The sequence below is a fragment of the Micrasema longulum genome, unplaced genomic scaffold (assembly GCF_059751315.1).
Source record: "Micrasema longulum isolate JH-2025_06_02 unplaced genomic scaffold, ASM5975131v1 h1tg001848l, whole genome shotgun sequence".
NCBI lineage: Eukaryota > Metazoa > Arthropoda > Insecta > Trichoptera > Brachycentridae > Micrasema > Micrasema longulum.
In genome coordinates, this window is record NW_028279022.1 from 12120 (window position 1) to 73299 (window position 61180).

Below are 61180 nucleotides of genomic sequence, written 5' to 3' on the forward strand. Positions count from 1 at the left end.
AATAAAAACATAGTTTATTTAATAGACTCTTTAAACATTTGACAAAATAAATTATATAAGTAACTAACATAAAACAGCATCTCAATTTTGCAGGCATAAATGTACACAAATAATACAATATAATAAATAACAGACGTTTATGAATTCATACACATTTGTACATTATATTCTTATGTGTATTTTGTCAGCCTTATAGTGTACAAATGTACAATAATACCCCTAGGGCGCGGCGCGTCTATGTGTGTTAATAAGTGGATGTTCATATTAAACAAAGATCTTAAATATGTTTGTTATTGTTAATGACGAAAATAATTTATATGCTTTTAATGCAGAGAATTGCCTAGAATTCTTAGGTCTGCCAATAAATATCCCAGTCTTAATTTCTTCAATAACAAGTTGTCTTCTTTCATGTGATCATGAATCAAATTCAACTATAACATCTCTCTCTCAATTCTGTTCTCTCTCTTCCCTTCTTTACATATAAAAGATTTTGTCTATATTATTGAGGTTTTATTCTATGATATTAAGTTTTTTTTTTCTATCATAATATAGTGGGGTAATTACTTGCACAAAAATTCAAAATCAGAATTATTGAGTTGACCGCTAAAAACACTCCTTCGTGTCCTCCTCCATGGATGCTACAAATAGACAAGTTATGCATTTGAATCATAATATCGTGATTTGTTTCATGAATATATTAATGTTTCTTTGGGATAACTTTATGTTATATTTTGTTATGATTTTTTAGACTAAAAGTTTTATCTACCGATTATTTATATGTATTTAACTATAAGTATCTCTTTTCCGTTAAATAGGCCAGGTTTTTGGTGGGTTTTTTCTGATAGTGCTTATTTCAATTTACATTTAAATGTTTAATTTGTTGTTAATTTTAGTTGTGCTAATTATTATAAATGTCATTAATTTAATGGTATTCTTGTATATCCTCATTATTTTTATGTTTGTATACATTTTGCAGTATAAAAAGTAAATATGTAACTCAATAATTTTTTGCTCTACAAAGATGATTGTGTTTAGTCATAACAAAAACATTTTTATATAATATTTATAAATACCAACACCATAAATGTGCAATAATATAATATTAGTTAAAAATGTTAATATACACAAACATAAATAATTTATTTAAATAATAGCCTAAATGTACTAAAATTATTATTCTAGACAGATTTTAAGATGGAGATTGTCATCCCCCTGCTCTGGACATGATTACAGTGAAACTTAGCTTAATGAGCGCGTCTCATAACGAGTAATGCACATTACGAGCAAAACAAATTGTTAAAAAATAACCATGACGAGGAGAATACCGAGAAGCCCCGGTATATGGAACCTTGGCCAGCAGTGTTGTTGAAGGCAACGAAGGGTTTGAGACTGTGCCTGTTGAGCGTGTTGTCAATATTGTGTTTTTGGGTAAAGAGCATAGCTAAGAGTTGACCACAGAAAAGCTCATGAAGTTGGGATGTATTTCACAGCAAGAATCTGTGGAGGAGAGTTTGTCAGGGGTGGAAAAGTTAACACCTTTTGGCGCAATAAGAGAAATCCTGAAAGGATGGAAACTGTTGATAAGGTAGTTGGTATGCAAGCTGTTTATTTATTTATTTTTGCACCACAACAGGTCAGGAGGCCCAATTACAGTGGTGAATTACATTACAGAACACCCAAGCTTGAGAAAAATCACATTTTATTGTGTTCTCACCGGGAATCGAACCCGGAACCTTCCGTGCGTAAGTCAAGCGCCTTGACCACTACAACACGGAGGCCGCCAATAGGCACAGCATTATCATCAATTTATTTGATGATAATGCTGTGCCGCATTTTAAAAGTTTTGAATCTTCGGCAGACTGTCTTTAGACAATTTTCTAGTGAAAAACAATTAGGTATCACGAATAATAATAATGTATAATTTGATCAACAATGTTTCAAGGAATAGAATCATTGTTGATTAAACCAACTGGTAAAATAAGAAGTATAACAATTGAAAAATATTTTCAGCTGTTGCCCCTCCTAGTATGTAGACAATATCATTCAGTCAGATGGATCACACCAATAAAGGTTTTAGCTCTTTAACATCATGAAAATCTACAGATGGCAGAATCGAAGAAATGTGGATGTTGTAGAATGGCGAATGAGGCTAGTATCGCAGATTCACGGATCAAAGATCCGAGGTTCGCACCCCGCTGTATTCCGGTTATAGTGAGTCAAATAGTGAGTTATTTACAACTCGTTGAAAATGGCCCCATATTTTTATTATGTTATTAAATATTTGGGTAAATCACAAAAATGTTTCTTTAAAAAAAAATATTTAAAAAAACAGACAGGTCTTGTAAATGCCTTCATTAAATGTTCTCCGTCTCTGTTGTAATATGTTTATACATGTATAATTTTAACATATTACAATAGAGACGAAGAACATTTAAGAGAAGGTAATATAGAAGTCTAAGCATCTACAGGGTTTATGACCTGTCAATGGCTGGTTTAAGTGGCCACTTTACACACTGTGTAACATTCACCATTCTGGACGAACTCAAAATATTGTTGATAAATCCACCTGGTCCACGAAGAAGTATAGAAATTGAAAAAATAACATTTTCAGGGGTTGCCTAGTATGTAGGTGAAATAATTTAATTAGATGAATATCACCCGCATAAATAAAGGTTTTAGCTCTTTAACTTCACAAACATCAACAGATGAAAGAATTGAAGGAATATAGATGTTCAAATATGGGCAGAATGGTGAATGTTACACAGTGTGTAAAGTGGTCACTTAAACCAGCCATTGACAGGTCATAAGCCCTGTAGATGCCTAGACTTCTATATTACCTTCTCTTAAATGTTCTTCATCTCTGTTGTAATATGTTAATATAAACAGCTCCCCAGGGAGTTGAATCCAGTCCTTGTCTACAAAAATTTGGACAAACTCAAAATATTGTTGATGTATAATTTTGTTCAAACAAATGTCAGAATTGTTATTAGAGTTTTTTTTTTGCATGGAGAGCATTATCGTATTTCTAATAGTATATTTATTAATACGGGGAGAATTGTTCTGTTTTAGAAAGGTTCCACTGCATCTAAAATAATGGCTTTTAAACTATTTTATTTGGTTGCCTGCAAATATGATATTTATAACATACAATAGTTTACGTAGTTGCCATCGAAATAATAAAATTATAAGCTAGGCTGAGCCACAAATAAGCCTGCCTAACTGCTAACTGCCTGCTCTTCTAGTAATAATAATAAAAATACATTGGATCCTATTTTGAAATACGGTTCAATATTTCAGTTATCAGATACCGAAGATGCGTTGAGGTTCTTCCTTCTGGTGTTGGTTATTTTTCTTAATTTAATTTGACTGATATCCAAACCGTCTTCCATCGCTCTATCCGGATGGTGCAAGATGATGTGTTTGTTCAGATCATAAGTCCTAACAAAACACGCCCCGCAATCGAGACACGATATTACTTCTTTCTTCGAGTGGACCACATTGACATGACTTCGAAGCTCACTGCAAAGAAATAAAAAAAAGTGAGTCAAAAAAAGTAAATCAAAATATAGCTAAAACTGTTTTGAAAAGCTTTTTCATAAATTCTAAATTCAGTGTATAAAAAAAAGTTATTACTATTATATTTATTTAAAAAAAAAATATTCTTCTAAAAACAGTGTTATTTGTTTATTATTTTTACATTCTGTCCGTAAAAAGAACTTCATTTTATTTTATTTCTTCCTTTTACTATGTATCAACATATTATCAAATATGTATTTAATATTAAATATCGTCATTGCACTGGCAATATCTGTTAAGTAACATTTTTTAGGAGATTAATAAATCAATGCTCCTTTTGAGGATTTTTTTTCATATTTTTTTATTGATAATAAAAAGGAATTACGTAATTTTAAAATAAAAAAAAATTAAAAATACTTTTAAAAAAGAAAGTCCACTTAACATATAATGCCGGCGCAAAGATGATATTCATGTTACTACTTATAGTTTATAGTCAATCTTAATTGAAAGAAATCCCTGCAAAAAAACTGCGTTTGCTGTTTGACATAAAATTGTGAATGTGAAATTTTTTAAAGAAAGGATGTGAGAAATATTTTTTAAAAATTGAAAACTTAAAGCGTTAATAAGCATTCATTACTTTTTCAAGCATACGTAACCTAATTTTCATGGGTGCAAATCATGGCACCTCGAATATGGGTTGTTCCGGATGTTAGACCCAATACGCTTTATAATGTGTGTACAAAAAATAAACAGTCAATTTGCTGCAGACACTTGAGTTGTGTGTTTCATTTCGACGCCCTTCGCCCGCTTCGCTCCCCGCCCCGGACTTCGCCCTTCGCTGCTGGTTGCCGCTTTGACTGCTTTGGAAAGCGCTTTTCAGGGCTACTGAGGTCGACTTAGCGGTTAGTGCTTTCTCAGTTTGCCAGGCTCCCAGCTTCCCGTTTACGCCGGGTAGGCCGTGAAAAATCGCAAGGAACCAGCGACACGAAGCTGCCACACTCCCCCCTGTAAAGGGGTCGGTTACATGGGGGTTGAAGAATATAGAGATTTCACTGCATAAATAAATATTTGTTTAAACGCTTGGACTTTCTCTTTTTGCATTTTTTTATCCATTTGTATTGTGATATGTTTCAGTTACAGAAGTAGTTTTGGATGGGACAAATGCATAATATTTGCTGATCACTGAAATTTTCCACAAATAACTAGTTTAGAGTTTTGACAGTGCTTACCTTGAGCTATAGAAGCCGAGAGAACAGATTTGGCAGTGATAATTAGTGATTCCTAAGTGCTTCTGTTTGTGGACGGAGAGGTCATACGCTGTGACATATCCTTTATCACAAACGTCACACTTGTGGGGGCGAGCATCAGAATGCACGGTTCTAAGAAGAGAATCAAAATTACAAAATTTAATCATATTGATATTAATAATGTCTTTAACAGCGCTTAAAAATTAAATTTATAAAACAAACTCAGGTTATGAAGTTGTGCCTCGAATCCGGAGCCTATATATGCTATGCTCGCGTGTCGAATGTATCAGGGATGTGACATCACTTCCTAACCAATTTCAAATAATTTCCCAATAGTTACCAAAGACGTGTGAGGCCTGGCATTGTCATGGCGGAAAACAATTCCTACGCGATTTGCCAATTCTGACCATTTTCTTTGATTGCTTCATCCAGTTTCATTAGTTGTTGACAATAAACATCCGTATCCCCCATTATAACCTTGACCTAGCGCCATCTGATTACCATTTATTTCAAAGTTTGCAAAACTCTTTGAATGGTTAAACTTTCACGAAATCGCACTTGGTTCATTTTTTTGCTGCTACGAGCGCAGAATTATGAAGTTACAAGAAAGATGGCAAAGATCAGCGAACTAAATGAAAAATATGTAATTAATTTAAGTTTATTATTTGTACAAAAAACAAATTATTTCACACCACAAAACAGAAAATACTTTCTTGTCCCTGTATCCCAAAAAAAAATGTTTTTTTTTAAATAATAATTTATATACTTACAGAGTATGAATTCTAAGGTTTCTATCAAAACGAAAGGTTTTTTGACAAAACTTGCAAACTATGTTTTTCTCTCTTGTGTGAACCACCCTGTAAAAAAAATAGTTTAAGGCACAAAAAATACATGGTTTTTAAAGGGGATAAAATTATTGTATAGTTTTTAAAAGGGACAAAATTGTCACAACAGATTTGGAAATTGACAATGTTATCACATAATATTCACAAATAGTTGTTTATAAAAGAGGCGTAAATTGTCAGCTGCTTTTAAAAGGTTTTTTTTTCAAAAGATTTGGAAAAGGACAACATTATCACACGACGGTTTTAAAAGGGACAACATTGTCACATCGTAGGGTAATTACTACAACTGGTAACTTCAAAATCAGGTTTTTTTTTAGTTAACCATTAAAATACATCATTGCACACTTCCATGAATGCTACAAATGGACAAGTCGTATGCATTAAAATAATATTTTGATGATTCGAATACAGGACTTGTCTATTTGTAGCACTCATGGGGGAAGATATAAAAATGTAAAAAATGCTAATTTTGAAGTTACCTAGTTGTAGTTACCCTACAACATTATAGTTTATTAAAGGGACAAAATTGTTGTGTAGTGATATTTTTAAAGGAACTTATTCGTCACATAATAATTATTGAAAGACTTGTGACTGCAAGCAGCTAAATTATATTTATAAATATAAGACAAATGTAATGTAAAAAAAAATACTGAACCCTCGGGTGACAGTATTACTTTTTTATTTAACATATTTAAGGCTGTAGTCTGGTAAAAAGAACGCAAAATTAAGAAATCATACGATTTTTCCATTTTAAAATAAATGTTTTTTTTCAATCGTGCAATAAAAAAAAATTAAATCAAATAAATTAGATAAAAACAATAACTTTTAAAGGTATTTTTACTATATATAATATAATTAAATGTTTTATGTAACTAAAATATAAATACTTTTAGACCGGCAGATTACGCCATTCAAATTTAGACTAAACTTAGGTATCTGGGATCTCAATAAAGACTAAGTATTGAACTAAAATATGTTGTAATAATTTGAAAATAATAAATTGAACATGAAAGTGGCCGCGACCAAATTTTAATTTTTCGTTTTTGAAAAGAAATGCAAGCATTTTAAATCACATACATTTTTGTGACATTTTCCTTTATTTCTACTTAAAATTATGCCTTCGGTAATACTTTAAAAAAAACTTAATGAAATACTTTAGTTAAAACCTTTTTTTAAAAAGTTGTATTCTCTTTGTTTGAAAAAAAGAAGATAATTCTGGTTGTAATATTCAATTTAAAACAATATCTTACTGACTTTTTATGATCTTCAGACAAGAATTACCGAAAACGATTAGTTTTTTAATTTTTTTATTATTGCGCGATTAAATAAAAACATTTGTTTTAAAATGGCAAAATCATATGATTTCCTAATTTTGTGTTTGTTTTACCAGACTACAGCCTTAATAAGTTTCAAAAAAATTACAAAAGAAAGTACACATGAAACGAATACGACATATAATTGGTTTACTTACACATGACGTTTAAGTTTGCTAAGCTGGTCATATTTAAGGGGGCAGAAAGAACATGGGTGCCATTTTACTTCTCCCGTGTGTATCTTTATATGGGATCGAAGAGACGATTCAGAATTGTAAGATTTTTCGCACATTTCGCATTTATAGGATCCTTTTACATCGCGTTGTCTGTGGTATTTCAAATGGGAACGCTCCTCTGGATAATCTGAAAGGAAAATGATCATTTTTATTCATATGCATTGTAGAAACTGAAATAAGGGCAGAAAACAAAAAAAAACTAGCAATTTTGACTGATTTTTATGCTGGCTATACCAAATTGTTATAAGTGGATTGTTTTGTAATTTCTTGGTTATGCTATTTTTACTACAGGCAAATGCGCCAACCATTACATGAGGCCGACATACCTCCACTCGATTTTCTTTATCAGGATTTTAACCTGAGAGCAGCCATCAAGTAGAAAACACTCATCCAGGGTTCAGATTCTATTTCACACACAGAACAGTATTTTTCAACAGCTCGGAGATGGACAATTTTAAATCTCACCAAAGATTTTCACTAGGTATATTAAGAGTATCTGACCATTTGCTAACATGTGTTCAGTGTTTCTTGAAAGATAACAGAATTTTCACAAATGTTTATAAATCATTAAATAAATATAAAACAACTCTGTTTTTACCCATTTATTTTTTCTAAAGACTAGTTTCAAAGTTACATAAGCTTCTTTATCAAGGTATAATCAACTAATTATTTATATCCTATTTTATTTTAACAGTGATAAGTAAAAATTACATCGAACATATGGAGCTAATAAGTCAAGTCTTTTTGTCATGTTGTTCTTATAAAGATAAAGAGTGTGAAGTGAGATGGTCGATATGTTCGATGTAATATTTAGTAATCACTGTTAAAATAATATAGTATAGAATTAATTAGTTAACCATACCTCGATAAAGAAGCTTGTGTAGCTTTAACACCAGTCAGCAGATAAAATAAAAAATAAGTGGTAAAAAACAAAGTTTTATATTTGTTTTATTATAATGAATAACCCCAAAGTTAGCAATTCAAATATAAATTTTATACATTTATATATCGTTTATTATGAACCGGGTTGTGGTCTTGTGGCTAGTGTTGCGAACTCACGGATCAGAGGTCCGAGGTTCGAAACCCGCTCTACCACAACTTGATTCCCATTTTCCAATAGTGAGTTATTTACAACTTGTTGAAAATAACCCAAAAATATTTTAATATTTAGGTAAATCATAAGAAAGTAAATATTTCTTTTTAGTTTAATGAAAAATTGGTCGGAAAATTAATTATAATTGTGATTTTACACAAAAAAAAAACCCTGGTACTTATTGGGGTACAGAAGTTCAAATTAAACATACTTTTGTTGCAGATTTCACAGTGGTACGGTCGTATGCCAAGATGACTATTGACATGAACAGTGAAATATGTGGACACGGCATATACACGCGGACAATGCTCACAGCGATGTTTGTAAATCCGATAGAGAGCCTCTAAATACTCCGGATCCAGATCTGCAAAAACAAATTATATATATGAACCGGATTGTGGTTCCGCGGTAGTGTCGTGGACTCACAGATCAGAAGTCCAAGGTTCAAACCCTGCTCCACGGCAAATTGACTACCATTTTCACAGTTGTTTATATACGAGGTGTGTTCAGAAAATAACAGGAATTTTTAAACTTCGCGGGTTTGGAGAGTTCGACTGTCAATTTTTTTTTTCATTATGTTGGTATACATTTCCCTGAAGTATGCTAAATTTTTCAGCTGTATTCATTGTTTACTTTGTCTGTGGCAGTTGCTAAGGTTAGACGTGTTTTTATGAGCTCAGCGATTTTCGTTTGTTAAAAAAAATAAATCAAATAATTTGTATCAAATTTTGTGTGAAAAATTAAATAAAGTGTGTGAAATGTTAACAAAGGCCTATGGTGAGTCTGCTATGAGTAAAACAAGAGTTTACGAGTGGTATAAGTGTTTTCAAGATGGCCGTGAAGACGTTGAAGATGACGAACGGCCCGGATGCCCCAACACATCAATAATTATAATAATAAGCACAGCACATAACCAATGAAAACGTGGAAAAAATTAACAAAATGGTTATGAACGATCGCCGAATCACAATCAGAGAAGTCGCTGATGATGTTGGCATATCTATTGGCTCATGCCATGAAAATTATTAGAATGTTTTGGGTATGAAACGCGTGGCAGCGAAATATGTTCCAAAATTTTTGAATTTTGAACAAAAACAGCGGCAAATGGAAGTTGCTCAGGTGTCACTAAATTAAGTCAACGACAATACAGAATTACTGAAATGTGTTATAATAGGTGACGAAACATGAAATTGACAATTGGACTCCCCAAATCTGCAAAATTTAAAAATTCCCATTATTTTCTGAACACACCTCATGTATAAATGTTTGATAAACAACATAGATGGACAATCATTTATAAGGCTTATGACCTTGATTTATGATCTGTCATTTAATTGAACCAACCAATGACAGGTCAAACATCCTATGAATGCCTGGACTTCCATATTACCTTCTCAAAAAGCTTATTTATCTCTGTTGAAGTATCCATAAATAATTATGTGTAAATCCTGTCCAAAAATATTTCATAATCTATGGACTACGTATCATCTTACCTTCATGTAACAAAGGTGCGGTTGGTTTACTAATTCTACTACTACCACCACGCCATTTCTCCATAGGGGAAGGCAGAGAGAATGGACCGCCACACACGTCTATCCTGGCATATATTCCTAGCTTCTTCCAAATTCATACATCTTATCATACATGCCCTTCGGTTCTGCCTGCTTTTGACAAGACCAGACTTAAGATTTCGGTTCATCTGATCATGCCACGTCTTCCTTAGTCGTCCTCGTCTCACGTTACTGTTCATTTTCGCCATATATACTTGTTTTACCATTCTTTCGGCGTCCATTTGTTCTACACGACCAAACCATCTCAGAGACCCTTTCTTAATCTTATCAATTATACTTGACTCAGATTTACACTCTCGCCTGATTTTATCATTCGTAATCCTGTCATACATTGATTCACCAACCAATTCAGCGTGTGCACATAAGTAATTATAAATTTCACAGGGACAATTATTTTGTTCCTCTTAGAAATTACTTTATATTAAATAGTATTATGTCACCATTGCATCCTTTTTAGAAATAATTATGTTACATTGTCGGCCAATTCAAAAATTACTATGTGACAATTTTGTCTCTTTTAAAAATTGTAATAATTTTGCATCAACTTACCTACATCATCCCTTCCCCTAGTAATAAAGTACCCATATTTCTTCTGATTTATGCATATTTTATTAGGGCGGCGATTCGTTTTCTTTTTTCGTTTAGCTGTTTTAGTTTTCAACTTCTTGCTGTTGGTAACCCTGCCGCCTTCATTTATTTCGGTAAAGGGTTCCATACACGAATCCTCTTCCTGTTTAGTCTCTTGTTTTATGTCTTTGACATCGCAGAACTCTCCGGTGAAGGGGCCCATTTGCTGGTTGCATTCGGCATCTTCGATTAATTTCATTTCAAATAATTCGGCCAGGCCTTCATTGACTTGTTTGGCGTCGAAGGAACTCGGGTCTAATTCTATGGACGTTTCATCTTCGCAATTTATAAATGTTTTTAAATATTCGTAAGAAGATTCACATTTCCTTCTGAATTTGTAAGCGATTTTTAAACTTATCAGACACTCTGAACATATGTGATGGGGTAATTTATCATCTTCAGATATCTAAAATGTTTTTTTAAAAATGAATACCAATGCATATTTTTCAGTATGTTGAATCACACCTCGTTTACAGAGCTATAAGTAAGGTGTGACTAGGGTTGCCAACTCTCTCAGAATTCCGGGATCCTCCCGGGAATAAGCTTATCCCTCGACTCCCAGCATGCAGATAAAATCACTCGGAATCTATTCCAGTAGCTCAATCACAAATAACTATCGACATGCTTAAAAAAATGCTAAGCAGCGATCACAATGAACAAAAATGAACATGCTTAAGTTATCGCAGTCATAAGTCAACCCATGTGTAATCTCTAAGTCAACGATCGTGTCGGTTTGTTTTTTGTTTTCCTCGTAAATAAATACAGTTCACTGGCGAAAAATCGGCATTTACTATAAAAAAATAATACAATATATTGCAATTGCAAAATAGTAAGGAGTAATTATGTTTGATTTTTTTAATACTCTGTTTTATTATTATGTTTATTGTAAAAAAAAAAAAAAATCAAATACAAAAAAGTGAAAATTAAATTACAATTACTATGGTGATTACTTTTCTTAACATTTGGCTTGCCAACCGCCGGCTAAATGCAATAAATAGCACGATAAATAATAAATAAAAATAGCAGTTTAGGAATATTTTCCATATTTACACTGGTGAAATTCAAATATGTGATTGCGCAGCAGGATTATACATCGTGAAACTTAAATATTTTGACATTTAATATTAGGTGTTCACGGATGTTCCATTGTGATCGGGAATACGATAAACAATTGTGGTGAGAAATTGTTATCACATCGATAGTTATATGTGATTGAGCTACTGTATGATTACCATGAATGTCATCATCATCATTCCCCTTTCCGCGCACCCCGTGGTGCATATGGAGACTGCATTTGTAAACTGAGCGTAAAAATTCAGCGTATTTCAATCATCTAACTGAGGTAAGGTGATCAGTCTTACGCTTCAGGTGCCAGTCCTGGGACAGTGAACCATTGCAGTTTAAACAGTCCACCGTGCCAGAAATCGAACCCATGACCTCGAGAATGATAGGTGAATGCACCAACGACTACAGAACGAGGCGGACTTATCTCCACCCGATTTCCTTATTCGGGAGAATAATAATAATGAATCTTTATTAACAATGATATACAATGTGATAAATACAATAATAAAACAAAGGTATACTTTCTGGTTTTATTTCACACACAGAACCGTATTTTCCATCCGCCTTTTTTGGTAAAAATGAATGTGGGAAAGAATTGAAAAGATGTTGCATTTATCCATTAATCCCAATCTACTAATATTTCATTTTAGTTGTTTTTAATTTTACCTCCCGGATTTTCAGTGGATTGAGTTGGCAACCCCACACCTAGGGTCACAACCCTACACACCGACTTCATTACTTGATAGAGCATGATAAAATAGGTAGATTGTGACCCAGTTTTGTCAAAAATTACACTCAATGACTTCCGGCAGTAAGGCGACAATATGTATATTTTAATATAATTGAGCCGTAGAGTTACAAAACCTGCTCTGGAAGAAATTAGATTTGTAAAATAATTTTCTTTAAAGTAGAATACGCCTTCATAGCGAGTTTTAAAACTCTATGACTCATATGTAAATCAAAGCATCTACAGAACACACAGACGTTAATGTTACACAGTGTTACAAGGAAAACATTCGCTCACATCACCCAAGATTTGTCCCTATTTTAAAAAATACATAGAGTTGTTGGAGAAAGCCTGGAGAAGAGCAACTAAAATGGTAGTTTCTCTAAATAATAAATCATATGCGGACCGCTTAAGGGAGCTCGGGTTAAGTTCACTGGAAGAGCGGAGGCAGCGTGGTGACTCAATTGAAACCTTCAAAATCTTAACTGAGCAATATAATGTACCCAAGTTGAAATCAATGTTCACTATGAATGAAAACCACCATCTCAGAAGTCATTAATTGAAACTAAACACTACCTCCTTCTCATCCAACCCCAGGAAGAACTTCCTGACAAACCGAGTTGTGGAGAAATGGAATGGCCTTCCTGAGAAAGTGATTGGTGCTAGTTCAGTTAATGTTAACTAGATGCACACCACTGGCGGCTTCTGACCGAAAATATGGGCAGTGCATTTCTTTACATTTTGTAAACATATTAATTTCAATAATATTATAACAATATGACAGGTCTGACGTGATAAACGGGCAATAGTATGACAGATGACAGCCCGCGCATCGGAACCAGGAACGCCGAATTCGCCTAACATTATACGCACATTATAGGATACTAAATCAACTAAATTCGTACTAATATCATGTCATTACGCATGTTCAAAGTGACATTGCAAACGAACTTCAAACTTCAAATCTGCGCATGCGTTGGCAATGCCCGGAGTATGTATATGACCTTCTCCCTCTAACGCACGATTCACCGGTATAAAGCATTGTCTATCTTGCTCAAATGATGATCTTAGGAGAAATGACATATTTCATACAAATTCAGGGTAAAGAATTGTGCAAAACAGAACATGCACAGGGACGATTGCGCATGCGTAGACAAGATGTGAAAATCGTCCGCTAGAGTCGATCTCGCTAGATCTTTTGGCGCTTGTATTGAATATTATGATGTTTACGTGTATAATATTGCACCGAATCCCTGTTTCTTTCTACCTACTTATGACATAGTTTTACTATCAATAAAATTAATCATTTATTTCCACATATTTTTACTTGGCAGTGCACTGCACTTATGCACATACTAAGGAACCGCCTCTGATGCACACAGTAATGTATAATGTTTAATAACCATGTGCACTTGATATACACGCGTCAGCTTAATAGCTGCTAGTGTATTATTAATAATAATTAAAGTGTGTAAAGTACAGCCAATTTAAGAAGTCCAAAATAGGTCATCAGCCCTATAAATGCCTACACAAACACATTCTCTTCTTAAAGTGGTTATTCATATCTGTCGATAGATCTATCGATCTCTCTGAACTTTAGAGTAGGATGAATTAAGACATACTTCAAATATTATGTGTGTATCTAGCTGGATTCTAGTTAGAAACCGATAAAACGACAACTCGGTATGTTGGATTAATTTTGAAGACAGAATGTTTTTATGAAAACAAAACCATTTAAATAATTCAATTCTCTTCACCGTGAGTTGAGTTTCTTTTAGTGTTGTTATTTGCTGTAAAAAATTATTTACATAAAAAAAACATACCAACCCTTTATCGGCGTTTTTTGAATGTACAATTTAAAATACTTACCGTCACCGTAGCACAATTTTTCATCATTTCGGCGCATGAAACGACTCCATCGAAGGTTCCTTTCGTTATAAATATCGGCTTTAAACTACCTTTTCCTAAACAAACGCGGCATATATTTTCTATATCTAGATCCATTATGCAGCATACAATATTTGTATTACATATTACTTCCTCAAAGCGTGGAATATGATGATCGACAATACAATAAACACAATTTACTGTAAAATATTTACAAAACTTAAGACTATTTGACAGTAGACATTTTACAGGTGACACTTGGCGACATTTCAGATATTTTCTATGACTTCTTAATAAATATTGGTGCTGCTATTTTATCTTCATTTCATTAGCAAGCGAAATGTATTCATTTAGAACGTAAAATGCTATTTCTATAGTAAAATGCTAAAATGAAAGATACAATATTATTACGATTTTTGAACATTATATTTCTCCTCGGACCGAGATGTGGAGCTTCGGAATTATTTTAATCGAGTTGTGGTCTGGTGGCTCGTGTCTTGGACTTACGGATCAAAAATCCACGGTTCGAATCCCACTTGATTCCCATTTTCTAATAATAAGCTATTTACAACTTGTTGAAAATGGCTTCCAAAATCAAAAAAAAAAAATTAAGAATCTTTAAATTTTTTTCGCTTTTTGAGGAAATGTATTTCGGGTGTATCAATTATTTTGGATTGAATAGGAGCGTATTTAAAAAGGTTTTTATGGAATTATCCATATCGTAATTATTGTTTAATTAATACTACTTCTACTACTACCATTACGCCATTTCAAAGTAGACATAGAGGGCGAACCACCACACACGTTTATACTGACATCGTCCACACACGTCTAGCTTTAATTTTATTTAGTTGTATTTTATTTTATTAGTGCCTGTATTTATTATAAGAAATTGTATTTACTATCGTTGGAATGAAATGCATAAGTCCGTCAAAAAAAAAATACATTCCCATATTCTTACGCGTTTATATATTTTGTCATATATGCCCTTCGGTTGCATTTACTTTCTACATGATAAGACTTAAGATTTTGATGTATCTGATCATGCCAAGTATTTGATGAAAGCATATAAATTACTATTTGCTTTATGCAATTTTATTTTGAAAATGTTTTGTTACATGCAGTTGAAAATTGAAATCAATAATCGTTAATTTAAAGATAACAAATTTATTTGAAACAACATATTCTTATTATTATAATTGAGTTTTTTCGATAACTTATGATCAAACAATTAAGTTTTAGTCATTTATTAAATAAATTGTACACATTAAATTTTTTGTTGTAATTAACCCCCCCGCTTTTGGACACGTTTTCCATAGAAAATGTGATTATTTGACAATTGACAATCGACAATTGAAATGAGAAATGTGACAGCCAGTGTCAGAGCTATAAGCGGCAGCATGTATTTTGAATGTCTGAAGTAACCTATAATAAATGTCAAAAAAAGTAATCACTAAAAATCTGCAAAAATGGGGAAAAAAGGATACAACTGGAAAGCTAGACAGTCTTTTGAAACGAAAATCGATGATTCAGAGACACAAAAGGTATTTACGTCTTTCATTTACCAAATTGTTGTGCCTTGGTTTATTAATTGAATGTCTACATCAATAATATCTTGATAATGTTTTAATCAGTGTTGTTCCTCGGGGCTCTCACTTAGGACCGATTCCGTTGTTTTTATCAATTAATTAAATTATCACAGTGTTTATAGATGTAAACGTTTTATTATTTGCTGAAGACCTTAAAAAAAGCGTAAATTCTGTGAAGCCTGTAAACTCATTATTTTTTAAATTCCCATTTTTCCCTCGACTTTTTCTTTCGGGTTTCTTGGGGAGTTTATCTGGAGCTATCACCATACTTCTTAAAAACCTATTATTATAATACATATAGCTTAATATAGGTAGAATAGATTTGATTAATAATTTTAACCCTTTTTAAAGTATTTTTTATTTTCTTTCGTACTTGTATTTATATTTCTGTACCTATTGTTTTTGTAGTTCTGTTATAATAAATTAATTTAAAAGCCCTATGTGCATTTATATATGATTTTCAAAAGAGAAACAATACGCCCGAACCTTGTTTTTCACGGTTTCAAAATAACAGTCCAAAAATTATTTTTTTTTGTTGTAAGATTGATTTAACAATGCGTAATTGGATTATTATGAAGAAAATGGGACTGACTGAATTTTCTCGATATAAGCATTACTCGTTATACAAGAGAAAGTTTTTTTAAATCAAACCATCATTGCATATTTTTACCTAGCAAGCAAATAAATATACGGATAATTTAATACTTACAAACATACCACTTTCTAAATTTCAAATGCAGATAAATAAACATTTGTAATTTTGCACAATGTGAACAAGGTGAATATTTTTTACACACTTCAACCTTTCTTACGCCACATTCTATTTCACAAATAATTGCCACTTTTGCACGAATTGAGAGACGCTTCCTCTTATTAGTAGACATGTTTATAGTTCAAGGGTTAGTTTTCAACTGATCTGACATCACCCACTCGTAATATTTACTATCCATTGACCATAAAACGGACAAACCAAAAAACATTGTGAAAACCCCCGAAACAAGGATGTCATTCATAAACTACAAAATAAGTTGTAAACTGTAATGTGGTGCTGAGCAAGTACTTGCTGATTTCACAAAGCTTAGATTTCTTGCAAGCAATTTTAAATGTATGATACTTTTCCAATGTTGTTGGCGAACACACCAATTAGGTAATAAATACAATCCAATCTCGACGCCCAGCGATATCAGTCCTAAGTTATCCCATTTGGATTTTATTTCTTTGGTTCTTATTTTGAATATTATGTTTTTAAATGATTGAAGAGTTTTTGCTCAACTGTGTAGGAACAGTTTCCAGTGTAATTTGTTTATTTTCTCGGTGTGATGTATATTATTTATATGTTAAATTTTAGATAAGTGTTGATCTTGCACCTAAAGAGTATGGCGCTGAAGATGGCAGTAATGCTATAGTATTACCTTCGTCCAAACGACACACAAAAGTGAAGGAAGATTCCTCAAAAAATGTCCGTATTCTTTCAAAACAGCAGAGAAAGAAACTGGAAAAAATTGTTGAAAAAAAACAAAAGAAGGAGAATGTACGTATTCTATTTTCAAACGTTTTTAAGAATTAGGATTAGGTACTTGTTTTTTTTTTAAATGAATGTTCTGTAATGTGTACTAATTTTATTTAAATATATTAGAGAGCATCTTTATTGGAAGCGTTGGCAAAAGTTCAAATAAATGCAGAAGAATTGAACCAAATGACATCAATATCTGCTGTACAATCAAAGGGGCTTAAGAAAAACTTACGGCAAGCCAATGTAGAAGATCTTAATTACAATGATGTTCAATTGACAGCTCCATCAATAAATGTTAAAGATAACGTGAAGATAAAATCAATAGCAGGTAAGTTATTTATATTTTTTTAAAGCAGTAGCTCCTTAAACTAGTATATTATTTATATTTAATTTTTTAAATGTCAAATTTTCTAATATACATACATATGCATTTTACAAATAGTGACTTTCCTCCCTCTCTCCCTGTACCTTTCATATGTAACCAAAAAATCATATTAACTGAAACAGTCATGAAAATGTTTATAAATCTCGATAATACATATTTTGTATTTAAGTTCACCTGCTTGTTATTATAACACTTCGTTGATGTTTAACCATAGTTTTGAATAATTTTTTTAGCAGTAGGTACTTGCCTATTTAAACGAAAATCAAAGAAAATTTAAATTAAAAAACATGTTTTTGTTTTTCCTCAAACAAATGACAAATGATGCGAACCTTTAATTTATGCATAAAATACTTCATGACCAAATTGACTGCCCAGACCCACTCTCTTCGATTCATTTCAATATCCCACCCAGAGATAATGTAGAACTATTACTAGATCCCACCTAGGCGGATTAGACACACAAAACTTTTTCACATATCGAAATACAATATAAATTCACCAATTAATCGTGCCCTGACCTTGTACAATCATAAAGATACTTTCAATATCGACATCTTAATAGACTCTGCAACATCGTTTAAAAATAATATTCTGAAAAAAAAAAATTTAAACTGCAATTATCCTCACATTTTTTTATAATACTCTCACTCGCACACACATGTACACGCTCCCACCCACCCTCTCTCTCTCTCTCTCTCTCTTTAACACACACACACACACCCTGTTTTGACATACCTAGTAACAAATTTAGGCTACAATTGGAATACAACTAATATGACATTTTATACCTACGCATAATTCTCTCTAGCTGTTATTTTGATAAATGTGTTGTGTTGTATTCTGTTGCCTTTACAAAATATATAAAATAAAATGTGTTATTTTTCTTTTCAAGGATCAAGAAAACGAAAGCAACTTTTGTCTTTAGAAGCTGGCGGAAAAAGGAAGAAAGAAAAGAAAGATTACAGTGTTGTCGATCTTGAAATATCATCGTCTGATTCGGAAGAAGAAGAATTAACAGAAAATAAGACCATTGTTCAAAATAATATTAAAGAGAATAATGATATTGTTGATGCCGCAAATTCTCAAAATGATGAATCTCATACTGAAATTTTGGATGAAGAAGAATTAAAAAGGAACGTAGAAAAATTAGCAAAGAAAAATAAAAAGAAGAGATTGGATAGGAAAAGTAATGAGCCTGTAGATAATGTGGAGGTTAACAATAAGTCGATTGTTTTGGGGAAAAGGGAGACTGTGTTTGTGGCAGTTGATCGCGATCCTAAAATACAAGCAGCACGTCTTAAACTGCCTATTTTACCCGAAGAGCAAGCCGTAGTGGAATGTATCAACGAAAACGCGTTTGTTCTTATCGCAGGAGAAACAGGTTTGTGTGACAAAGTTTTCACTTATTCTTATTCTGAGAAAGGCGGGACAGTACTATATAAGCTCCTGACATCGCTGCGATCTGTGAAGATCTATTGTGACGGGTCCCCTTAATTTAGTTCTTTCCCTGGCTACTGAGTGAAGGGCGAGTGTTCCCACGTTTAAAAAAATGATTTTTTAGATGAATGTTGCATCTATTATTAACCTCGCTTATTATGTATGTACAAGGCATATAATTAAGAATAGTCCAGAAAGAGCGTAGAATCATATTCGAATACATCGGAATGTGTCCAAAAATTCCCTCACTTTCGCCGCGCGTATTCGCGAAGTCGCCGCGTAATGTTGCCAGATTAGAAAAAATATAATCAAATCACAAATGTAAGGTAAAAAAAAGTAATTTGTTAATTTCTCTAAAAATTTATTGTACAAGCGGAAACATTGATTGACACAACATAGTAGATAAGTAAAGGGTCATTTAATTAGAGTAATTGAATTAATGAACTTTGAACTTAAAATATAAAACAAATTTTATTTTACATAAAACGGATATTTTTATATCATGTTAAATAATATTCGACGTTTTAAAGATAATGTTGGTCAAATGTCCACCACGGTGTTGTTTAATCCGAGGTCCAATTTTCATTAGTTCTCTCTTTAGATGAGCAAAGTAGGGTAAAAAAATTTACTACCCTGGCAACACTAACGAAATGTCCATCTTGTTTTATTTGACAATCTTACGGATGGAAAAATAATTCTATTGTTAAGTAATGCATTTGCTACTTACACATTAATTTGCTAATTACACATCGCATCCTGTTTCTTTAAGATCCTAGCAGTATTTCTACACTTTAAAAAGACACAACACGGCATAGTTGAATTAAAATTGGGAGTTGCGTACTGAGCGACGTCTACAAAGAAACTAATGGGTCAAAACGTAAAACTACTCTTTTAAGAGTAGTTTAGGCGCTTTCTGTTTGATGCGCGTATGCAGTTTCTGGACTATTCTTAATTCTATGGTACAAGGATTATATTTCTCAAAATGGATTTTTTCTGCTTTTAAGAATAACAAATTACAACAGGGATGGAGAACATTTTAGAGAAAGAAATTTGGAAGTCTAGGCATTTACAGGGCTAACGACCTGTCATTGGCTGGTTTAAGTGGCCACTTTACACACTGTAACATTCACAATTTTGCCTATGTTTGAACATCTATAATTCTTTAATTCTTCCAGCTGGTGATTTTAGTAAAGTTTAAGAGCTGAAACCTTTATTGTTGTGAAGGGATTTATCCAATCGAATTTCGATCGTTAATTTAATCAATTTGAGCGGCGACTCAACAATAAAGTACGGCTTACCTACACTTAACTGTCAATATTTACAGAACTTCATGTCAAAAATCTCTACTTAAGTTATAGAGGTAGATCTACATGGTCAAGTTAGTTCAGGGCATTGGTAAAATAAACCAAAGCAGGAAACAAAATGCCAAACACTTTTCATGTGGAACAGAAGGCCTGTTGATGACTGTCGGCAATCCGGCTTCTTCTTCTGAGTTTTAAGTGGTTTCCTCTTCACAAGAGCAAACGCTAAGAAGTGTTCTCATGTTGCTGAATCTCCCCCTCTAAGCCCTGATCCTTGAGGTATCAGGCTATCAGGTAGGGGCAAGCTCTCTAACATTCTCAGGTTTGACTAGTGGTCCCCCGAGGATGCGGCTTCTTCTGTGATATAAAGCGTCTCATTCACATTATTTTTAGCCTATTTTCATCCTTGTTTTTCCATACTTCATTGTCTCCTGGGACAAATATTTATTTGCCGAAGTTGATTTCATCATCATCATCATTCCCTTTCCGCACCAAATGGTGCATAGGGTACTGCCAATGTACACCAATCGTAGCATATCTTGGTCATTTTTGTTACATTAAGGTAAGATGATCAGTCTTACGCTTCATTTACCAGTCCAGGGGCTATGAGATATTCTAGTGTGAAAACACCCTTTTGAATACCGAATAGCGTAATCCATGAGACAAAACGTATAGGCGAAGGTGTATATTTTAAATTTTGTAATGTCCTTCTGGTAAAACAACTTTGTGACTACAAATTGATTGTAGATCCGGATTATAAAAAAAAGAGTTTACCACAATCACAACACTAGATTTAAAACTAAGGGTTCCCTGGCCGTTCCCCGAATTACAAATTACTTCGGAGAACGAACATTAAATTGCGTTATTCCAAGGTTGTTCAATGATCTCCCACAAACCATCATTAATATGAAAGATCTTCAATTGAATAAAAAAGAACTGAAGAAATATCTTTTAAATACTTAATAGTGTCTGTTAAACTGTAATAAATAAATATGTATAATATATAAAATGTGTCCCATTGAAAAGTCTTTAGACTTAGTGGGTAAAAAATTTTAATATGCATTTTAAAAATATCAAATAAACGCTGTTCTGCAGCACTGAAACAGAAATAAGTTTTTCATATTAACCATGTCGGGAATCGAACCCGAGACCTCTTGCATGGTAGGCAAATGCGTTGACCATTAAATCACGAGGCCGACAAGTTTCCGTGCACTCTGTTCCCGACTTATTCAAATACTGGACTTGACTTTATGGTTTGGTTTTTTTTACAGGAAGTGGCAAAACCACTCAGGTTCCCCAATTCTTATACGAAGCTGGATACACTCGAGGTAAAATGATCGGTGTCACAGAACCCCGGCGAGTAGCAGCCGTGGCTATGGCGGAGAGGGTAGCAACTGAGATGGGGCTTTCATCCAGGGAGGTATCCTACCTCATGAGATTTGAGGGAAACGTTACCGAGGACACAAAAATAAAATTTATGACGGATGGTGAGTTAATTATTAAAAAAATATTTTTTCATGTCCAAATTGTTTCAGAGAAGCACTGAAGTAAGAAAGTTCAGTGCTATGGAAAATTATAGATATAAAATGTAAAAATTAATTTAAAATATAAAAATAAATACGGTTTTAATGAAAATGAACTGCTTTGTAATGTCACAGATTTATGTGACTACAATTTGCGATAAGCAATAAATTAATGCGTTGTTATGTTGTAGCAACCATGGGAGATCATGATTGCAACCGGCAACAGATATCCCGTTTCCAGGGTAGCCATGTTTTCCGACTTTTAGTGTTTGGGGTACAAATTACAATGAGGAACTTCAGCCCTACGGAATATAGGATACAATAAATGTTTAAGTTTGTAAGTGAAAATTCTTGATGGAAGTTCATTGTAATTTATTATATAAATAAAAGAAGAGTGATACTTTAATCCACAAATTTGGAATATCCAGTAACCGGTTTTATCGCTTTCGCGACATCTTCGAGACTGGTATCTTTATTAAGGAGTTCAATGTATTTATACAAAACAGAGGTAAGGATAGAGAATTCAAAATTATATGAAAGTAAATTTAATAAAGTTATTTTTATCTTAAGGATCATTATCAAAAAAAATTCGGGTTAACTAATGAGTTGATATAATGATATTTTAATGAGTTTAAGTATTTTATTTTTAGTGTCTCATCTTTTATGAGTGTGATTTTTGTCAATTATGATTTCTGAAAAACAAAGGGTAAAAAGTCATTAGTAAAAATATATTACAATGGGTATAAGTAATGGAGAATGCATATCATAACTACATAATTGCATATAAGCAAATCATAATTGACAAAAATCATACTCACAAAGGACCCATCCTTAGTGTCCCAACACTAAAAATAAAATACTTAAACTCATTAAAATAGCATTATATCAACTCATTAGTTAACCCGAAAAATTTTTGATAATGATCCTTCAGATAAAAATAATTTTATTTAATTTACTTTCATATAATATGAATTCTCTATCATTACCTCTGTTTTGTATAAATACATTAAACTCCTTAATAAAGATACCAGTCTCGAAGATATCGCAAAAGTGATGAAACGGGTCACTGGATATTCCAAATTTGTTGATTAAAGTATCACTCGTCTTTTATTTATATAATAATACAATAAATGTTTTCTTGTTCGCGGTAAAAATTGGAGCATCTAATTGTACGGCAAAGTTGAATGTTACCAAAAATGGACCGATGGGCAGAACTGATCGAGAATAAGCGGAAGAGAACCTCTGACGTCACATGCGAACTTATTTCAGAAGTACAAAACTTTGAAAAATCAAAGCGCTAATAATACGATATATAAAAATTAAAAAAAATTTTTTTTAGCCTAGTTTAATAGTCTATTAACAAATAAATAAAAAAACACTGAACTTCCTCATTGTACGGGGTTCAACTTTTTAACCTTAGACACAATATAATTCCACTGTGTGGTCTCCTCAGTATAAATTTCACATTAGGAACATAGAGAGAATTCAAAGAAAGTATTTGAGATTCGTAAATTTTAAATGAAATATTCCCTACGATAACCGAGCTATAAAACACTTTAAATGTAATTTTATTAGAAGATCGTAGAAAAATAAATGACCTTTTTTTTATTTTAAATTCGGAGCTCGATTGTTGTGAACTCCTGAATCTTTTTAACTTCAAAATACAGAATCGAGTCACTAGAAGTACGGGGTTGTTTGCAACTACATACGTTGGTACTAACTACGCACGAAACTATCTTAATGCGTGTGTTTCATTCTACGCCTCCGCGCTCTCCGCTTCCCGCTAGACTTCGTGCTTCGCTGCTGGCTTCCACCTTTACTGCCCTGACTGCGCTCGCCTCTTTGCACCAACAGGACCCATTGGAAAGCCCTTTTCAGGGCTACTGAGGTTGACTTAGCGGTCAGTGCTTTCTCGGTGCGCCGGGCTCTCAGGCCTCCCGTTTACGCCGGATAGACTGATTGAGTGGAACCAGGGAGACAAAGCCGCCAACCCCCCCCTGTAACGGGTCGGCTACAATTGTAAAATTAAAGAAATAAATAAAATAAATAAACAAAAACATAAACAAATTGTCTCATTCCTGCAAACTAATCTGATCATGTCAAGTAGAATGCCTCAAAACGACAACAAAGGAAGAAGAACGCAGACATTAAGCGACACACCAGCGAAGGCTGCCTGTCCATAACATATAATAATACATAGTTATAATAATAACAAAAAATTTACATTGTTTACTATCTCAAGAAGTGTTACGAAATAATTACTGATTGATCATTGAAATTGTTACAAATTTCTTTATCGTAATGACGTTCTCTGTTTACAGGTGTATTATTGAAAGAAATTGAGTCGGACTTCATTCTATCAAAGTATTCTGTGATAATAATAGACGAGGCCCACGAGAGAAGTGTGTTCACAGATATTCTGATCGGCCTTCTCTCCCGCATCGTGCCTCTACGCTGTAAGAGAGGTGACCCCCTGAGACTGGTTATCATGTCAGCCACTCTTAGGATTGAGGATTTTACGGAGAATACTCGCCTGTTTAAATTCCCGCCTCCCGTGATTAAGGTATTAATTTATTTTTGTGTATTCGATGATTTCAAACTGCCTCTGACAAATTTGCTATCTATCTACCAAAAGGCATGTTTCATATGTGGTTGAACATATTCAATGAGATGCCAGATTCTTTGAAAGAAGGTTTGGTCCCCGTTATCATTGGAAAAGTAAGGGGTTTACCAATGTTATTTTGTATTTGTTTGGTATATCTTAAAATTCCAATATTTATACTAAAAATTTAGTTGCCTTTTTTGTATTGAATTTTTTGCATGGAAAATTCAAGAAATCTTAACTGATCATCGGCACATGCAGCCTAGTGCAGAGTCATGTGCCTGAACATCGCATGAAATGCAATACCGGCAAACAGAGGGTGCTGCCAAAATTCTATAAAACAAAGAACCAAAGATAGGTCACTCTCTTTTTCACACCAACAGCCATTTAATCTCTAAAGCTCTTAATTATAAATTATTCTTACTATTGTAATGTTTATGTGAGTAATCTTCATCGGCTATATGTAATAATCATGACCTACGTAATTCTAAATAACTGTAATTAACTAAAACATATCAAATTGGGTTAATCTTCCATGAAACTCATCCCAACAAAAGTTAACTACATTTAAGTTTGTAAGTGAACATTCTCGATGGAAGTTCATTGTAATTTATTATAGAAAATAAAAGACAAAAATAATTTAATTTAATTAACTCTCATATAATTTTGAATTCTCTATCCTTATCTCTGTTTTGTATAAATACATTGAATTTCTTAATAAAGATACCAGTCTCGAAGATGTCGCGAAAGCGATGAAACCGGTCACTGGATACTTCAAATTTGTGGATTAAAGTATCACTCGTTTTTTATTTTCTATAATAAAAAGTTGACCACATTGACAAACATTTGTAAATATTTCCATTTTTATTGGGGGCCAGTCTTAACAGTCTTTCATTGGTTATTCTGTAGTATTTATGTTAAAAATTAAATTTTGTTTCAATGTGGGTTTATTTTGATTGCAAATTACAAAATTGTTTATTTATTTTATTTTTTAGATTGAAGCTAGGCAGTACCCAGTAACCATTCATTTTAACAAGAAAACTGAAGATGATTATTTAAAATCTGCATTTTCCAAAGCAATTAAGATTCACACCAAGTTACCAGAAGGAGGCATTTTAATTTTTGTTACCGGACAGCAAGAGGTAATGCAAAAAAATGAGTTTCTTTTAACAATGAATTTTAAAATTCATACGTTGATAAAATAATATTTTAAAAAAATAAAATTAATTACCAAGTCAACTTATAGTCTAGTCTACTCTTAGTCTATATTCTTCTCTTTCTGTACATTCTCTTTTACAAAAAAATTTTTTTTTAAAGGAATAACCCGCTAAGCCTCTATTTTGAATAATTTTCTAACCGAAATTAATGGCTCAAAGACCAAAGACCAGTGCGAACTGCATGGCAGGCAGGCAGGCATCTTTTTCCTTCAACTTTTCCCTCTATTATAATTTGTAGAACCTTGTATTTTGAGCCCGTATATTGTAGATAGAATATGTGTTGTATTCCTTTAAATTTTACATTTTCATCTTGTATATTTTTTTTATATGTATGTATGTTAAGGCCGAATAAATTATTGTCATAAAATTCTTATCTGTTTTTAGGTGAATACTTTAGTAAAAAAATTGAGAAGTGCTTTTGCATTAAAAAAATACAAAAAAAAATTGGACTCATCGAAAAATACAGAAGACGATCCAGAAAAGTCTAAACCAAAAAGTAAAAGAAAAACAAAAACAAAAGAAAGTGAGCGAACTTCTAAAACAGTTGATAAAAACTCGCCCATTATAGACATAACAGACAATAATGAAGAAGCGACAACCTTCAATTCTGAGATTAAGGATAAAATGCTATCAGATGAAGATTCTGAAGATGATGAAGAGGAAATGAGACAGGCTCTCAAAAGGGCCAAGAAATTGGCTCGAGATAAAAAGAAGTCAGAAGCATTGGTGTTGCCCAAGATTGATCTGGATGACTTCGAAGTGCAGGATGAAGAAGTTCGAGATGATCTTTTGGATCAGGCTGAAGAAGAGGACATTATGGAGAACAGTGAAGATGAAAATGGTAATGAAGATAATTTTAGTAATAATAAATATTGTTGGGCCAATTCACATAGAAAAAGACCAAGATAAAGAAGTGGCTACTTTACATTCCGTGTACCATTCGTTATGCTGTCTATGTTAAAACATTCACATTTATGCGCTTCTTTTAACTGTTGATTTTTGTGAAGTTAAAGAGCTAAAACCTTTATTGATGCTGGTGAAATTCATCCGACTGAATTTTTCTACCTACGTACTAGGAAAGTTTCTCGAGGCTCTGTTTTGAGGCTGTGCATTTTTCATGGAGCAGAAAAACCACATTTGAGAGTGTAAATTGAGGATCAGATATTAGATGAATTAATAACCATTATTCCAATAGAAGAAATATTACTGATAATTGAACTTGTACTGTAAATATTTAAGGTATACAATGATTAGAATCTCAAATTGATATATTTTAAATCCCATGAGAAATAAATGCTACGGTTCGAATTGTAAAACTTAAAATTATTTAAGATGGGATATGGGACTGTGTAAAATACCTAGTGTCGGCGGCCTGCTAGTTTGTGCCTTCAGCCTTAAGCCTCCCATCTACTAAAAAAAGAACTTTGGAGAGTTGAAAAATGAAGGCCAAGTTATTTTTTTCCAGAGTGGGATGCATTAGCCTTGGCCGGAGCTTCGTCCTCATCCAGCCCCATGTGGGTCCTCCCCCTGTACTCCATGCTGCCCCCGGCAGAGCAGGCTCGGGTGTTCCAGCCCCCTCCGGACGGTTGCCGCCTGTGTGTGGTCAGCACCAACGTGGCAGAGACCTCCCTGACCATCCCTGACATCAAATACGTGGTGGACTCCGGGAAGCAGAAAATCAGGTCGGTAAATATTTTTATTTAAACCAAAAAAATAATTATGTAATAACTTATATTTACATATAAGTTACTAATTGAAAATACTTGTATTATAGTATTTTTAATTAGTATCTTATATGTAAACATAAGTATTACTTCATTACAATGGAATTCCATCAAGAATTGTCAATAAATAATTTAAATTAAAAAAATAATATTTAGAATGCCGTAATATGAAGAAAAGCCGTAACTACATTGAAGTAATTCCTGAGGAAATTAGCGTTTTGCCGAAAGTGAAAATTTTTCCTAGTCGTATAGATAAAGTTACTTATTTTCTAACACACATGCTTTATAAAAAAACTATAGCTTCTACCTGCGGCTTCACTCACCTGGTATTAGGGAGAAATTATATTTGCCGTTAACAGCTAAAATTTTCCCATTGGAATGAAATAAAAAAGTAGCCTGCATCGATTGCCGGTCCTCCCACTATTTCTATACAAAAAATCCGACTATCTGTTAGTAAAAAAAATTCCGGAGAGAGTGAGATGTTCTTTTGGAATAAAAATTAGGATGTGACACTTGTCAGTTCTCCGGCTATCCCTATGCAAAAATCACGTCGATCGGTCACTCCGTTGCGACACGAAAAAAACATCAACATGTTTTTTGACAAACACACATTCACACATTTATAATGTTAGTATGGATTTTGTAAATTTGAGTTTATTTAGTGTTCTCTAATTTTAAGTTTTTAAATTTGTATACCTTACTATAGATCTACAGATATCTGTGCGTTAGATGTAAAAGGGCCAAAATATTACAAGAGTAATTTTTCAGCAATTTTGTGACGTTACACATTACGTTGACATTTTTTAAACAAATATTCTTCTTCTTCTTCTTCTTATGGTTCCTCTCCCCGATGGAGGTTGGAAATCATCATTGCGATTCTTACTTTATTGGCAGCTGCTCTGAACAAGGACTGAGTGCTGCAATGGAACCAGTCGTGCAAGTTCTTAAGCCAAGAGATGCGCCTTCTACCTGCACTGCGTCTTCCTTCAATCCTTCCCTGTAGAATGACTTGTAAAATTTTATATTTTTCGCCTCTCATCACATGCCCAAAGTTCTCAAGTTTTCTTTTCTTTATGGTCTTCAGTACCTCTTTATCGTTTTCCATCCGTCGAAGAACATCATCGTTTCGGACTCTATCCACCCAGGAGATTTTTAATATCCTCCTGTAGCACCGCATTTCAAAGGCTTTGATCTTTTTTGAAGTGTTTTGGGTGAGTGTCCACGTTTCGACGCCGTAAAAAAGTACTGAGAAGACGTAACATCGAGTAATGCGCATTCGGAGGTCTAAATTAAAGTCTCTACTGCAAAGAAGGTCACGCATCCTGAAAAAGCAGTCTCGCGCCACCTCTATTCTGACTTTGATCTCTTGCGAGTGATCCCATTTATCATTCAGCCAGCATCCTAAATATTTATATTGATGAACTTGCTCAATTAACTGCGCTCCAAGTTTTAAAGTCATTGGGAAAGTTTGTGTTTTTTTCCGAATAACCATACATTTAGTCTTGGAAATATTAATTAAAAAAAACATTACTGCAAATATGCTCTACAAAATGTTGGCAAGAAAAAAAATCTGACATTGGCCTTTTTAGATCCAAGGCACAGATACACATATATAAATGGTAATTGTGTTTTGAACTCTGGAAAAAAAAATAGGAATTTGTACCAAATTTTTCCAAATGCCTATACTCCAGGGTTTACGATAAGATGACGGGCGCGAGTGCGATGCGCGTGGTGTGGGCGTCGCACGCGGCGGCGCGGCAGCGAGCGGGGCGTGCGGGGCGCGTGGGCGCCGGGCACTGCTACCGCCTGTACTCCAGCGCCGTGCTCCAGCACGACATGCCGCCTGACCGCGACCCGGAAATCAGGGCCCGCCCGGTGGACGACCTCCTGCTGCAGATGAAGTGCATGGGGATAGACAAGGTATTGTTAATACTTTTGTGGTCAAGCATTTTATTCAATGTTAATAAATAATATGGAAATATTTCAAATTAGAAAGTCTTTGAAAAGTAATATCCCTTTAATCAATAATCAAATCAAACCTTCAACCAAAGTCCTGCGTAAAATTTTATATTGTAATAGTCACCCCATACCTAGTAAGTTCACGTTCCTTCCTTCCTCTCCTCACTCTTTTTAAACTATTTCTCCAATGAGATTGATGGAGAAACATTTTTTATAAATATATAATTAGTGCATGTTAGTGTTAGCTACTGAAAGCTTGTGTCCTATCAGCATGTTGGTTTTGTATTTTTGTGCAACTATTACTATGGTGAAGATATATAGTGGGATATTAGTGTAATTAGTGTCCTGACGAAGAGACGGCTAGAAATAGAAAAGTTGGTTATATACAATATTTACTAACATTTCATAGACTTGAGGCCTCGCGGGTTATTCCTTTAAATTACATTTTAAAAACTATCTAATATCTTATAAGTAATAAGCATTGGAATTTTTCAAGGATGTAAAGTGGAAAATTAGAACTTAATATAGTTCAGATAATCTACGTTCATTACCCCCTCCCAAATTTGTTGTTGTACGATTTTTTTAAATCTTCAATAAAACTCCCTTATTTAAGGAAAAAAAAACAACAAGGACATTAATTTACACAGAAGAAGAAAATTCTCTTGGAATGAAAGCCAGCAAAGATAATCTAAATCTTCTTCGACTGGAAAAATGTATTTAAAAAAATTTGGGAAAATACATAAATCTGGAAAATAATATTAAAGATATTAGTAGTACAAAACAAAGGCCCAATTATTGCCTATTTAAAGCCCACGATGAGTCAATGTCCAAGGAAGATTTAAAAGAAATAAATTGCAATAATAATACTAGCATTTGCCTAGAAATGGGCTTGAAATCAGTTCCCGCTCAAAAACAATTGACCGTAAACGAACTTAAAATGCCCTTTCTTTCCACATTCAATGTCTTTGAGATAGTAAATAAAGTGCATTTTCACTGTCAAAATTTTTTTGTTCACATATGGGTGACCCCCATTGAGTACGATTTCGTCAGGACCGTATCCTCCGTACCTGTAGAGAATACCGTACCGTATACCATTTAGAAGTTTAGTCTCGCTGTTTTATTTTAAGCCATTTAGATGTTTATTCTCTCGCTGTTTTATTTTTTTTAAGCCATTTCACATTTCTAACAAAGCGTATTTATTTTCAGGTTGTGAATTTCCCGTTCCCCACTGCTCCAGAGATTTTGCAGCTGAAAACAGCAGAGATGAGGCTAGAAATATTAGGAGCATTGGAAAGAACAAAAATCATAACACCTAAACATAACCGAAAATTAAGTAATGGAACATCTAACGAAGACGTAAGTTATGCATTATTGATATTACTCAATACAAGATCTATAAATATATATTTAAATATACATAAATTGATTGCACGGACTCTCAAACTATAATTTTTTTTGTATTCATTTTTATTTAAGAGGGTAAACATGAACAGAAAATATAAAAGGAAAAATAATGAAACCCAAACCGCGAAATTGGCTTGTCAGCAGGTTTCTTATTTTTCCTTTACAAAGAAAAACGTTAGAGAAATTATATAAATTTAAAAAGTAATATAAACATTATTAAGAACTAAAAGCATACGTATTTTTTACAAAAATTTAAATAGATGACTGTTAACATAAAATATAAATCTATATAAAGCCTTGTTACATAATATTAGCCATTCAATTATTGTTTTCTTTAAAGTTTTGTCAATATTTTCTTTTAATATCTGCTTAGAAATCTTATTGAAAATTTTAGTAATTGTATAATGAAGTGTTCTTTGGCCATACTTATTTACAAACCTCGGTACTGACAAGCCTTCACGTTGTGCTAGCCTTGTATTATGTGTATGTATATACCTTTTCTGGTAGTTACTATCAAATCAATATCTAGTTACAAATTTGAGCCATAGAATAGCATTTACGAACACGCACCCTTGCTTTGTAAAAAGTTCGGGTACCTCTTCCTTATCAATTCTAGCTGTTAATTAATTTAACAGCTGAGTTTTGTAAAGATTTAATTTTTTTAATGTTGGTTTTACAAGAAAGACACAAAAATAATGTTTTTCTCCATTTGTCTCATTGCATTCCCGAAAAAAACTTTTGGTCTGACTTACTGGTTATTTCAACAATATATACGAGTAATATATTATGTTTTAAAATAGTTTTTAGTTTTATAATATTTTTTTTATAGATTTTAAAAGTAACACCGCTGGGAAAGGCTATCGCTGCCTATCCAGTGCTGCCGCGCTACGGGAAGATTTTAGCCCTGAGCCATCAGCATAATCTGTTTGAATACACTATCTGTATTGTCGCTGCCCTGAGTGTACAAGAGGTGAGTCTGCTGATGAGATAAAAACACGTTATTTAAATTAAGGGCGCGAAATAGGCAAACGAGGCATACAGTTAATTATGAAAATATTTTTAAAATATGTGCGCTAAAAAAAAAGAAGCAAAGTGATACGTGAACACAGATAACATTATACCTAATATGTGTGTGAAAATGCTATTAATATATGTGAAAACGCTAAAAAAATACCTTGGCTGTAGACAAAATTAAAATTAATAGTCTTTTTAAAAAAAAAAATATTGATTAATATAATTACATAATTGATACATATTTTTTTTTACTATACAATCTCCTTTTTTATATATTTTTTTATGTTAAAGTTGTTACTTTCCAAAATAGAGACTAGCTCTTGTGCTTGGAGAATAACTTACACTATTTTAATTATTTAGTAATTTGGAGTTATATAATTTCGAATATACTAGCATATTTACTTTAAAAAAATTCCTTAGTACAAAGCTCAATAATATGAAGAACACTATAAAGCCAGTAAAAAGAAATGTGTATTTGTTCTGTCTTTAACTTAAATATTCTTTAATTTAATTGCTCTTGCCGTGTGCGATTTTCATATAAATGTGTATGGAGTGAACTGAATGAAAAAAAATATTTTCTGTCAAATGCAAACTAGTCATTAAAAAAATATTCTGAGATAAACATTGGAGCTGAACAGATGTCGCGTCGCCTTAGGTATTATTGCTACATCAACCTACAAATAAAGAGGTTTTTGTGAATCATATAAAATACCTAACTCACACGTGCTCGCTAGCCTAAGTGCCTATTCTTAATGGCTAAATACCCAACTTATGATTAGTCTTTTTTTTTACATTTCAATATAATATGTAATAGTGAGTGTTTTCATAGGTTTTAACTGGGAAGAAGAAAAAGTGGACCGCTGTTGGTGAGGAGTTGTTACTTGGAGATCCGGGAGCTTTACTAAGCATAGTCGGTGCTGCAGGTAAAATTCCCTATTATAATCATCATAAAATATGTCAATCAAATTTGAACACAGTTAGAGGCCTTTATTATCCAGATGGGTAAAAACATGCTGAGGTACAAACAATTGTTCACTGTTTATTTATTCTGTCACATTTTCATTTGAACGACTTACTGTAGTAAAAAAGTACACCCAGCTTACGTACAGGATGAAAATCCAGAGAGCAAAATATTGATTTACAGATTTAAAAATTTTTTTTGTCCATCATTGGATTTATCACCATCAATGACAGTGCAAAGAAAACTGTGAGTCCCATTTTTATCACATTATGTTATTTTTGTGATTGACATTTTTATTGGATTAAATAGAATCGCTATTAATTTATTGTTTGTAATAATGATAGATATTTTGTAATCGTGATAAATTGTTCATATGATACCTATGTACATAAACACTTAACCTGAAACTGGCAAAAGCATCCAGCTTAATCGGATGATTACCATTCAAACAAAAAAATAATCCAAATCACTTTATGCTAGAGTTAGATAATCAATCATTCTATTTGAAATGGTAAATGTGGCTCTGTTCTAGAGAACCACAAAATATACCATTTTGTTTGTGCATTCACTTGTTGTCCCTTGGTCTCGGATGATGGTTTGTTCGTACCTAAACGAGACCACTAACCTGGCTCCTGGAGAACTGAGTCTCCTTCTCAGTTCTCACTGGAGTAATTCTCATTCAGCGCGCCCACGTCGCGGGGGTGGGCACCTTTCACTTCAGTAGACTGGAGTGTTTATGTGGCAAAGTTTGAATTGCGGGGTATAATGCGATCCCTTGCCCGGGGCTACGGGTGAAGACCTCAACGGCCGTGATGAAGTGCATATACTTCGGATAGAAGCTGTTGGGAGACAGTGACGTCGGGCAGGACGTTGTGTTGCAGATGGCAGCGGAGGAACACTAGTCAACGATGGCATCCTAAGCTCCAGTTAGCAAGATGGGTTATTGTCTCGGCGTCAGGTGGCAACCGGTCGTAAAACAGAAACCAAACAACAAATTTCCTAGTCTGACGTGTAGACTGAGGACGGCTGACCTCAAGTAAATGGGACATACAGCCAGGAGAAAGAAAAAGCTTGTTGTTCCTGCGGGATGTCATTATGTCGAGAGAAAAAGTTATTGTACCTCTACGCAAACAGCCCACTAAATTTCGGCAAACGGGTATTTGCGGTCACAGGCCCTACACCATGGAATGCTCTCCCAGCAGAGGTGCGACACTATGAGAGTGAAGTTTCAGAAAAAACATATATGTACTTAAAAAACGCCTGATAAAAACTGTTCTTACAGCCCTTGTGACAAGTGGTACGTGATGTTATTTTATCGACTTTTAATTAAAACCATTGTATCACAATATATTATATGGGAGTATTTCGTAAAAATAAAATATGTAATACCTAAATAAATGAGTTTAATAAAATCAAAAAGTGACTTGTGAAACCTGACTTATGTTGCAGGTTTATTTAGATAAGTTTATTTAGAAAAGTGTGAAACTGTGAGAGTGAAGTGATGTTTCGGAAAAATCATAAAACACACTTGTTCCATAAATTATTTGAATAAATCCGTAGCATGTGATAACAAAGTAAATTGTTTTTCTTAAATCACAAATTAAAAAAGTTAAAGTTAAATTTATTTCTTTATACAATCACTTTGTAAAGTGCCCTTGAGATTGAGCACCCTTTATTATGAAAATGGCGCTATATAAGTCATCCACAATAATAATAATTTAAATAGTAGACAATATGGACAAGGCATTCTACATTTTTTTATATATAATATTGTTTATTCTTTTTGTCCAAAATATACATTTTCATAGTTATTTATAAATCGTTTATTTGTATACTATCCACCTCATGGCAGTCTTGATATATTTAATAGTCTTGATATATTTAACACTCCATACAATATGTACAGAAGAGAATTAATAGGCTTGATTCATGCTCTTCATTCATAATTTGTTTAATCAATAAATCAAATGCAATTTTCCACTCTCACTTTCCTTCAATCATCCTTTACCACTCCTTATCAATTTCCTTCTTTTCCTTTCCACTATCTCCTTGTTTTGTCCATATTTATCTTATTTTAATATATAGTATATTTATTATTTATATAGTTTAAACTTCAAGCCGTCGTCGCTTTATTACAGTATTATTTAGTGAATACATATAATTGGATGGCAGGCCCTACTATGTTTACATTTTATATATATATTTTTTTTAATATTCATTTAACCTGTACATCTGTTTGTATTCGAAATAAATAAAATAAAATAAAATAAAAATAAAATACTAGTGAACATGCTTGCAGAAGCAAAAATCAACGAATTTGTGAGAAACTCTTAAATAGTTCCATCAATATTTCTATTTTAACGAGTGTTATTATTCAAACATGGTAAGTCTTGCATATTCTGTTGATCGATTGACTGCGAGTCCGAATTATGAAGGCTACTGCACATGGGCTTATTGATACTTTTGTAAATATTGTTAGAATTTGCGGCCATGTCTGGGCAGGACATGGATGCGTGGTGTGCCGTGCAGGGAGTGCGGCAGCGAGCCCTGCGGGAGGTGCGGCTGCTGCGCGCGCAGCTGGCGGGCGGCGGGGGGAGGGGGAGCACGCCTCCTGCGCCCTCGGCGCCCCCGGGCCCCCTGGCGCGGCCCCTGCGCCAGCTCCTGCTGGCCGGCCTGGGAGACTGCGTAGCCAGGAAGGTGCAGCTCGCGGATGTAAAGAAAAGTTAGTCTAAACTTGATAAATTCAATTAGCCGTCGAAAGCCGTTTTGTCATTCCGTGTCCGGGCAGATAAGAATACAGTTTTGTGTGTGAATCAGAACTCTGGATGAGTGTTTTTCACTCGATGCCGAGTACTTATGTAAAATCCTGAAGTCCACCCCGCAGTGTAGTGGTTGGCTTGTTCGCCTACCGTGCTCGGGTTACTGGGTATGATTCTTGGCAGGTTGGACATGGAATGTTTGTTCTAAAGGTGATCTAACACCACAATATTACATTGTTTCTGGACTGGCACTTGAAGCGTAGCACTGATAGCCTTACCTTCCAATTAAAATATTCAAATTGATTTATTTTACCAACACAACATCACAAAGAACAAAATATTTTAGGCGTTATATTGAGACACTATATCAAACCAGGAACCCTCGAGCAATGGTTCGCCATTATTAAGATATCATCATTCCCTTACTGCACCTAATGGTGCATTGGGCACTGCATTGGTACGCCAATCGCAGTGTATCTTGATCATTTTTGTTACATAAAGGTAAGATGATCAGTCTTACGCTTCAGGTACCAGTCCAGGGACTATGAAATATTCTGTTGTGAAGACAACCCTTTGAAATAAATATTTCCTTTTGCTTGGTAGGTAAATGCGCTGACCATTACACCACAAGGCCGACAAGGTATAATACTCTCCAATAGCAAAAGCATTTGCCTTTTAAACATAGTTTCACTGATGTGAAAGATGTCAATCTCCAAAGTAATAATGTTCAGCTGCCTGACTGAGGCAGGTTGGTTCTGAAAGCCGGTAGGTAAAACAGTCTGTGCTGACGCTGTCGAACATGACCAACATAAAAATAGATTAACATATTACAACAGAGATGAAGAAAATTTAAGAGAAGGTAATATAGAAGTCTAGGTATCTACAGGGCTAATGACCTGTCAATGGCTGGTTTAAGTGGACACTTTACACACTGTGTAACATTCACCATTCTGCCCATATTTGAATATCTATATTCCTTCAATTCTTTCATCTGTTAATGTTTGTGAATTTAAAGCGCTGAAACCTTTATTTATGCGGGTGAGATTCATCTAATTGAATTAATTTACCTACATACTAGGCAACGCCTGAAAATCTTATTTTTTCAATTTCCATACTTCTTTATGAACCAGGTGGATTTATCATCAATAAATTCTCTAATGGTCCTCATCTCTGTTGTAATATGTTAATATAAACATCTCCCCAGGGAGTTGAATCCAGTCCTTGTCGACAAAAATTTGGACAAACTCAAAATACTGTTGATAAAAATAGATATTCTCTAAAATGGCAGAGTTCTCAAAAAAAACCTCTGAATATTGAATGCCTCGTATTTCCAGATGAAGATAAACTGAAAATGAAATACGCGTACCACTGTATGGATATGGAGGAACCCGTGTTCATGCACTCGGGATCCGTTCTGCGCAAGGAGGCTCCGGAGTGGGTGGTGTACCAGGAACTGTATGAAGCCGGGGAAGGGGAGAGCGCTAAGATGATCATGCGAGGAATCACCGCCATAGAACCCGAGTGGCTGCCCGTTTACGTGCCCAAGCTATGTAATCTAGGTTCGTGGATTTATTTACATATGTGTACATTGTATTATACATTGGCAGACTTGCCCATATTGCATTAAGCAATATCTTCCAATTTACCAGGGAATCTCTCGTTGAATTGTCTCCATCTGACATGGCTCAGGCTGTTCTAAGATGTTGTGTTTGAAATATTATGTAGTTCTATACATTAGTATAGAATGTATAACAATAACAAAAACTTTTTTTGTTTTCATTAACAATGTTTGAATTTTGCATTTACCGCCGAATGGCATATCTGGATCACTAGGCGGTGATGTTACATACCCGGTGATGGATTGCCCTCGATAATATATCGTTGGTTGACAGGTAAAACTCATTAAATACAGATTTATGATGGAGTGACTTCATGCCACCAAATTCTATATTTTTCGATAATCTATTGCATGAAAAAATCACTAAATCTATTATCCGATCCAAAACAGCTGTTTATGATTATGTAATTTCACTCACTAGAGTTTCACAAGAGATTGTTGAAAAATACATAACTTAGTGATATAAAGTCATTTTACCATAAATCTGTACTTAATGAGTTTTATCTGTCAACTGGCGATATACAACTTGTATAATTCAATAAAAAAATCAGCAATTCTAACACAGTCAATGATGCCTGTAGAGAGGGTGATTGGTCTGTCGATCAGCCTACCAAGAGAGGTGGATCTTTTCCATGCTAGGATTACCAGTTTTATAGTCTTCTTTTTCAACTATGTATCGTATTGGTTTAGTTGTCAAAAACATCTCATTATATGTACACTGTAAATGGCAGGTGTGCTGTAATGTACATGATAATTATAAATACACCTTTGTTAAGCTACAGTATGTCACCAAAAACTATAGTGTGAAATTAGTTTATTTATAATATATCTGATTAATTACGACTCAAATCATCATCTGAGTATTTTTACCAACATTAGTTAAGTTATGATGATGTTTTCATACAAATATACCCATATATCCAAAACTGCATTGCGCAGTATTGGCACAATGCAGTGTGTTTAAAAGAAGTACCTCTTTCCTATCCTTTATTTTACTTAAACAGGTGAGCCACTCTTAGACCCGCCTCCGAGATACGACTCACAGAGGGACAAACTCCTCTGCCATGTAAACGCCACCTTCGGCCGCAGCGGTTGGCAAATCCCCACAGTGGAAGTTGACTTCCCCAACATGCCTGACATCCACCGATGGTTCGCCGTATTCCTACTGGACGGGCTCGTCGTCCGCAAGCTCAAGAAGTACACCAGGAGCCTGATCTCTCCTCCCCTCACCATGGTGAAGAGCTGGGCCAAACTGCAGCCGAGGACCGAGGCTCTGTACAGGAGTCTGGTCGCCAGCCAGATCCATAGCAAGAAGATGCTGATTGAAGAGTGGAAGAAAAACCCTATCTGTAAGTCAGTTTTACATAACATTCTTTGTAGCGGTCACAGAATAAAAGTCACTAGATCTTTGTTTCGAGAGATCAAGATATAAAAACTTATAATATATAATAATCAAACACTGATTGAGTCTACTAAAATAAAGTGTTCAGTAGACTCAAATCAGTGTTTGATTTCTAATATTATAAGTTTAAATATGGAGTTCTACAAAATAAACACCAAATCAATCAATAGATCAAGATATTATTAAATAAACATTTTTGATTATGCCAACATTGTAGCCACAATGTTTTATATGCTGGATTTGCCTTAAAACATAGTATTGTAAGATTTTGCTTGTAGAATGCAGGAAGCCTCTATTCCAGTTGGAAATGACGGAATTTATAGTAACTGTCTTTATTTTTCTATCTTCTTCCGAGTGCCGAATTGAGTTCATATTGTATTTTGCTGACTCAGCAATTTAACATCCGTGCTAGGTAATCAGTGTTTTGGATGTTTTGATATTTTATTGTTTTACAAACAGGAAATGTATGATTCACCTTCGGCACTGTCCTTAAGACCCTATGGACTATCTATATAGTAGATCAAGCGACAATGGGAATTGGTTTCCGGGTGAGCCCCACGGTGTAGTGACATTTAACTTGACAGAACATAATCTATTTAGATAATACCAAAATATCTGCTTTAGTTATTTTGCATTATCAAGGTTTTAATACCCATAAATTAATTTTTTATACAAGTCATTGGAATTTTCACCGATATTTATTTTCCCTTTGGGGTATGTCATTTGACTTGAATTGTTTTACTCAAATTAAATACATCTAGGTTGCCTTATACCTTTATGTACAGGGAAATTGGATACAAAAAATGTTTTCTTGTGTGTGGTAAAAATTAGCGGATTAAATTGTAGCAAAATTTCTTGATAATGTAAAAAAAAAAGAATAAAAAATGTTTTTAAAAAAACTAAATACTTTAAACGACGCCACTGGTTCATATGAATCAACCAATGATAAGAGAGTTGTGGAAGATTTCCGGTTTGATTGCCATCAATGGACCAATGGGCAGATCTGATCAAGAATAAGCGGAAGAGAACCTCTGATGTCACACGCGGAGTTATTTCAGAAATACGAAACTTTAAAAAATCATAGCGCTAATAATATCTGTACCTCAGAGGCAGACGGATGCAAATCCAAAATTTGATGAAATGACATTTCGTTTTTCGTATCCAGTTTATTATTATGTCTTTTGATTTAAAAAAAATATAAGTCGTATAATGAAAGAACCAATGTATGTAAGATACTGAAAATACAAATTAATGTTCTGAATTATTAGTAATCACTTAGAGAAAGTAGATTCTTGCGGCTATTGTTGAACATTTGATGTTTGTATTTGCATCCGTCTGCCTTTGAGGCACAGATATTATGTATGCATAATATATATATCAAATTTTAAAAAACACTTAGTTTAATAGTCTCAACAAATAAAAAATAATAAAAAACAATGAACTTCCTTATTGTTACATGAAATACCTCACAATTTTGTCATAAACTTTGAAACTAATTTTGTTTCAAATATTGTCAAATTCATTCACTTTTAAATATATTTTTTTGTAAAGGAATTCTGCTACAGTGTAATATATACCTGTTTTTGTTTACAGATCTATTAGACGCCTATAAATCGTGGCTCCCAGAGTCTGCCCATGATGAAATATCCATATTTTGGCCCCCACTAGACAATTAGTCATTGACAGTGTATTTTTGTACATATTCATATTATAAAGATTATCTTTAAGTTAACAATGACATATTTACATTGGTCTTATAATTAAATTGGCCTCTGTGAGTGAGAGATCCTGGATTTAATTATTTATACTTAGAAATAATATTGTAATTGTTTGAAAAAATGGTGTATTTTTTATGACTGGTTGGAACCGATCAATTGATCAGTTATGAAATTTTTAGATTATTCTAATAAGCAGTATTTAGTTTTAGTAAAACAATAATTATTATGTATCTAAATTTTGTTTGGTTTTTTGCACTATAAACCTGCTATAAGGACCAATTACATATTGCACAGAATACCTCTAAGCTTGATAAAAAAATCAATTTTGCGATCTTACTCAAAATGAAACATAAATTCATTGATTACAACACAAATAGTGAAATAATATTACACATTTAAGAATAAAAACAATTTGTAAGGTATAAACAAATTTAATTTTAAATTTACATTCAAATAACAAGCGTCTTTTCAACGAAATATATTATAAAAGATTTAATAACTATCTAAATATTTACAATATCTATTATACAAACTCCACAAAATGGCGACCCAACACTACAAAGTATTCATATAACAGCTTAGATATTTACAAATATGGCAATATTAATAAAAAATACTAAATATACAATATAATAATTTTGACTTATACTTTCAATAAGATACATCTTACTGCTGTCTGTACAAAAAGTCATATGCTGCAAAAATACATACATTTGTACATTTCCTAAGAACATGTGTTTATCTTGGGGAAAGTAACCAAATTATAAAATGCTGTCATATTTTGGAATAACATATTTTACACAATTTCAAGTTAGTTATATGCCAAGTAGATGGGTCGATTGACCCGAAGCCGGCATAGGTCGGTTGACCCAAAACCCGCCAGTATAATTTTATATTATTCAGTGATGTAAACAATAAAAACTAATAAACTAATCATTTAAAATGAATGAATAAATAAATAACTATATTCTAACCGCAACGTTAATAATCTATTATACAAAAAAAACTATAGACGTAATCTACGTTCGAGGCGAATGGAAGGAATGCGGTAATGTGTTTTGACGCTGCCCGGGTTGAGTTTTGATAAAAATTGGCACCTCAATACACCATCTAGTATTTTATGTTAACTCAACCGGACAGCGTCACAACACACTACCGATTCCTTATGTGTGCCTTGAACGTAGACCGGGGACTATAGGTATTGTTTGAATTGAACCAGTTCACTGCAGGCATTTTTTATCTTAGTAATTTTTCAATCATCTATTTTAGTAGTCATGAAAAAAATTAAACTACAGGACTAACAGTGAATAAAAAATACCGACAAATGTTTTATAAAGATAGGCTTCGGAGGAGTGCTTTATATATAAATCCATATGATAACTTTGGAGACTTGATCTGAAGCACACTGAACAGTGAAGAGCTCGAGGTGACCTTATTGAAATTTATAAAATGTTGCACTGCAAACTGCTAAATTTTCACATTTAGTCGGAATACACAACTGAGAGGACATTTTATGAAAGAAGAGAATGGGGAAGCCAAAGTCCAACCACAACCCAGGTAAATAACTGGATATATATACGTGGGAAGTAAAATAAGTGAACCCAGAGTGGAATTCTGAACAGTATAGCGCGCGCATAGAGAACAGTTTGTAGTGCGTTTTCCAATACCAGTTCAGGGTTGCTATTCTCGCAGGGGTAGCGAAGATTTCTACTTAGGGATTTTTTTTTGCATGCGATTACACTTTGCTTCATATATGTCCACACTGATGATTAAATGTCAAATTATGTAAGGTAAAAATATGACAATTTTCATTTTTATTGCGACCCAAAACACTTAGTTAGGTTGAATTGATCAAACTGTATTAGTTTTTTTCCATTTTTTAAACAGTAGTTAGACATCATTTGACTAATCATTAGTGTGGCTATTATATGAGCAAATTGTAGTCATATTAAAAAAAACAAATTCACCACTCTAGGGGGTAGAGAAGATTCAGAATACCACCCCAGGGGTGTATGCACTGTGTGGGTATACTGCATTGCTACTCAAATTGCGATGTATCCGGATCATTTTTAATTATATGAAAGGTAAGGTGATCATCATGATTGGGAATAATGGAATATTGCAGTGTAGAACCACTTTTAAAACTAATATTAAGTCCACTCTGCGAGGCATCGAACCTTAGACTTCAAGCATGGTAGGTAAAAGCGCCAACTACTATACTATGAGGCGGACTTGCCCCCGCTCGATTTCCTTATTCAGGATTTTTACCAAAGTAGATGTCGAGTGAAAGACTCGCATCGAGGGTTCTGGTTTTATTTCACACAGCACAGAAAGCAATTTATCGGGCTAGTTGTACGATGAGTGCCGAACACATCTCGAAGAATTCCATGGTGTGGTGGCCGACGTTGGTGCCGATGTTAGGGGGGGGCGAGGACACGGGGCTGGGGCACATGTCCTCCCCGCCCTCGGGCTCCTCTCCCGACAGGGACTTGAAGTCCAGCAGGTAGGACTTGTAATCCACTTGGTACAGCTGGAGAGACATCTTCACATACTTGCCGGTTGTCTTGTTCCTATTCCGCACACTGCAAAAGAATTTACCCGGTTGAATGGAGATTCCATATGGTCGTTTCCATTGCGAAATAAAATATTGACTTATTAACACCCATCATAGTGCTTTTACATAGATAATAATATACACTCGTACATTATACGAGGGTATTGGAAGCAAACTTAGAAATCTCCATTGAAGGAGTTGCTGAGATATTTGCAAAAAACTTTAAAAAAATAATTATGAGATTTGTAATTATACTTCACCAACTCAATTGAGAATGCTAAATTTGGGGTGTCAAGTAGCATAATTGAAATCTGGTTTTGCGAGATTTAGAGACAGTTTTGAATTACGCTATTATTTAGGTAGGTAGGTTTTTACGTATACATAGTTTATTTTGGCATCAATAACTAATTTTCTGTTTTTGGTTGAGATTTCTAAGCTTGCTTTTAATACCGTCATATAATTAATCTTAATGTCCCCCTTTCGCGTGGCAAGAAATAAGTATTTATTCTATCTGCCAGTCTGAAGCACTAACTATGCACAACACTCTTTCCTGTATCGTTCTTGCTCTGACTATAATGTTTTTTTTTCATCTATTGATATATTTTACATGCCCCTTAATTTATTTAAGTCTTAATTTATTTTTAAATAAATTGAGACTTATTATTTCTGGCTGCGATACGATCCCACTAACTATTTAATGATGCACACTCTTGAACACTTACTCCCACACTAATACACATAAACACACATCTACACTTACTCTCATACAAATACACATAAACACATCCTTTTGTTGTAACACAATTTAAAAATACATATGTATGATTTTTATTTAGAAACTTTGCTAATCTTGTCTTCAAACTGTATTTTAAAAAAAAATGTTATTATATCATTGTCAACTATTTGTTTCTTTAAAATAAATAAATATACAAAAATTATAATTAACATGAATTTAATGAATTGACAAATTTTTTGACCAAATAAACCAAATTGAAAATCATAACTTTTAACATACAACAAATGATGAACATGATAGAGAAGGAAATATAGAATTCTAGGCACCTACAGGGATTATGACCTGTCATTGGCCGGTTTAAGTGGCAACTTTACACACTGTAACATTCACCATTCGCCTATATTTGAACATCTGTATTCCTTCAATTCTTCATTAGAGAAAAATAAATACTCACCGAACATGGTACGGGTTTATGACTTTCCATTCATACTCTAAAGCCAACATTGCCTTGTAAACTTCTAGCATAATATCGATGGGTTTACTCTGTGACCGTATACCAAGATGCCACTTTGCTCTGAAAAGAATAATTAAAAGTACAATAAATGAGTAGAGTAGTATCATATGGTTCAGTTCATATGGTATAATAGGATGGGGAGGAGTCTTGGACGTGCATAATCGCTCAATAGAAATTGCACAGAAAAATTAAGATAATTTACAAAAAACATAGACTATTTCCTAGTAATGAATTATACGTAGGGAGTGGACTCCTTAGTTTTAGAAAATTATATATATTTCAGTGCCTGAAATATGTTTACTTAAATAGGGAATTGTTTAGTAATAATTTAAATCGTATTAGCAATAGATCCGATAGTGTACTGTCAGTTCCAGGATGCAGAACTAAGTTCGCACAGAGGCACTCCTTACACGTTGGTCCAAGATCCTTCAATCTTCTAACTCCTTAGTTAGAAGATTGAAGGATCTGGATCTTGAATCTTGAAAATCTGATCTTGGATCTTGAAAATCTTATCTCCAAAATATGTTAAGAATAGTATAAAAACTGTAAATGTTGTAAACAATTCACCAGTCTTGAAGATGCCTACTTAGGTGAAAGCGCTCGTTGGTCAAAATAATAAAAAGTAAAACTAAACCAAGAAGTTTCATTGATAAGTTTATTTATAATTTTATCATAATCATTAACTATGGAGTTTTATCAAGAAATATCAACAAAAAACATCAATATATAAAAAAAATTGATGGTGTCAAAATGTGACCTGTCAAATTTTTTCAGATTTAAAAATACTTTAAAAAATCTAATAATTTGAAAATACATCTTAATTTTATATATTTTTTAATTTATGCAGTCTATAATAAGAAATATTAATTCCTAAAGGGAAATTATCAGTTTTGGAAAAGAACCCTACAATGAGGAAGTTCGGTGATTTTTTTATATTTTTTTTTATTTGTTAATACACTGTCAAACTAAGCCATTTTATTTTTTATTTTTATGCATCGTATTATCATCGCTTTGTTTCATAAAAACACACTAAACATGGCTTCCTGGAAATATATCAAAACACATAATTGATCGGCTATTACTAGAACTTTAGACGTTTTAAAGTACGTAGTTTGTTTTAATAAAAACATATTTTAATGAATTTTTTCATATATTTTCAAGAAAATTCACCGTACAATTAAATGCTCTAATTTTTACGCTTGTAAGAAAGCATTTTTTGTATTAAATTTCCCGTAGCACTGAACTTCCTCATTGGTGGCCAGTAATAAACCAGTATAAGTACTCCTGTGATTTATTTCAAGCGTCTTCAAAACCACACATGGATTTTACATTGATGATTCTATTCAAGAATGGCAGTTCCTTGAATGTGACCGTAGAAAATAAGACAAAGATCCTAACCTCTTTACTGGTGTGCCCTTTTGGCCTCTATCGTAGCTGTATGTGGATTGTATGACCTTTTCCCTCAGGGGCGCGATGCGTTCGGGATGGGGCTTATGTCCCGAGTCAACTGGGCTATGTACTGTCGCTATAGGACCCCCTGAAATAAGATACGGCTAGTGAAAAATAGATCCTGTGTCCGAGCAAGGGCTTCCAGCCTCGAGACAGACGATACTCGGAGACAAAGCCTCAAAATTTCGAGACTTTAAGAATATTTGACACTAACAATAATTCATACAAAAAATTAGCAAATGTAATAAATAAATCACATTATTGCATGCTATTAATGAAACTTTTTATTGAAATGAATACAACTATTTCTATATCATCAAACCAGGGGCGAATCATCTAATTAATTACCATTATATTTGACTTTCGATAATAATGTTTTATAGTAACCATGTTTATGGGAAAATAAATCAAATAACTTATTTATTATATATCACCACGACCGTTTATATCTTCCTACTTAAAAAATATTTATAAAATGTGCCCAGCCCGTTCTCAGTGAACTATGAAACTAGCTGATTACCTCAGCTTATTTCTCCATACAAAAAAGTACACTATATTTTACGTCTTCTAACCTAGTTGTGTTTTTTTAGTACTAAAACAAGCTTGTGATTACAAATATTATTTGAAGATTCTCTATTAGGAAACTAGTATTTCGAACATTATTTCCGAAAGACTATTTTTCACATGTGGCGTTTGCAGTGACCGTTTATGGCATTATTCATTTTAAAAGGAATCGGCCAGTGCTAGGTGTTGACATTTAAATCATAATAAAAATATCTGCTGAATGTTACTGTGGTATTTTTTAATAAACTTTTGTACAAATATTGTATCAAAATAGTATGGAATAAAGCTACGTACATATATAGCGTGGTTAATAATAATTGTTGTTTGAGTTGATTTTCACAGAACCACAGAAAAAACAGTAATTTATAATTATTTTACTTACATATTATGTGCTTATGTGTAGGTACAAATTAATGAACATTTTTTGTAGATTACCCATAAAATAAATCACGGCTTGCCACTGCACCAAAAACACATAGATCACAATAGCCCAACTAAAATAACATAACACAAATATCTTCTTAAATCAAAAACTAGTCAAGGGTGAAGTCGGCTAGAGCTCGCCCCCTACCTAATGGCCCGATACTTTACAGATCTGGGCTTGGAGGGGGAGATGTTTTTGTAACATTGAGTTTCAATTTACATTCGCATTACAACATGATTTTTAGGTTCTCAGTTTTAACAAAAGTTTTAAAATTTATTATCTTTTTTTACTATAGGACGGTAGTTGCAAGAAGCGCTACACTTCTAAGCGGCTGCTCCTAAGCGTCGTAGCGTTGTAAAAAAATATAGTAAATATATAAATATTAAAAACAATAATACCTGCACAGTAAAAGTCTTTCAGTTCAGCCTTTGCCGCTTCGTCAGCCATTCTCTTATTGTCTATTATCAGATGATACGCTATTCCCAGCTGGTCATGTGGATCCCCACTCAGAAGTGCGCTGTGAACTTCGCAATCCTTCACACCGAACTTCGTGCATACTTCTTCTATGGCCTCAGTGTCTATAATACTGCTGTCCTAAAAGATTGTTCAAAAGTGAGTTCCGGCATATTCCCTTTTCTGTTTTTAAAGATAGAAATATTTGCTTTCTTACAATTTCACCAAATTGTTAATTTTTGTGGCCATTTTCAACAAGTTCTAAAAATAACTCACTATTAAAAAATGGAAGTTGTGAAAATAATATAATTGTGTTAAAAATTTAAGAGGTTGTTATATTTTTATGTACTTAATTTATCATAATGATTATATCTATAAAGGTTTCAGCCCTTTGACTTCACAAAAATCAACAGATGGAAGAATCAAATAAATATTAATATTCAAATATAGGCAGAATGGTGAATTTTACACCATGTGTAAAGTGGGCACTTTAACAAGCCAATGACAAGTCATAAGCGCTGTAAATGCCTAGACTAACATATTCACATTATTCCCATCTTTTTTGTGATGTTATTAGAAGGTAATATTCAAAAATAATTAAAATGCTCTAATGTTATAAAGATTTCTTGGAAATAAATATATTTAAATGTGTATATTATGCGATGAATTTATAAATAAATAATACAAACACAATTATCTCAAATAATACAAAAATAATTCTGCAGCCAAATTATTCAATTATAATTTCAATTTCATGATTATTCACATTGAAATATTAGTCAATTGCATTTAGAAGCATTATGTCAAACGTTTACTGAAGCATTATGTAAAACGATCTTATTGAAGCATAATGTAAAACTATTTTATTGAAGCATTTTTATATTATGATTTTCATATTCTCCATCTATGTTGTAATATGTCAAACAATCTTCTTATACTGTCTTAAAATTAATTCAATACAGATCTTATAAAATAAAATTATAATATTTTGTCAAAAAAGAGCAGAAATCAGTTATAATCAAAACTACTAATTATTTTAAACTGGCAACGCCAAATTAAAAGTGACTTGTTTTGTGATTGGTCACTAAAAGATAATGATGTTCTATTTTAGTATTGCTATTTTTAATTTTCTTAATAAAATAGTAGTCAATTATTTTCTACTATTTTTTGACAGATTGTATCTTAATTAATTGTTAGGTAAATAAGAAAAAGAGCACCAAAGACAATTGCCGCGATAGATACATTGTATACCTGTTCTACTGGCGAGGGGAAAAGGTACTCGGGTAGGTCCTTTTGGAACCAGTCATGTTTCTTTACATCGTCTATGGATGACCTCTTCATCGGGTCGACTTGCAGCATTTGGCATAGGAGGCTGACAACACTTTTGTTCAAATAGTCTGGTATGGGGAATATTCCGGATTTGATTTTTCTAAACAGTGTGGGAACGTGTTCATCATCAAACGGCAATGTTCCGCATAATAAGGCATAGAGAATGACACCACATGACCACACGTCTACTTCCGGGCCAGCATAGAGTTTTCCGGATATAACCTAAAACCAGACACAATACTATTTTAGATAAATGCTTTATCTTTAAACTTGTATGAAAAAATAATCATTAGCCAAAGTAATCAGGCAACAGTAAATGGCATAATTCTGTGTAGTGTCATGTCTGAACATCATGAAAGTCTATTATTTACATAAAATATATCCACATTTTCTTTTTTATTATAGGACTCGCTAAGCTAATTTATATGGCTTGTGGGTGAAGATCCTTTGCAATAAAACATATGATTACACTATTTTATTACGCATGAAAAAATAAATAAAACTGAACTTCTTTGAAACATCTCAGGTTCAGAATAGCCAATAAATTATGTATTATGATAGATTTCTGGTTAGCCATGTTTAACGTGTTTTGAAGTGTATGGGGACCTCTTTTTAAATGTTAGAAAAAATCAACAATTTGAACTTGTGACGTCGTGGATGGTGTAATTTAAAAATAACAAAACTTACATACAAAAAAAGGCAACGATAATACAATACACAAAATATATTATTTTTTACTGAGTTTGATGGTCTATATTAAATACCAACACACTCATTTGTATATATTACTAACACATGTGTAAATATCTAAATAAATAAAAACTCTACACTGGCTAGAACAGTTGGGAGGTGAAAAGGCCATAAATTACAAAAAAGAATATTCAATTAAGAAATTATTTTTTTTTGAAAACCACTGAACTTCCTCATTATAATATATATAAAAAACTAGCGGACCCGACAGACGTTGTCCTGCCCGAACATTGACTTGGAAAAATACTTTTCAATGATAAGTAGGTACCTAGGTACTTGTTGAGGATTGAATTCCATAACTAAAAATAAATCATTTTCAAATATGGAATTCTTTTTACAAATGCCAAAATTGGTTCTTCTCACCAACAGGGGTGCACTTTATTCATGAATTCGATTTCCATAAATTTGATTTTCATAAATTTGATTTTCATAAATGTATTTAATGTCAGTTAAAAGAAATAAGTGGGAAGTAATTATAAGAAATGTAAGGAAAGAATCTGATAGGGGTCCATAAAAAGCGAATGTTGTTTGTAAACATTCAAAAACAAACTTTTTTTAAACACAAAGAAACAACATCCTTCCATTTTTTTTGTATATGAATTCTAATAGGTCGATGAAAAAAAGATTTATGTTTTTATATCTTTTTTCACAGATTCGATTGAAAATTTGAATATCTTCGAACACGCGCAGCACAAAGATTTAAATTTCGCTGAAAACCGCAGGTAAATCGGTTAAGCCGTTTAGGAGAAGTGCAGTGACATCACACGTACAGAAGAATTATATTTATAAAGATAACTGACGAGTTGCCCAGAAATAATATTATGTTTATATCTTTCTCAGGTGAATTTTTGCAAGTGGATCGTGTTTTGCTATCTCTTTATTAGGAATTGTTGAGGGCAATGCAATATTTGCTAACTATGGGATGTGATTGGTAAGGCAATATCAATGTGTGTGTTGCAGGTCACTGGCTAAGCCCTATATATTTTTTTAGGGTTATAAAGCCACTATGATTGGATCGTAGTTGATGGTTTGAAGTAAAAATTAGGAAAATTGTGTTGAGACACTTTCGATGTAAACTATTTTTGATAGACAAAATATTTCCTCCTACCATATAGCAGTGGCGAGCGGTGATTTTTATGATAAGTAATCTACAAAAAATGTTCATTAATTTGTACCGACATGTAAGTATATAATATATAAGTAATATAATTATAAATGGCTATTTTTTCCACGGTTCCATGAAAATCAACTCAAACACAAATATTATGAACTTCGCGATATATGTTGCTTTATTCTACACTATTTTGATACAACACTTGTGAGCACTGGCTGATTCCTTTTAAAATGAATAATGCCAAAAATGGCCACTTCGAACGCCACATGTCCTATGTGATACGTAATATGTCAACGGTATTCTATCAAAGAAAAATAGTCCTTCAGAAATAATGTTCAAATTACTAGTTTCCTAATAGAGAATCTTCGAATAATATTTGAAATACTGCAAACTTGTTTTAGTAGTGAAAAAACGCGACTAAGTTTAAGGTGTAAAATATAGTGTACTTTTTTGTATGGAGGAATAAGCTGAGGTAATCGGTTAGTTTCATCGTTTACTGAGAACGGGCTGGGCGCTGGGAGCACTTTATAATATTTTTTGTTGGCAGATATAAACGGTGGTGGTGATTTAAAATAAATAACAATTTTATTTATTTTCCCATAAACATAGTAACTATAAAACATTATTATAGAAAATCAAATATAATGGGAAGCTGTGCATAATCACTTATTTGGACGATTCGCCCTTGCCATATAGTTACTTCAGTTTCACATATGCCAATACTATCTTTTCACTACCAATGTCTTTTGAATTGGACGGCCTTAGCCGTCATTTCCTAAATAAGAGACATGATTTTGATGGCTGAACCAGAATAGCGGCGAACGAGTTACACTAAAAATGATAATCATACATAATTGTCCATTTTTTAATTTAAGTAAGTACAATGTTGTTTGAAACATTGTTAAACATTTAGGTTCAACACGAGTTGTTCCTAAAGAACACAAACTTAAATGTTTCAATATATTTCAATTAAATAAAATTTATTTATAAGTACCTCAGGAGCGGCATAGTTTGGCGAACCGCAAGAAGTTCTAAGGAATTCGCCGTCCATCATCATGTTTGAGAGACCGAAGTCAGCTATTTTGACATGCATGTTATGATCTAATAATAAATTTTCCGGCTTCAAGTCTCTGTGCACGATCATATGACGATGGCAATAATCCACACCGGATATTATTTGCTGGAAAAATCTCCGCGCGTCTTGTTCCTGTAGCTTCCCATTCTTGACAATATAATCAAATAGCTCCCCGCCGCTGACATATTCCATAATCATAAATATATCCGTCGGAGTCGATATAACCTGGTACAATTTGATAATATGAGGGTGCCTGAAGAGCTTCAAATTCTGTATTTCACGCCTGATTTTCCCGACCACATCGAGAGATTTTATTTTCTGTCTGTTCAAAATTTTGACAGCAACCTTGTGTTTTGTCAATTGGTGCTCGCCGATTTTAACTTTTCCAAAGGTTCCGACGCCCAAAGTCGCGCCCAGAGTGTAATGTCCGATTTTGACGATCGGAGGAACGCCCGGTACACTTTTTTCTGCCATTTTTATCCGCTGAAATAGTTAATTATTTTTATTATTTATATGTCGAAGAAAAATTGTAAACATACGACTTCGACGAAAAATCACATGGCCAGTGCAGCCAACAAATAAGCAAAAACATAAGTACGGAAAAAACCTATGGAATGAAGGTAGGTACCCAATTTTCCGAAAGGAAAATTAAAAATTAAAAAGAAAAGCAATCGAAATACAATGTTTGCATTACACCTGATCGCACCTTATAAATATTTAATACCAAAACAAATAATAGTAAACCACTTTGTAAAATTTTGTAGCATGATGAATAAACAAAATTAAAATGTAAAAATAATTGTTTTTATTGTAAAAAATATCTACAATTGTTATTTGTCAAAAAAAAAAAACTATGATCTTCAATGCCGTAATTCAAATGATTTTTTTAATGCCGTAAAAACATTGTGATACCTATCAGATAGGCACCAAGCCATCAAAAAAGTTTAATTATAAGAAATGCCTGTCCCTATTCATTCAGAAAAAGGCACTTTTTACATGTTAGTCCAAGTTCCTTCAATCTTCTAACTAAGGAATTATAAAACATATTAAATCACCGGTACAGTTTAAAGTAGGTGTGAGGTCTTGGATTAGCATGGAGGGAACAGATAAACACCTTTTTTTTTTAAAGAATTAAAATTGGAAATAAAATGCATACCGGTACTGCAAATAAATCCTATTTTCGTAATATCAGCATATGTTAGTTTTCTTTTCTTTTTTTTCTTTTCATGGTCATGTCATACCATATTTATATGCTATAAACTTATTAATAATTAAAAAAAGGAATGACCCGCGCTCAGACGCTGAAGTCTTTGTAGGCATTTTTTCCAATTTAGGTTATAACTTAATTTTAATTTGTATTTTTTAAAAGTGTATTTTTGTAATTAAAATTCTATGTAAATATACAGGGTGTTCTTTCAACCTTGTCACATCCGAAACCACGATGATCATGTCAAGAAGACATATAACATATTAAATAATATATTTAGAACAAAGAAAATTTAAAAAAATCAATTTTTAAAAAATCAAATGGTTGCTTACCTCTGCAGGGGAGAAGTGAGGAGCGCGGAGTAGAACCAGACTCCCCCCTCCTCCTAAATTTTATTCATTCTAAAAAAATATTTTAATGTGCCAATATGTCTTCTTGCTTATACTGATCATTGTGGTTTCAGATGTGACGGGGTTTAATGAACAACCTGTATGTATGGAAAAATAAACAAATAAAAAAAAATAAAAAAAATAAATAAAAATTAAAAACATATTTATTATTTCATTTTTAGCATCTAAGAATTGGTGATAGCCAACTGTTTATTGCCAGTTATTGTATTTTTTCACAAGCGAGACAGAGGTCTGGTCCCGCAGCATTGTACACAGATTAATTAAATTAAGTATATGTAATTTAGAAATAATCTGGTGGGGCCATCCTTCCTAACTTTCTTTGCATACATTATTTCTTATTATAGTTGACTTATTATACTTTAGAAATATGTAGGAATAACTTTTATAATATATATTACCTAATTTGTATATTATTATAATCATATATTGGCAAAATAAAATCATTATTGATTAGTTGATGGAATTCCTTAGGTTTATATTATATGTAACGTACGCGTTACCACGATGAAAGTTTCGCCGGTTCGTCACCCGCGTCTGCCGCAGTCAAGCTTCCCGGCGTAAGTGGGAAGCCGCCCTCCCAGACAGAGCCAAAGACAAAGTCGGAAGGTAGGAGCACAGCTGCGCCGACCGCAAGTCAACCTCAATAGCCCTGAAAAGGACTTTCCACCCGGTCCAAGTGGTGCAGAGAGGCGAAGGCAGTCAGCAGGCAGAGCGGAGCGAAGAGCGAAGTGCAGGAAGGCGAACAGGACGGAGAACGGAATAAAACACGTGTGAACTGTTCAGAGTTAGGAACTCAACTGATTTAATATCTCCAATTGACCGCCTTATAAAGCGGTGCGCGTCGGGCTCCGTGAGTCGGCCATCCCACCCGCGCCGGCTGCCTCGGAGTGGTGGGGGTAATCTTTCCCCGCCACTCGCTACATGCCGCCGGCCGCAGGTGGCGTAAATACGGGCGCTCAATGCCCGTACGGGCCATTTCGTCGGCAGCCGCGACGCGCGCAACATGACATTTACATAATATATTTTTGTACATTTTATTCATTTTAACCTAGCTATTTTTCCCCGGTAATACTGAGGCCAGGCTCGAAAGTGACCATTTTATCTTTATTGAGAGCCCAGCCATCAGTTCTATACATTTACCGGGGATCCTTTCTAATTAATGTATTATTTTAATTTATTCGATTTTACGCGTCCGGAACACTCCCCCCGTGCAGCTAGTCTGTACTATTTTCCTGCTGGGCGCGTTGTTCCTCTTCCTTCATTAGTACGGCGATCTTCACCGCTGGTCTGGTGTAGGTGCCGTTGGTGGTCCGCACCTCGACGACTCGTACTTGTCCGTCAGCTGCTGGTTCTGCACGGGTGACTCTGCCGCGAGGCCAAGAATTCCGCGGCAGATTTGGGTCCATGATGAGCGCGAGGTCCCCGACCTGTATTGGAGGCGCGGGCTCGCGCCATTTCTTCCTGTGCGCCAAGGTGGGAAGATACTCCCTCAGCCATCGGCGCCAAAACATGTCGGCCATTTTCTGGGCGATCCTCCATTGCTTATGAAGGCAGGCCCCTTCTTCCCTTTTGTTATAATATGCCAGAGTTGGCTGTGTGTTGGCTGACCCGAGCAAGAAGTGGTTCGGGGTCAGCGGTGCTTCGTCGTTGGGCTTGGTTGACACATGCGTGAGCGGGTGATTGTTCACGGTGTACTCTGCTTCAGCCAATATGGTTTTGAGGGTCTCCTCTCTTGGAGCCTGCTCGTTGAGGGTTGCGTGGAGGGCTCGTTTTACAGATCTCACGAGTCTTTCCCACGCTCCCCCCATATGAGGTGATGAGGGCGGAATGAATTTCCACTCAATTTTGCGAACTGTAAGTTCGGCGAGCATTCTGGGGTCCGCCAGGAGCTCGTCTACGGCCTGTTTCAGCTCTTTGTCCGCTCCCCTGAAGTTGGTAGCGTTGTCCGAGTATAACGCGTGTGGGCAGCCTCTGCGGGCGGCCATCCTTCTTATGGCCATTATGGCGGAGTCGCTTTCGAGGGACGACGCTAGCTCCAGGTGGATCGCGCGTGTGGTGAGGCAGGTGAACAGTGCCCCATAGCGCTTTTCTTTTCTTCGGCCGTTGGTGATCATCATCGGCCCGAAGAAGTCAAGCCCGCAGTGCGTGAACGGCGGCGTCCTGAAGGCCAGTCGGGCCTCAGGCAGTTGCCCCATCAGCGGGGGTTGGGGCCGGCTGCGCAGCATTTTACACAGCGGGCACCATCGTGTTATCTTCCTCACAGCCCCGCGGAGTCGCAGGATGAGGTAGCTGGCTCTCAGGTCGGCGATCGTCCTCTCGACTCCCGGGTGGCCACCCTTCCGGTGGCTGTGCGTGATCAGCAGCCGGGTGTATGGGCAGGTCCCGTCCATGATAGGCGGCGCGCTGCAGTCCTCTGCGAAGCTGTGTGCCGCTTGGATGCGCGTTCCCATCCGGATGACTCCCTCTTCGTCTAAGAAGGGTGCCGCTGCATGGAGGCGGCTGTGCGGCGGGATAGGCGCCTTTCGTCTCAGGAGCTCCAGCTCTTCTCCGAAAGCCGTCTCCTGGGACCGCTTCAGCAGCATGATTTCTGCGGCCCGTGTTTCTGAGGCGTGAAGTTCAAAGGTCCCCCCTGGGGACGGTAGGGACTCGTGGCGGCGGCATCGTGCGATGAATCGCAGCACCCATGCCGTCGCCCTGACGAGTCGGGTCCACGACGAGAAGCGCTGCACCTGGGGTAGGGCCTCCGTCCGTCTGATGTGGCCCACGAAGTGGCGGGGTTGTTTCCGCTCCAGCGTCTTCTCGTCCGGTTGTTGTAGTAACTTCTTCTCTTTCGGCCAGTCGGCTTCCCCTTTTCTCAGGAAGCCGGGGCCTCCGAACCATAGTCCCGACCTCGCAAGGTCGGGTGGGCCCTTGTCGCGGGTCCCTATGTCGGCTGGGTTGTCCTTGGTGGGGACCCATTTCCAGTCCCGTACGTCTGTGAGCTCGTCAATCTCGCCCAGCCTGTTTGCGACGAACGTGCTGTACCGCAGTGGGTCGGTTCGCAGCCAACACAGGACCGTGCTCGAGTCCGTCCAGAACACGGTTTGGGTGATGAGAGCTCGACTCTCTTTTTTTATGGTGGCGGCCATCCTTGCCGCTAGTAGCGCTGCCTGGAGTTCTAGTCTAGGCACTGACAGAGGCTTTAGGGGGGCCACCTTGCACTTCGCCATTGCGAAACTTGTGGTATCGGCCCCCACAAAGTATGCCACTGTGCAGCATGCCTGCTCTGACGCGTCGCAGAACACGTGCAGTGTCACGGGTTCTTTCTGCCCTTGCAGCGAGCATCTCGGTATTGTACAGCCGTTCGCTGCCAGCAGGTCGCGCCATTCCAACCACTTTTCGGCGTGGTCCGGTTGCAGCGGTTGGTCCCAACCTGTGTTTGTCCTCCAGATGGCTTGCAGCAATATCTTCGCCCGTATCGTGAGGCACGCAATGAAGCCTACTGGGTCGAAGATACTCATGGCGGCGCTCAACATGCCGCGCTTGGTGGGTCGCTCCGGGATGGCTGCACTTTCGGCTCCGTGCCGAAATATAAATAGGTCGCTCTTGGGATCCCATACGATCCCGAGGACCCGCTCCGTCATTACTTCTTCCCCTATGGTGACTGCTGTATTGGCCCGGTCGTCGGCCTTTACTTCTTCCAGGACATCTGGTTTGTTTGAAGCCCACCCGGTGAGCCGGAACCCGCCATTGCCGAGTACGAGGGTAACATCTCGTACCAGGCTTGCAGCTGTTTCTTCGCTGTCTGTGGCGTCTAGGTAGTCATCCATGTACATATTGTGCTCGATCGCCTCTGCTGCGGCGGGAAATTCTTTCGCGTGTGCTCGTGCGACTGTGTTTCGCACGAATTGCGCGCTGCTGGGTGAGCACTTCGCTCCAAACATCATGGACGCGAAGACAAACGTGTCGGGCTCCTGCCCGTCCTGCGTCCGCCATAGGAACCGCTGCGATTGCTGGTCGGCTTCCCGGATTCTTATCCGCAGGAACATCTCCCGTATGTCGGCCGCGATGGCTACTCGTCCCTCTCTGAAGCGGATCACGTTTCCGAGGAGGGATGAAAGCAGGTCAGGTCCCGTCAGTAGATGGTCGTTCAACGCCGTCCTCTGGAACTGGGCGGCGGCGTCGAACACGACCCTTATCTTGCCAGGCTTGTTGGGGTTTGTCACCGCGAAGTGGGGCAGGTACCATTTGCGCGAATGGTGGGCGTCTACCTCCTCGCGGCTTAGTTTGACGGCGTATCCCTTTTCAATGTAGTCCGCCATCTTGGCGCGATATGCGATCGCCAGTATCGGATCCTTCCGTAGTTTATTTTCCAGGGAGTGCAGCCGCTTCATGGCTGCTTGCCGGTTGCAGGGCAAAGAATCTCCGTCTTTCGCCCACAGTAAACCGGTCTCCCATCGTCCGGATGGTAGTTGTGTGGTTGAGCTGCTCATGAGCTCCGCCGCTCGCACATCTGCGGCGCGGCAACGTTCCAGGGTGGTTACACCTAGCGAGTCAACGGCGAAGCTCTTCTTTACCAGTTCCGCTAAGTCCCTTTCACCCTGGCCGTCTGGGGGTAATTCAAAGGCGGGGTGCACAGCCCCGCCGTAGGTGACGGCTCCTAGGGCCGTCTCGATGGTTAGCCGCCCGTCCTCTTGTAGGACTGGCGGGCCTGTAGATACCATTAGGGTGGCGTAATCAAGACCGATTAACATCTTCGGCTTGATGCCTGGCCCGTGTGTCTTGGTGCTCTTTCGGTTGCGGTGCGGCAGATCCATGACCCGCACCGTCTGTGCCTGGACACCAAATTCTCTGTTTCCTTTAACGAGGATTACGGATACACGCTGTGATTGTAGCGTGTCCGTGTTCCCACTGGCACCGATGAGTCTCAACTCCTCGCAGGCCCCGGTGGCGCCCACTGCACGGGCGACATCCTCCTCGAGGAGAGTTACCGATGAACCCTCGTCTAGTAGTGCGTGGATCTCCATTGACCCACGCGGGCCCTTCAAGGTTACTGGCACTACCTTGAAGGTCACTGGGACTTCCGTTCGCCTTGTCAATAAGACTTGCTCGTTCGGCGTACTGTCCCCTCTCTCGCGGTGTAGCGACCGATGATGCCGCCCGTGGCACTCGTCGCACTTCGCCGCTTCACAGGTGGTCGTTTTGTGTCCCGGTTCCAGGCATCCGTAGCACACGAACTTGGCACGCACAATTGTCCACCTCTCCTCTACCGTTTTCCGGAGAAACTTCCGGCATTGTCCGAATGCGTGTCCACTCATGTCGCAGAACAGGCATTTTTTGTCCTGAGTGAGAAACACGTGCCTTTCTTGGGTACGCCTTTTCTCCACTCGGGCGGGTTCCGTGCTGATCCCGATGCAACCCGCATTCGGTATTGCACCGGTCAGTCTCGCTAGCCACAGTGCCAGATCCCTGGGGGTAGCTTTTCTCACGGTATCCGCTCGTGACATAATCCACATCATCCTCTCGACTCGTGGCAGCTTCTGAGTCATCTCGGACAGAAGCTTCGGGGAGGAGAGGTGGCTTCCATCGAGGCCCTCTACGGTCGATACGACGTTTCTTATCGCGACCGCGTAGTCCGTCAGGGCCTCCAGGGATGCGTTGTCGGCCAGTTTAGGGAGTTTTCTTATCCGCTCCAGTACTCTGTCCACGACGATCTCCGGGTGTCCAAAGGCGGCCTCTAACATCTTCACAATGTCCGGCACATTTCGGGGATCTACCAGCAAAGACGACACTGTGGCCTTGGCCCGTCCTGTGAGGGCTCGTTGCAGACGGAGAATGTTCTCCGCGTTTGTAAGGGAGCACATCTGTGTCGATTGATCAAATTGCGCCTTAAATATTCGCCATTCTAGCGGGTCGCCGGAGAATTGCGGTAGATCCCTAGCGCCGGTTTGCCTCGCCATGAACGTGTGCCACTCCGGCGGCTGTCTGTATTTTGTCACAGGCTCGCCGGTGGCACCCGGCGGCATGTATTCCGTGGGTAGCCCCTCTTGTACCCACGCGCTCACCGGGTCACGAAACTCGTAGCCCCCCAGTGGTATAGTACGTGCCGCTACGGGCTCGCCTGGCCCGGCGGCGTAGCGTACGTCGGCGTCCTCCCTTCGGCTGTGTGCAGGTGGCGCCTCATTGTCCCGATGCCGCTCATTGTAGCGGCCTTGTAAATGTGCGTTTGTCGCTCCGGCGTAGGCCGGCTCAGCGGCGTAGCGTGTGTTGGCGGGCTCCTTCATCCTGGAGTCCGTCTCTGCGACCGGGTGCCTCCGTGGCACCCCGTCTCTCACCCGGCCGCTGTCGTAGTGGCTCGGCGGAAATGTGTACGCCGCTCCGGTGTCCTCCGGATCAGCGGCGTAGCGTGTGTTGGCGGCCTCCTTCGTCCTGGAGTCCGCCTCTGCGACCGGGTGCCTCCGTGGCACCCCGTCTCTCACCCGGCCGCTGTCGTAGTGGCTCGGCGGAAGTGTGTACGCCGCTCCGGTGTCCTCCGGATCAGCGGCGTAGCGTGCGGTGGCGGCCTCCCTTGCTCTGAAGGCTGCTTCCGTGTCGGCGACAGGGCGCTTCCATGCGGCCCCGTCTCTCACCCGGCCGCTGTCGTAGTGGCTCGGCGGAAGTGTGTACGCCGCTCCGGTGTCCTCCGGATCAGCGGCGTAGCGTGCGGTGGCGGCCTCCCTTGCTCTGAAGGCTGCTTCCGTGTCGGCGACAGGGCGCTTCCATGCGGCCCCGTCTCTCACCCGGCCGCTGTCGTAGTGGCTCGGTGGATGGATGTACGCCGCTCCGGTGTCCTCCGGATCAGCGGCGTAGCGTGTGGTGTGGCGTGCGGCGGCGGCCTCCCTTGTGCTGAAGGCTGCTTCCGCGTCGGTGACAGGGCGCTTCCAAGCGGCCCCGTCTCTCGCCCGGCTGCTGTCGTAGTGGCTCGGCTGCTGGATGTACGCCGCTCCGGTATCCTCCGGATCAGCGGCGTAGCGTGCGGCGTGGCGTGCGGCGGCAGCCTCCCTCGTACTGAGGGCTGCGTCGGTCCTAGACGCGTCTGACGTCAGCGGCAGCGGCTTGTGAGCCGGTTCCGACGTCCCGTGCGATGTGAGGTCCCTCTCGATGGTGGGCGTGAGGGGGGTTGCCATGTCTCGTCTGGCGTCCTCTCTCGCGTTGGCGGCCTTCAGCGCGGCGATGATCTCGTTGAGGCTGCTCACCTGCCTCTCGTGATGCGCCTCGCGTTCCTCCATCTGTCGGCGAAATGTCGCCGATGAGATGGACCGCTCCGAGGGTGCGGATCCCTCGTCCGAGTCCTTTTGTTCCTCCAGAAGTCCTTGATGAGGCTCCTCCTGGCAGTCGTGTGAAGGCCCTGGCTGGGGCTCCTCCTGATGTGCTCGTACAGACCCCGGTTGGGGCTCCTGTAGCTCCTCTTCGTGCTCCGTGCCGGCGTCTCGACGCGTTCCCGAACGCGTCGACACAGGCGATCTGTTGACCGGCATGCTGTAGGTGTGTTGTAGACTGGAGACCACTGGCGACGATCCTTAGCTCCGAAGGACCAAATGTAACGTACGCGTTACCACGATGAAAGTTTCGCCGGTTCGTCACCCGCGTCTGCCGCAGTCAAGCTTCCCGGCGTAAGTGGGAAGCCGCCCTCCCAGACAGAGCCAAAGACAAAGTCGGAAGGTAGGAGCACAGCTGCGCCGACCGCAAGTCAACCTCAATAGCCCTGAAAAGGACTTTCCACCCGGTCCAAGTGGTGCAGAGAGGCGAAGGCAGTCAGCAGGCAGAGCGGAGCGAAGAGCGAAGTGCAGGAAGGCGAACAGGACGGAGAACGGAATAAAACACGTGTGAACTGTTCAGAGTTAGGAACTCAACTGATTTAATATCTCCAATTGACCGCCTTATAAAGCGGTGCGCGTCGGGCTCCGTGAGTCGGCCATCCCACCCGCGCCGGCTGCCTCGGAGTGGTGGGGGTAATCTTTCCCCCGCCACTCGCTACATGCCGCCGGCCGCAGGTGGCGTAAATACGGGCGCTCAATGCCCGTACGGGCCATTTCGTCGGCAGCCGCGACGCGCGCAACATGACATTTACATAATATATTTTTGTACATTTTATTCATTTTAACCTAGCTATTTTTCCCCGGTAATACTGAGGCCAGGCTCGAAAGTGACCATTTTATCTTTATTGAGAGCCCAGCCATCAGTTCTATACATTTACCGGGGATCCTTTCTAATTAATGTATTATTTTAATTTATTCGATTTTACGCGTCCGGAACATTATATTTGAAGTAAAAAATAAATCTCATTAAAATTAATCAATAAATGGGAATGATTCATATACATACTTACA

General features: G+C 36.5%; 4 protein-coding genes across 5 annotated transcripts; 1 reads left to right on the forward strand and 3 right to left on the reverse strand.

Annotated features, from left to right (window-relative positions):
- Positions 1-2992: 2992 nt before the first annotated feature.
- Positions 2993-14374, reverse strand: LOC148273744 (uncharacterized). The gene is made up of 7 exons (XM_088238268.1): positions 14110-14374; positions 10371-10854; positions 8462-8614; positions 7080-7284; positions 5534-5620; positions 4746-4895; positions 2993-3519 (listed from the first exon to the last, which is right to left on the reverse strand). The coding sequence occupies exons 1-7, from the start codon at positions 14242-14244 to the stop codon at positions 3294-3296; spliced, it is 1440 nt and encodes a 479-aa protein (XP_088094394.1). The 5' UTR covers positions 14245-14374; the 3' UTR covers positions 2993-3293.
- Positions 14375-15475: 1101 nt separating this feature from the next.
- LOC148273745 (putative ATP-dependent RNA helicase kurz) lies at positions 15476-40319 on the forward strand. The gene is made up of 17 exons (XM_088238269.1): positions 15476-15671; positions 17065-17247; positions 17353-17557; positions 18507-18995; positions 21624-21839; positions 24197-24438; positions 25473-25619; positions 26079-26535; positions 27160-27376; positions 29110-29338; positions 30584-30733; positions 31611-31751; positions 32625-32718; positions 35236-35478; positions 36850-37074; positions 38138-38482; positions 40129-40319. Exons 1-17 carry the CDS (start codon positions 15597-15599, stop codon positions 40209-40211), a joined length of 3741 nt encoding a protein of 1246 aa, XP_088094395.1. The 5' UTR covers positions 15476-15596; the 3' UTR covers positions 40212-40319.
- Positions 40320-42064: 1745 nt separating this feature from the next.
- On the reverse strand, positions 42065-51791 carry LOC148273746 (5'-AMP-activated protein kinase catalytic subunit alpha-2-like). 2 transcript variants are annotated; one of them, XM_088238270.1, is made up of 6 exons: positions 51135-51791; positions 48190-48498; positions 46893-47088; positions 45456-45594; positions 43998-44117; positions 42065-42835 (listed from the first exon to the last, which is right to left on the reverse strand). In XM_088238270.1, the coding sequence occupies exons 1-6, from the start codon at positions 51687-51689 to the stop codon at positions 42592-42594; spliced, it is 1563 nt and encodes a 520-aa protein (XP_088094396.1). In that variant the 5' UTR covers positions 51690-51791; the 3' UTR covers positions 42065-42591. The 2 variants fall into 2 exon arrangements, with proteins under 2 accessions (XP_088094396.1, XP_088094397.1); XM_088238271.1 differs by having other exon boundaries at positions 48199-48498; positions 51135-51782.
- A 2255-nt stretch (positions 51792-54046) lies between these two features.
- Positions 54047-60328, reverse strand: LOC148273747 (uncharacterized). The gene is made up of 2 exons (XM_088238273.1): positions 59860-60328; positions 54047-59109 (listed from the first exon to the last, which is right to left on the reverse strand). Exons 1-2 carry the CDS (start codon positions 60326-60328, stop codon positions 54047-54049), a joined length of 5532 nt encoding a protein of 1843 aa, XP_088094399.1.
- Between the last annotated feature and the right edge of the window lie 852 nt (positions 60329-61180).

Coding starts and splice junctions, on each gene's coding strand:
- LOC148273744 (XM_088238268.1), bottom strand. CDS start 14,244: ATGGATCTAGATATAGAAAATATATGCCGCGTTTGTTTAGGAAAAGGT. Junction 7,285..8,461: donor CTGTGAAATCTGCAACAAAA/GTATGTTTAATT, acceptor TTTTCCTTTCAG/ATTATCCAGAGGAGCGTTCC. Junction 3,520..4,745: donor CTCGGCTTCTATAGCTCAAG/GTAAGCACTGTC, acceptor ATTTCTTTGCAG/TGAGCTTCGAAGTCATGTCA.
- LOC148273746 (XM_088238270.1), bottom strand. CDS start 51,689: ATGGCAGAAAAAAGTGTACCGGGCGTTCCTCCGATCGTCAAAATCGGA. Junction 48,499..51,134: donor CAAACTATGCCGCTCCTGAG/GTACTTATAAAT, acceptor GTCTGGTTTTAG/GTTATATCCGGAAAACTCTA. Junction 47,089..48,189: donor CAGTAGAACAGGTATACAAT/GTATCTATCGCG, acceptor ACAATCTTTTAG/GACAGCAGTATTATAGACAC.
- LOC148273747 (XM_088238273.1), bottom strand. CDS start 60,328: ATGCCGGTCAACAGATCGCCTGTGTCGACGCGTTCGGGAACGCGTCGA. Junction 59,110..59,859: donor TAGGACCGACGCAGCCCTCA/GTACGAGGGAGG, acceptor ACCCGGTCGCAG/AGACGGACTCCAGGATGAAG.
- LOC148273745 (XM_088238269.1), top strand. CDS start 15,597: ATGGGGAAAAAAGGATACAACTGGAAAGCTAGACAGTCTTTTGAAACG. Junction 17,558..18,506: donor GAAGATAAAATCAATAGCAG/GTAAGTTATTTA, acceptor TTTCTTTTCAAG/GATCAAGAAAACGAAAGCAA. Junction 29,339..30,583: donor AGTGCATGGGGATAGACAAG/GTATTGTTAATA, acceptor ATTTATTTTCAG/GTTGTGAATTTCCCGTTCCC.